This window comes from Anas platyrhynchos, chromosome 33 (genome assembly GCF_047663525.1).
Source record: "Anas platyrhynchos isolate ZD024472 breed Pekin duck chromosome 33, IASCAAS_PekinDuck_T2T, whole genome shotgun sequence".
NCBI lineage: Eukaryota > Metazoa > Chordata > Aves > Anseriformes > Anatidae > Anas > Anas platyrhynchos.
In genome coordinates, this window is record NC_092618.1 from 7,480,642 (window position 1) to 7,550,760 (window position 70,119).

Sequence of the window (70,119 nt, forward strand, 5' to 3'; positions counted from 1 at the left end):
GCCCTGCAGCCAGAGACTTACCTTGTCAAGGGCTGTGCAGGTTTCTCCTGCAGGCAGCTCTCAGCACCCTCCCACTCCCAACTGCCTCCAACCCCTCTCTCCTCTCCTCTCCTCTCCTCTCCCCATGGGGGTCAGAGCCCCCAGCCCTTCTGCGCTGTGCAGAGGAGCTGCTCCTGGGCAGAGCTGTCTCTCTGCACCAGGGCCCCCTTGCCAGGAGCTCTCCCTGTCCCAGGAGCCCAGCCCAGATCAGCAGCAGAGGCATTGGAATCAGCCCTCTGGGGACTTTGGCGATGAGCCCATGAACCTCAGGCACTGAGAGTGCGTTGAAGAAATCTCTCAAGAAATCCAAGGCAGATGCAAGTTTCCTGCAGTGTCCCCCTGAGGGGGGACTCTGCTGGCACTGACACAGCCTCCCTTGGAGCTCATTAGAGCAGAACACTGGAGGCAGTGAGGACAGGTAGACAAATGTGAAGGTGACACTGATGTATTGAAAAACAGGCTTTGACCCCAGGCTCCTGGGAAGGGAGATCCTTTCCCTTCACACAGGAGCTCAGGGCTCTTCCTGGGCAGTAGGAGATGGGGATGTCCATGGCCCAGTGCAGGAGAAGGGTACGACTCCTGCCTGGTTCATGGCTGGTGAGGAGGCAATGAGACCCTGGTGCTTTAACAAGAAGCTGCCTCCTCATAGGCCTCGCTGTCGGAGACAAGAGCCCTAGCCATTGACACACAGACCTCAGGCCTGTTGGGACTTTCAGCCTTTCCAGTGTGCTTGCTCCTCTCCACACCAGGCTGTCCAAGAGATTCACAGACCTGCACCTCTTTCCCTGCTGGCTGTGTGGTGTCTCATCAGATCGGAGCCGAGCATGGTAACTTACATTTTCTTGGTGGCCATGCTCCTCATAAGGCAGCTCTGTAGGAAGTTGGCCTGGTTCCTGGTGAGCTCCTGGTGAGCTCGTATGGCATCCCTCGTGGTGCCCAGGCCCTCCTCCTCCTGGGCACTGCTCACTCAGCAGGGTCCCAGTCTGCCCTGATGTGTGGGGTTCCTCTTCCTCTGGTGCAGGATGAGGCTTTTCTTCTTGTAAATGTCAAGAGGTTTCTGTAGGCAAAATCCTGCAGTTTCTCAAGGTTCCCCTGGACCTTGAATGCTCCATTCTTTCATCTGTTAATTTCTGCAGGAAGATGGCTCCCCCTGATTGTGCTGTCTCTCACAAGATAGCATCAATGAGGTGTTAGTAGATATTGTGGACAGTAGAGGAGTAACCAGTTGAACAGAATTGCAGCACAGACTCACAGAAGGCTGGTGGATGGAAGGCTGCCAGATTCCACCTTTTCTGTGCTTCTCATGTATGCTGTCATTTTGTCTGAAGCTGTGTCCTAAATGTTGTTAGGGTGGGCAAGGACAAAATTGGAAGGGCCAGACCCTAGCGGAGATCAATCTATCTATTGCTGTCAGAGACAATAAGAAAGGTTTTTATAATGAAAGGAGAGCAGAGGGGAAGGGAGGGGAGGGGAGGGGAGGGAAAAGAGAATCTTCATCCTTTATTGGATGTGGGAAAACAGAATTAGAAGAGATGTGGAAAAGGCTGAGGTACTTAATGCATTCTTTACCTCAGTGTTTAGCAGCAAGACCAGTTGTTCCCCTAGTACTCAGCCCTCTGAGCTGGTAGATAAGGACCTTCAGCAGAATGAAGCTCTCATGAGGAAATGTTGAGAAAACTGCTACTGCACTCAGATGTGCACAAGTCTAGGGGGCTAGATGGCATCCACCCATTGTTACTGAGGGAGCTGGCTGAAGTGCTCTCCAAGCTGCTTTCCATCACTGACCAGCAGTCCTGGCTATCAGGGGAGGTCCCAGTCACCCGGTGACTAGCAAACGTGACGTCTGTCTACAAGAAGGGCCGGAAGGAGGATCCGGGGAACTACAGGCCTGTCAGTCTGATCTTGGTGCTGGGGAAGCTCATGGAGCAGATTGTCTTGAGTACCATCCCGCAACGCTTCCAGGACAAGCAGGTGAGCAGGCCCAGTCATCATGAGTTTATCAACGCCAGGTCCTGCTTGGCAAATCTGATCCCCTTTGAAGATAAGGTTATGCTTTCAGTGGACAAGGGGAAGGCTGTGGACGTGGTCTACCTAGACCTCAGTAAGGCTTTTGAAACCATTTCCCACAGCATTCTCCCAGAGGAACTGGCGGCTCAAGGCCTGGATGGATGTATGCATCAATGGGTCGAAAACTGTCTGGGTGGCCAGGTCCAAATTGCTGTGGTGAATGGAGCTAAATGCAGCTGGAGGCCAGTCACTAGTGGTGTCCCACTGGGCCCAGTACTGGGGCCACTTCTTTTCAATATCTCCATCAGTGATCTGGACAAGGGGATCAAGTGCACCCTCAGTGAGTTTGCAGATGACACCTAGTTCAGAGAGAGTGTTGATCTCCTTGAGGGTAGGAAGGCTCTGCAGAGGGAAATGGATAGGCTGCACCCATGGGCTGAGGCCAACTGGATGAAGTTCAACAAGGCAAAGTGCCGGGTCCTGCACTTGGGCACAACAACCCCATGTAATGCCACAAGCTGGGGGAAGAGTGCGTGGAAAGCCGCCCAGCAGAAAGGCTCCTGGGGATTTTGGTAGATAGTCAGCTGAATATGAGCCAGCAGTAACTAGGGGTAATGGTTTTAAACTGCAAGAGGGTAGATCCGGATTAGATATTAGAAAGTTGTTTACTCAGAGAATGATTAGGCACGGGAACAGGCTGCCCAGAGAAGCTGTGGCTGCCTCATCTCTGGAAGCAGGGCCAGGTTGGATGGGGCTTTCAGCAACCTGGTCTAGCGGAAGATGTCTCTGCCCATGGCAGGAGAGTTGGAATTATGTGATCTTTAAGGTCCTTTCCTACCCAAACTGCTCTGTGATTCTGTAACTACGAAAGGCAGCAACATACCAGCTACTAGGAAGAAAAATGAACTCTATCGCAGCCAAAACTAGGACAATATCCACCCCTAATTCCATACCATATACGTCATGCTTAGGTCCAACACTTTTCAATTAATCACCGCCACCTTTCCTGTCTTTTGATTGTTGTCTCTCTCCGTGCTACCCCAGCCCGAGAGACAACATCACTTGGCTGCCTGGATGTCTGCTCCCCAAGCAGGGACACCAGAGACAGACACACCGTGTCTAGCTCAAGTGCCAATTTATTGCTGCGTAGCATAGCTTCTTATACACATGACTGCCCCAGATCCCCGTGACCCTTTGCCCCACCCACGGTCCCTCCCAATCCTCCCCCCCACATTGATGTGCACACAAAAATATCATGCCCTTACTCTGTTGGTGTCTGTAACAATAACAATAACAACCTACTCCTTTTGTGTCTTTTTTTTTTTTCTTTTTTTTTTTTTTTTTCTCCCAGTTCTCTCCTTCATTGCATTGGATAAATAGATCTGTAGTGCTGAGCTGCCTCCTGGGTCAAACCACTGCAAGTCTTTTTGGTGCCTAGCATGGAGCACAAAGGTTGAGATGACAAGTCGGACCAGAGCATTTTAAAAGTAAATTGTTATAAGCAATAGATCAGTTTAACAGTTGCTTTAACAGTTGCTGATCACAATGTTGATCTTTTTGATCTTGGGGCTGTTGTGCTTGTTTTCAGAATTGTGTTGTATAGCACATCACTAACTGTCTGTCTTCCATGTCATGCTGTTCATCAATTCTGGGGGCTGGTTTAAGGTTACTGTTTTGATGTATGGGATAACACTGACTTATGACAGGATAAAATTATTGCCACCTCTGTACCTCGGGAACCATCTCTTCATCTCTTAGAAACTATTAATAGTTACATTATTTTACACTTTTTGCCTTTTCTCCTGTGCAGGGTGGGGCAGGAGGTGGGGGGATGGAACTGGTGTGGACAGTGGGGGACGTTTCTCCCCACTTCTTCACTCTCCCTTTCTTCTTCTCCTCCGGGCTAATTACAATAGCTCTTGAAAGCTTTGAATATCCGTGGGATGGCCGAACCAGCATGTTTCTGTTGTCCCATCTCCTAAATGTGATTCAGGTTTTGTATAATTTTAAACAACTACTTAAGCATGCCATCCAGAGATCTTTCCAGAGGCAGGAGAGTTAGGAGTGGCAGGGACTGTGTGAGGATATGGGCAGGAACCTAGAGCAGTGGGCACCTCCAGTGCTTTGGAGCTTCACCTCTGAGAATGTGCAGAATCCTAGAAAAAACTGTGAAATGCTTGAAAACTGCGTGTGATCACCCTGGCATTTCCAAAGAGACACAAATTACTGGAATGTGCTGGGGCTTGACCTGTGCTTAACAAGCCACAGGCAACACGTCTCCGACCCCTGGGACTTTTCCTGCAGGCACACGCCAGTCCCTGTGGCAGGCCCATCAGCCACTCCAACTTCTCCTGGACAGATGCTCCATTCTGTCAGTTGTTAATTTCTGTAGGCAGATGACTCACCCTGATTGTGCTGTCTCTCACAAGATAACAGCAACAGGAGTTGCAGGACGCTTTAGAGAATACGGCAGTAAGCAGTTGAACGGAATTACAGCATAGACTCAGGTAAGGGCAGGGGATGTAAAGCTGCCACGTTCCACCTTTTCTGTGCTTTTTTTCCATCCATTTTTTCGTTTGGTGTGGAGCTCAGTCCTCCATGTCTTGAAGCTGTGCAGGGACAAAATCAGAATGGCCAAATCCTAACTGGAGCTCTATCTGACTATTACTAACAAAAAGAGTAATTATATATATATATATATATATATATACACATATATATACACATAACAAGAGCATTAAGGAGCATCTCCATTCTGAATTGGATGTGAGGGGAATGATAGTGACATAGAACCATAGAAGACATGAGGAAAAGGCTGAGGTACTTAATTCCTTCGTTGCCTCAGTTTTTAGCAGCAAGACCAGTTGTTCCCCTGGTACTCAGCCTCCAGAGCTGGTAGATAGGTACAGGGAGCAGAATGAAACACTCATAATGCAGGAGGAAATAGTTAGAGAACTGCTACTCCACTTAGATATACACACATCTATGGGGCAGAATTGGATCCACCTGTCACTACTGAGGGAGCTGGCAGAATCACTTGCCAACCTGCAACCATCATTGATCAGCAGTCGTGGCTATCAGGGGAGGCTGCGGTCAACTGGCGACTAGCAAATGTGACGTCTGTCTACAGGAAGGGCTGGAAGGAGGAGTCGGGGACCTACGGATCTGTTATTCTGTCCACGATGCTGGGAAAGCTCATGGATCAGATTATCTGGAGTACCATCACACAACACATTTCCCCCTGTACTCGGCTCTGGTGAGGCCGCACCTCGAGTACTGTGTTCAGTTTTGGGCCCCTCGCTACAAGAAGGACATCGAGGTGCTTGAGCGGGTCCAAAGAAGGGCGACGAAGCTGGTGAGGGGCCTGGAGAACAAGTCCTACGAGGAGCGGCTGAGGGAGCTGGGCTTGTTCAGCCTGGAGAAGAGGAGGCTCAGGGGCGACCTTATCGCTCTCTACAGATACCTTAAAGGAGGCTGTAGTGAGGTGGGGGTTGGCCTGTTCTCCCACGTGCCTGGTGACAGGACGAGGGGGAATGGGCTAAAGTTGCGCCAGGGGAGTTTTAGGTTGGATCTTAGGAAGAACTTCTTTACCGAAAGGGTTGTTAGACACTGGAACAGGCTGCCCAGGGAAGTGGTGGAGTCACCATCCCTGGAAGTCTTTAAAAGACGTTTAGATGTAGAGCTTAGGGATATGGTTTAGTGGGGACTGTTGGCGTTAGGTCAGAGGTTGGACTCGATGATCTTGAGGTCTCTTCCAACCTAGAAATTCTGTGATTCTGTGATTCTGTAACACTGAAAGAACAGTCGGGTGATCAGGCCATTTCAGTAGGTGGTTATCAAAGAGAGGTCCTGCTTGACAAATCTGATCTCCTTCTAAGACAAGGCAATGTGCTCAGTGGATGAAGGAATGGCTGTGGATGTGGTCTACCTAACCCTCCGTAAGGCTTTCGACACCTTTTCTCACAGAATTCTCCCGGAGAAACTGGCTGCTCAAGGCTTGGGCGCATGTATGCTTACCGTTGTGTCCCGCATGTTCGTGGGAAACCCGGTGCTAAATCATTTGTAGACGACCTGATTCTGGGTCAGGGTTCCGTACGTAGCAGAGCAGCTCCCTCGCTGCGATCTATTGAGAGTCAGCCCTTGACACGAGTTTTTGTCACTTTTCGCCCTTGCCACCACCGGGCGGAGGAGGGAAAGGCAAGGGGATGCAGTTGTCACGCGCAGACCTGCGCCTGCCTGCCGTTCACTCGTTCCCCCCTCGGGGGAGAACACTCTCGCTTTTCTCCCTCTTTTCCCTCTTACCCTCTTCCCATCACACGGCCCCACTTCCCCGCTCCACGCGGCATGGATTGGGTCTCTCTCCCGTCTCCTTCCCCGTTTTTTTTCCTCCCCCCCCCCCCCCCCCCCTTGCCGGGTCTGGGTTGACCTGGCGGCTCCGGCTCTCTGTTGGAGAGGGTCCAGAGGAGGGCGACGAAGATGGTGAAGGGCCTAGAGGGGAAGACATATGAGGAGCGGCTGAGGGCGCTGGGCCTGTTCAGCCTGGAGAAGAGGAGGCTGAGGGGGGACCTCATCGCAGTCTACAACTTCCTTGCGAGGGGGAGTGGAGAGGCAGGTGACCTATTCTCCGTAATCACCAGTGATAGGACCCGTGGGAAAGGTGTTAAGCTGAGGCAGGGGAAGTTTGGGCTGCACATCAGGAAGAGGTTCTTCACCAAGAGGGTGGTCGCACACTGGAGCAGGCTTCCCAGTGAAGTAGTCACTGCACCAAGCCTGTCTGAATTGAAGAAGCGATTGGACTGTGCACTTAGTCACATGGTCTAAACTTTTGGGTAGACCTGTGCGGTGCCAGCAGTTGGACTTGAACGTTATGGGTCCCTTCCAACTCGGGAGATTCTACGATTCTACGATTATTTCTTCATTATCTCTAATTCAGGAACGTGTGCAATAGTGCAAAGCCACCTACAAATTCCTTTCCCACACAAGACCCACAAGGATCATTGAGTCAAACGCCAGGCTCCACACAGAACCACCCATTATCGGAGGATGTTAGAGCGTTGTGCAAACGCTTGACTTGACTTGACTTCCAGCAGGCTTGGAGCCATGCCCAATGCCCTGGGCAGCTTGTCCCAGTGCCCGACCACCCTTTCAGTGAAAAACCTTTTCCTAACACCCAGCCTCTGCCTCCCCTGTCCCAGCTCCGTGCCGTTCTCTCGGGTCCTGTCACTGTCCCCAGAGAGCAGAGCTCAGCACCTGCCTGTGGTGCAGTTGCCTGAAGTAACTAGGAAAATAAAACTAACATTCACATCTTAAAGAAAATGCACAGCATTGAAAAGGCTTTCAGGGTAGGGCGTAGCTGCATTACCTGAGCATTCCCTAGGCTTCCAACCTTAGATGCTATTGCGCTGGGGGAACCTGGTGTGCTAGCTCTAAGGAACAGCACGGAGCATAGAGTGGAGTGGAGACACCACGGCTAGGCTCTGTGACCAGGTGCGGACTCGATTGTTCCTGTGCACGCTGAGACCGATAAGCTGCACTTTTTGCTACCCTGAGCCAACGACCTGTCATGTTTTGACAAATGCTGTATTCTAATGTACTTTTGCTCATTATTGTGGTGGTTTTACCGTGCTGGGCAGCTAAACCCCACAACCGCTCTCTCACTCCCCCTCCTTTAGATGAGGAGGGGGAGAAATAAAGCAAAGAACAACTCACGGGTTGAGATAAGGATAATTTAATTAAAGGGAAATAACTATAATAATTAAATCAAGACTACTATGAACTGAAAATTTAACTAAGGGGAAATAAAAGGGAAAGGGGAAAAGGGAGGGGAAAAGGGAAAATAAAAAGAAGGGAGGAAAACAAACCAACAAAATAAATGAAAGCTATATGGAAGTGCAGAGGAAAGAAATTACTCTCTACTTCCCACAAATGAGCGATGATTGACCGCGTCCTTGAAGCAAGGCCTCAACGCACGCAGCCAGTGTTCCAGAGGAGGACCGACGTCTTCTCAACGAGAGCCCACCCCTCCCCTCTTCTTCCTGTTTCCACCTTTTATTGCTGAGTGTGACATCACATGGTATGGAATATCCCTTTGATCGGTTTAGGTCAGCTGCCCTAGTGATGTTTCTCTCCTCACTTTTTGCCCACCCCCTAGGAGGGTTAGAGAAAGGCCCGATGCTGTGCCACTGCTGCTCAGCAGTAGACACAACACTGGTGTGATTACACTGCTGTTCCAGCTACAAGTCCAGAGTACGGCACTGTATGGGCTGCTGCCGGGAAAGTTAACATTCCAGCCAGACCCAGTACAATTATAATATCATTAAAATGCCAAAACACACCTCCATCCCAAAAGCTCCCTGCTTCCAAGGTGCGACCACCCCTCTCTGAGCATGTGCTCTGAATTTCTCAGAGCCTACTACTTTAAACAGAGGCAAGAAACCTTTTCACCAATCCTAACTAAAATATGCTTGACTAGAGTCACTCAAGCTCCACCTCATAAATTGGCCTAAGAGAGAGGGTGTGTCAGGGAAGATACCATTGTTAGGGAAGGTACCATCATTAGGGAAGATACCACCATCAGGGGAGATGCCATCCCAAGGGAATACACCATCCTGAGGACCTCCTGACTCCTGGGATCAGTCGACGGGCTGAGCCTCTCTTCTCGCCCATTGGGACGCCTTTGGGTGAGATTTGAACACTAGGTTATATCGTGTGTCTCTGCGGAAACTTAGGAATCTCTATAGAGTCTTTGTGCCTTGTAACGCGTTCATTTCCAGGCTGCGCACCTGTGCCACCTCTGTATTTCATACATGCGTTATTGGTGAATCCGTGATTGTGATAGTTCAGGACCCTGAATCTGACCGGACCCGTAACGGTTAATCGGCTACACCCCTAAATGCCACACTGCCCCTCTGCTCCCCTCGTGAGGGAGCTGCAGGCCGCCAGGAGGCCTCCCCTCACTCTCCTCCAGGCTGAATTCTGACACGTATTCAACTTGCTGTCGACCAAAACCCCCAGATCCCTTTCTGCAAGGCTGCTCTCCAGCCTCTTCTGCTGGCCCTAAGTGGAACCCTGGGGAACCCCACTAGGGACTGGTCAACAGCCTGATGCAACCCCATTTCTGTAACCCCTTGAGCCCAACCCATCAGCCAACTTTTCACCCTAAACCGCATGTATTTATCTAGCTGTACAATGGACATTTTGTCCAGAAGGATACTGAGAGAAACAGTACTGAAAACTTGATGGAAATCCAAAACCTGGCATCCCTTGCTCAACTAGACGGGTGATGCTGTCATAAAAGGAAATTAAGTTTGTTAAACAGGACTTTCCCCTCATGAACCTGGGTGGGCTGTGATCAACGACTGCGTTGTCTTTCCGGTGTTCTTCAGTAATGCCCAGAAGAGTTTCTCCGTATTTTTACTAGGCTCTGAAGAGAGACTGGCGGGTCTGTAATTATTGGGCTCTTCTTTCTTGCCCTTCTTGAAACCTGTCACAATGATTGCCAGCCTACAGTCAACTTGGACCTCTCTGGGCTCCCAAGACCATTGAAAAATAATTGAGAGAGGTCTCACAAGGACATTAGTCGGCCCTCTGAGAACCCTGGAATGAATCCCCTCAGGCCCCGTAGACTCATATGCATCCAGTGTGGGTTTGGCTAGGAGGTTTTTGTTACCGCACTCATGGCCCCCCAACTCTGGGCCCCTTGGGTCCCAGAGCCCATCATTGCTCTTGAAGACAGAGGCAAAAGAGACATTAAATGGCTCTGCTTCGCCTATGTCTGTGTTTGTGAGGTGACCATCCTCAGCAAGTAACGGACCAATGTTTCCTCTAGCCCTCCTTTAGCAGTTCACATCTTCAATACACATATTAATGTATATATCTGCGTTGTTGCCCACACTACTAGCCAGCGTCACCCCTGAGCTTTGCCTGCACCAATTTTCTCCCAACAGAGGCAAACAGCACCTCTGTAGCCCTGCCATGTCACACGACCTCGCTTCCAGTGGCCACACGCTTTCTTTTTGCACTTAAGCTCTAGAAGAAGATCCCTGCTCAGCCAAGCTGGCCTCCTGCCCCGCCTGCTTGACTTCCAACATTTTGGAATCGCCTGCTCCTGTGCTCTTAGGAGGTCGTGCTTAAAAAGATGGACCCCGATACCTTCCAAAACAGCTTCTCAGGGGATCTTCCGAACTAGTTCCCTGAGCAGCCTGAACTCTGCCCTCCCCGTGTCCAAAGTTCACAGAATTGGAGGGGTTGGAAGGGACCTCAAGAGATCATTGGGTCCAACCCCCCTGCCAAAAGCAGGCGTACTGGCAGTTTTCCTCCAATCGCCAAAGATTTTTAAATGTGAAGTGTCAATAGAGAGCTATTTGTGTTTGTATGTTCTTTCTTTGAAGTCTCTGCTGTCTGGGGGTTTCAGAACAACTGCTAACAACTAGTAACTGTTATGACTTCTGAATGGGACACTATGCAAGCCCCTGATATCTGGCCAGGCGGCCAGGAGATTAAGGAGAAGAAAGAAGCTGAAGGATGGCTAGAAGACAAAACTTGCAGGGAACGCTGTGTAAGCTTTTGACATGCTGCCAAGGAGTACAAAGGGGAAGGACAAGAAAAAAAAACTGAGAGGAAGACTACGAGCCTTCAGCATGAAAGACCCCCAGAGACCCCCAGGGGGACCACCAGAGACTGATGCGCATGCTCCAGTAGGAGGGTTTGGATCCCGGAAGCTAATTATAATAACCCATTTTTTTTAGGAGTAGTAATGAATATGTATCAGCCTAGGAGCATAAAAATCAGCTGCTTGATGTAACTGGTGTGCGTCCTGGTGGAGCAGAGACTCCCGGCGCACCCAGCGCTGTTTGCTTACCTCTATTCCTTTAATAAATTGTAAACTTTGATTATAATCCTATTTTGAAGACTGAGCCATTTATAACACAAGCAACAGGTCTAGGATGGCACCTTTCCTTGTTGTCTCCCTCAGTAGCTGTACCAAGGAGTTGTCATCAAGGTGTGTGAGGAATCTCCTGGACCTGCTTGTATCAGCTGTGTGGTCTTCCCAGTTAACGTCTGGCAAGTTGAAGTCCCCCATCAGGACAAGGGCAGTTGAGCTAAGAGAGGTCTCTCTTAGTTGCTTAGCGAATAATTCATTGGTATCGCAAACACCCACTGCAACATCCAAGTGATTGGTTTCTCCCTTAATCCTTATCCAGAAGCTCTCGGCCACGTCCTTGTGCCAGCCCCTTGCCTCGCCTGCCCTGCCTATCCTTCCTGAAGAGCCCATACCCGTTCATCACAGCACACCAAGTCTCGCTTGTTCTGGGATGGAGCTGAAGCTTCCAGCTCCTCCTGCTTGTCCCTCATGCTGGGTGCATCGGTGCAGAAACATTCCAAATGTGCTCCAGTGTACCCAGCGTGGCATGGAGCAGGCCGAAGGATCTCGCTAGCGCACACTCCCTCCCATTTTGGTGTGCCACTTAGAAGATTCTGTCAGGACAGAACAATAATGGATGATGCTCAGAGGGCCTTACGGGGCAAGTGAGCTTTCCAGAAACACCTTTTACCCTGATCTCCTGGGAGGCAGCAGACTTCTCCATGGGTTGGGTCAGGCCGGCATATGCGGCCCTCTGTTCTGCTCAGAAGGGAGTCACTTATGACAGTAACCCTTCTCTTCTTCTTGATGGAGGTGGTCGTGATACTGGGGAAGGCTGACTTGCCCTAGAAAACCCCTCCAACCTGGATGGACCTTCATGCACATCATCGTTTGTGTGTCCATTACTTCCAGAGTCTGTTGTTTCAGGGCACCTGAAAGGAAGGTGAGGTAGGCAAGGAGGGGTTCGCCTGCTGCCCCGAGCAGATCTAAACTTCCATCCCTTCGTCACTGAGATGCACTCCTTCTGCCTGATGGCCAGAGGGTAGGGGATCCTCCATTTCCTCTGCTGTGTCTGCCTGACGCATCTGTCCCAGGGCTGGCAGAGTACAGTTCAACCTTCTCCGACTCCCTGGTGCTCCTCAGCCTGCCCACCTCCTCCCGAAGCTCTGCCAGGAGGCTGAGCAGTTCTTCTACCTGGGCGCACCTACCACAGGATGGGATGTCAGGAAGAATTTCTTCATGCAAAGGGTGGAACCGGCTGCCCAGGGCACTGCTGGAGTCCCAGGCCTGGAGCTATTAAAGAAATGCGTGGACTTGGCACTAAGGGCCGTGGTTTTGTGGTGGGCCTGGTGGTGTTAGCTGACGCTTGGACTTGAGCTGAAGGCCCTTTTCCAAGCGCAAGGGTTCTGTGACTCTTTCACTGGTTGAGTAGGCGCCATGCAGTCACCGGGCCCAGGGAAAAGACGTCCTTGGTGGCCTCCAAGTTAGCTCAGCGTCATGGCACCGAGTCACTGTGAAGGAGCTGCTGGAATAACGAGACAACAACCTAGTTCTATTAAAATATATATTGCTCTTTTGAGGACTGCTGCGGGGCTAGCAGCACCACAGCAGTGGAAATCTCCGTCCTGACATTGCCTTATGCCTTGACGTCAGGATCAGGGTGGTTTGAACTGCCAGGGAACGGACCATGGGTTCCGGGTCTTTCTCTGAAGGCTGGAGGACTGCAAAAGAAAGAAGAGCAGAGATGAAAACCCACTCCTTGCAGAGATCCCCAGGCATCCCCTGCAGAGCATGCCAGCCCCACTCGACTCTTCCCCAGGCCAGGAGGAGCAGGAGGGACAAAGGAATCCGTTGAAAGCTGCTGCTCAGCAATGTCCCAAATGCAGCCACCAGTCCTTCCCCACCTGCGCACCACAGGTCAAGTGGGGCACCTTCACAAGCTGGTTCCCTCACCACCTGCCTCCATCCCTTGGGAGGATTCACACACTCCAGGAATCTCCTGGACTCTTTCCTCTCGCTATTGTGCTTCCCCATGAGAGCAAGGGCTAGCAATCGTGACCCTGCTCCTAGCTGCTTGTAGGCTGTCTCATCTCCCTCTTCGTCCTGGTTGCGTGCTCTACAACAGGCTCCCACCTTCTGTCAGCCTTACTGCCCTTTCCCCTGACTCTTCCTCAGGGACACTCAACCCTTTCAGCGGCACTGCCCAGCTCCAGGCTGGGAGGCCATTCCCTGACACCACAGGCTACCCCGTCTCCTCTCCCTCGTTCCTATGGCTGCATTGCTCCTCCGCCCCGAAGCATTTCCCTGGAGCAGGGCAAGACACGGGGGCCTTTGCCGCTGTCCCCCCAGCCCTAGCACACCCCCCACTGCCCTCACTCACCTCTGAGGATTTCCTCCAGCTTCTCCTCGCTCTGGTCCTCGCAGTAGCGCGCAGCAAGACCTAGACACAGAGACCCCATCAGAGCCCCGCTCCCCAGCACGCTCCCAGCAGCGCAGCCCCTGGCCTGGCCAGCCAGGCTGTGCCCCCTCCTACACCCTGGAGCAAGGGCCCAGTCGGGGGGCTCTGGGGGCAACAGGGCAGTGCCTGGGGCTGCCAAAGGCTGCCCCAAGAGGGACCCAGGGGCTGGGCTCACCAATGAATCTGACGGCCTCAAGTCGCAAAAGGGTCTGAGTGTCCTGCAGGTAGGGCTGGCTCTGCTGCAGGTATTCTTCTACTCTGCCTCTGTCCTGCTGCAGCTGGAGAGAGAGAGAACGCAGGGTCACGGGGCTTGCACACCCTCTCCAGGGTCTCCTCCATCATCCTGGGGGCAGGGAGGGCAGAGGGGCCTGCAGAAGAGCCCCCTGGGGCTCTGTGCTGGCAGGAAGGGAGCGAGGATGCGGCTGCAGGCAGCGGGCTCTGGCCGGGCGCGTTTGCCCAGCTGGGGCAAACCAATGTGGGTCCTTACCAAGAACTCTCCAATCCTCCACGTCTGTTCTGTCTGGGCCAAGCGCTTGAGCTCCTTGCGTCGCAGAAACTCTGCAGCCACGGCGAGAGCTTCCCCAGAGGCCTGCGGAGCAGCAGAGGTTGGGAGGTAGCAGCACAGCCTTGGGAAGGAGACCCTCTGTCCCCTCCTCTTGGCAGGGCTGCGAGCCTTTCCCAGCGCGTTATGGGAGGCTGTGGTGGGGGGCAGCGTGCACTGGGTTCAGTGGCCAAGGCAAGGCCACGGGACAGCCACCATCGGAGGCAGCTCATGCTGCCGGCCAGAGATCCCCCAGAGCAACCCTGTGGCATCAGCACACCCTTGCCCACATAACTGCTCAGCTCTGAGATCTGTACCTTTGCTACGCTCTCACTCTGGTCTCTCATGTGAAAGTAGAGTGGGAGAAGGCTCCTGTGAACCGTCCTCTTCATTTCCTTCTTCCTTTGCCACAGCACAGCCTCCACCACGGCTTGGAAGAGGCAGATGGAGTGCTCCCGCACCTGGCTGGACGCCTGGCAGGGAGGAGGACAGGAGGAATTTCAGCATTAGCGTGGCCGATGTGAAGGGAGCTCCCAGCACTGTGAGATGCTTCAGCGCTGGATCCTTCCCAGAGGAGCTGCTCAGGGGCAGCTGCAAGGCCTGGTGCCCGTGAAGGGCAACGCAATCGGTTGCCATCGCAGGCTGCCCGCCAGCCACCCCACTTTCGCCACCAGCCGCACCAGCCATGCCCAAGCAGAGCTCCCCAGTGTTATAAGTTGCCCCCTTAATTAATTTTCAGAGAGCATTGCATTAATAATAGAAAGGAAGTTATTGAGTAAGCAACAGCAAGCAAAACAGCGTTGGGCGGCAACGGAGTCTCGGCTCCACCAACGGCACGCACCTCACCCCCCCCAGGGTCCCTTTTTATATCTTGGTAATTCCGGGATTACGCAGCACATCCTGGTATATTCTGCGACTGTGTGCACTGTTGCTAGGGGGTCGTCTCTGTCCCTCTGGTGGTCGTGAAGATGAAGGCCGTAGTCTTCCTCGGCGTTGTGGTTCAACTTCTTTTTTTAGTTGGTCATGTTGGCCCAGCGTGAGACAGGAAGGCAGGATGTTGATACACTAGTTTAACAACTTATCAGGAGATGGTTACATGAGCTTTGCAGCAGGGTCTTTGAACAAAAGAGGCAACTGAGATGCAGAAGGAGAGAAGGGGAGGTGGTTCTCTTTTTTGTTACATTAAGCAAAAGAATTTTCATAGTGTCTAGCCAAGTATTATCCAGCTCCTTACTTCAGCAGGGAGCCTTCGCAACTCCCGCTCCTCAAACGGAACTCCTTGTTTTTATAATACAAAAGACAATGAACAAACATTTCTTGTGTATTACATGGTGAGGCCGCCCCTCAGGTGCTGTGCTCAGCTTTGGGCCCCTCAGTACCAGAAGGACATCGAGGCCCTGGAGTGTGCCCAGAGCAGGGCTACAAAGCTGGGGAAGGGCCTGGGGCACAAGTCCTGTGAGGAGCGGCTGAGGGAGCTGGGGGTGGTTGGTCTGCGGAAGTGGAGGCTCAGGGGAGACCTCATTGTACTCTACAACTTCCTGAAGGGAGGTTGTGATGAGGAGGGGGTCAGCCTCTTTTCTCAGATAACTAATGATAGGACTTGAGGAAATGGCCACAAGTTGTGCCTGGGGAGATGGGGGACATGGGGATGGGGATGGGGACTTGGGGGCGGGGATGGGGACATGGGGACAGGGATGGGGACATTGGGATGGGGACATGGGGATGGGGACATTGGGGTGGGGATGGGGACATTGGGGTGGGGACATTGGGGTGGGGACATTGGGATGGGATGGGGACATTGGGGTGGGGATGGGGACATGGGGATGGGGACATTGGGGTGGGGACATTGGGATGGGGATGGGGACATTGGGGTGGGGATGGGGACATGGGGATGGGGACATTGGGGTGGGGATGGGGACATGGGGATGGGGACATTGGGGTGGGGACATTGGGATGGGATGGGGACATTGGGGTGGGGATGGGGACATGGGGATGGGGACATTGGGGTGGGGACATTGGGATGGGGATGGGGACATTGGGGTGGGGATGGGGACATGGGGATGGGGACATTGGGATGGGGATGGGGACATGGGGATGGGGACATTGGGGTGGGGACATGGGGATGGCACCGTGAGCACGGGGAGGTGGCCGAGGATGTGGGGCTGGGGACGTGGTGGGGACACGGAGGGGGACCTGGGGATCCAGGTGGGGACATGGGGACGTGGGGGGGGACATGGGGACACGGGGGGGGTCCCGGCGCCCCCCGACCCCCCCGCCCCGTGCAGTGCAGCTCGCCCCTGCCCGGTCTGCGCACCCAGGACGTCTGCTGCCGGGGGGCTGGCGTGGCCTGGGGGGTGCACGAGTGCCAGCCCTGCGACGCCAACCCCCGTAAGGCAGCGGGGGTTTTTTTGGGGTTATGGGGTTGGGGGGGGTTCTGCGGTGTGGGGGGGGGGCTCACTTTGTCCCCCCCTACCCCCCCCCATTTGCAGCGAACCCCCCCGCCGTGGGGCAGCACCCCTGCCCCAAAGGTTTCCGCCGCGCCAACGGCTCCTGCGTGGGTGAGTTTGGGGAGATTTATTTTTGGGGGGGTTAAAAGGGGATGGGGGGGGTTTTGGGGTGCTGACCCCCACCCTGTGTGTGTGCGTCCCCCCCCCAGATGTGGATGAGTGCCAGGAGGGGGGGTTCTGCAAGAACGGGCTCTGCACCAACACCCGGGGCAGCTTCGCCTGCCTCTGCCACGAGGGCTTCATCCTGGACTCGTCCCGGAGCAGCTGCATCTGTGGGATCGGGATGGGATTGGGGGTGGGGTTGGGGGTGGGGTTGGGGTTGGGATTATGGGTGGGGTTGGGGTTGGGATTGGGATTGGGATTGGGAATGGGATTGGGATTGGGATTGGGGTTGGGGTTGGGGTTGGGGTTGGGGCTGGGATTGGGGTTGGGGTTGGGATTGGGATTGGGGTTGGGATCGGGATGGGATTGGGGGTGGGATTGGGATTGGGATTGGGGGTGAGGTTGGGGTTGGGGTTGAGATTGGGGTTGGGGTTGGGGGTGGGATTGGGGATGAGGTTGGGGTTGGGATTATGGGTGGGGTTGGGATTGGGATTGGGATTGGGATTGGGATTGGGATTGGTGTTTGGATTGGGATTGGGATTGGGATTGGGATTGGGATTGGGATTGGGATTGGGATTGGGGTTGGGGCAGGGGCAGGGGCTGGGGCTGGGATTGGGATTGGAATTGGAATTGGGGTTGGGGTTGAGGTCGGGGCAAGGCCTGGAATTGTGGTAGGGATTGGGATTGGGGTTGGAATTGGGATTAGGGTTGGGATTGGGATTGTGGTTGGGATGTGGATGGGGATGGGGTGAGGAGGGAGTAGGGGTTGGGATTGGAGTTGGAGTTGGGATTGGGAGGGGATGGGGATGGGATGGGGATGGGGGTGGTCTGAAATGGAATAGGGATTGGGATTGGGATTGGGATTGGGATTGGGAGGGGATAGGGAAGGGAAGAGGAAGGGGAAAGGATTGGGGTGGGATGGGGATGGAGTAGGATGAGGTGGGATTGGGATGGGAACAGGATGAAATGGGATTGGGGTTAGGACCAGGACTAGGACTGGGATTGGGTTTGGGATTGGGATTGGGATTGGGGTTTTGGGGTTGGGATTGGAATTGGGGTTGGGATTGGGATTGGGGTTAGGACCAGGACTAGGACTGGGATTGGGATTGGGATTGGGATTAGGGTGACCGGTACCACCCCCCCGCCCCCCCCCCCCCAGCCCACCAGGTGATCTCGGAGGCGCGGGGGCCATGTTACCGGGTGCTGCGGGAGGGGCGCTGCGCGCTGCCCACCCTGCGCAACATCACCCGCCAGATCTGCTGCTGCAGCCGCGTGGGCAAGGCCTGGGGGCCGGCGTGCCAGCGCTGCCCCCCCTTCGGCTCCGGTGAGCCCCCCCGGGACCCCCCCAACCCCTTGGGATCCCCCCAAAAAAACCCTTTAGGGCGGACCCCCCCAAAAAAAAACAAAAACCCTTTGGGGAGCCTCCGTTTCATGGGATTTGCACCCAAAGCCACGGGCTCACCCTTTGGAGGGGGGTTTTTTTTGGGGGAGGGAGGTAATTTTTTTGGGGGGGGGGTCCATTTTGACACCCCCTCCCCCCCCTTCAATTGCAGAGGGGTTCAAGGAGATCTGCCCCGCCGGCCCCGGCTACCACTACTCGGCCTCCGACCTGCACTACAACACCCGCTACCTGGGCCAGGACCTGCCCCGTGTCCCCCTGGGGCGTCCCCGTGTCCCCTCCCCAGCTGGGACCGCCGCCCGTGAGCCCCTTGTCCCCCCCGCTTTGTCCCCCCCCATCCCCCCCGGCTGCCAGGACCCCCCCTCACCCCATTGCTCTGCCCCACAGCTCGCTGGCGCCCCGGTCGGCCGCCCCCCAGCAGGTCACCGCCTGTCCCCGAGGTGCCACCGCGGGTCCCCAAGGTGCCACAACGCGTCCCCGAGGTGCCACCACGCGTCCCACACGTGCCACCGCGTGTCCCCGAGGTGCCACCACGGGTCCCCGATGTGTCACCACCTGTCCCCGAGGTGCCACAACGCATCCCCGAGGTACCACCACGTGTCCCCGAGGTGTCACCACATGTCCCTGATGTGCCACCACGTGCCCCTGAGGCACCACCGCATGTCCCTGAGGTGCCACATGTCCCCAAGGTTCCACAGCGGGTCCCTGAGGCGCCACAACGTGTCCCCGAGGTGCCACCAGACGTCCCCGAGGTGCCACAACGCGTCCCCGAGGTGCCACCGCGCATCCCCGAGGTGCCACCACCAGCCCCCGAGGTTGTCATCGTGCCTCGACCCACCCTGGGGCTGCTGGGACCCCTCCCCACGCCACCCGGCCCGGAGGGTCCGGCACCAGGTAGGGCTGGGGCACTTGTGCACGGCTGCACACGTGTGTGCACCGTTGCACGCATGCATGGTTGCAGATGTGCGCAGGGTTGCACTGTGTGCAGCTGTGTGCGTGCATTTTATTTTATTTTTTGCACGTGTGGTTACGCTCTGCGCCGTTGCACATACACATCTCAGCACAGGCGTGCAAGGTCACACGTGTGTGCATGTGGCTGTGCACTTGTGCATGGTTGCATGCTTGCATGGCTGCATGTGTGCAGTTGCATGTGCACGTGTGCTCAGTTACATGTGCAAGCAGTTACGTGTGCAATTTGCATTTATTCAGTCTCGTTTGTGCACAGTTATAGGCGTGCACAGTTACACACGTGCGTGTTACACGTGTGCACACCATTGCAGGCTTGCCCAGCTGCATGCAGCTGCAGTAGCACGTGTGCATCTCATGCATGCACAGCTAAATATATTGTGCACGTGTGCACGGTTTGCATGCATGACTATTTGCACACGTGTGCACGGCTACATGCATGCCTGCTTACACACGTGTGCACAATGCCTACTTACACACGCCTACACGTGTGCATGTGTCCTGTATGCCTATTTGCACACATGTCCACAGTTGCATGCATGCTTGATTGCACACACGTGCACAGTGTGCATGCGTGCATGTTTGCACAGGTGTGCACAGCTGCACGCCTGCCCGTTTGCACACACATGTGTTACTCACGTGTGCCCGCTTGCAGCCGCCGGCAGCGTGTGCGAGCGGAACCCGCGGATCTGCGGCCCCGGGCGCTGCGTCCCGCGCCAGGGCGGCTACACCTGCCTGTGCCACCCCGGCTTCTGGCTCAGCACCCAGGGCACCCACTGCATCGGTGAGCGGCGCCCGGCCCCTCCCTGGGCACCCATGTCCCCGTGCACCCACCTCCCCCTGCACTCATTTCCCCGTGCGCCCATTTCCCTGTGCACCCACCTCCCTGTGCACCTGTTTCCCCATGCGCCCACCTCCCCATGCACCCACCTATTTCCCCATGCACCCACCTCCTCATGTACCCACCCATTTCTCCGTGCACCCATTTCCCCATCTATCCACTTCCTTGTGCACCCACCTCCCCGTGCACCCACCTCTCCAAGCCCCAATTTCCCCCTGCCCCCATTTCCCCATGCACCCGTTTCCCCACGCACCCACCCATCTCTCCATGCCCCCACCTCCCCGTGCCCCCATTTCCCCCTGCCCCCATTTCCCCGCGCACCCACCTCCCCACTCCCCTCTCCCCCTTCCCTCCCACCCACCTCTCCATCCGTCCCCGCTCCTGTCCGTCCGTCTGTCCCCATTGCCGTCCGTCCCCCCGCCTGCCCAGACGTGGACGAGTGCCGGCGCAGCCCCCGGCCCTGCGCCCCCGGCCGCTGCGAGAACACGGTGGGGAGCTTCCGCTGCGTCTGCGGCCCCGGCTACCGGCCCGGCCCCGGCGGCACCGACTGCCAAGGTCAGCAGGGACGGGGGGGGGACAGAGGGGGACAATGGGGACAACGGGGATGGGGCTGAGGTGGCCGTGTCCCCGTAGATGTGGATGAATGCGCCCAGAGCCCCTCGCCCTGCGCCCAGAGCCGCTGCGAGAACTTGCCCGGTGGCTACCGCTGCGTCTGCCCGGCCGGCTACCAGGCCAGCACGCCCACGGGACAGTGCCAGGGTGAGCGGGGACACCGGGGTGTGGGGACACCGGGCTGTGGGGACACTGGGTGTGGGGACACCGGGGTGTGGGGACACCAAGGGTATGGGGACACCAAGGGTATGGGGACACCATCTGCGTGTTCAACACCCATGGGGTCATCGTTCATGGGGTCACCATCCATGGGGTCACCGTGCCATAACGCCACCATCCAAGAACTCAACATCTATGGGGTCAGCAGCCATGGGGTCACCATGCCATAGTGTTGCCAGCCACGGGGTTAAACATCCATGGTGAACCCATCCATAACCTCCCAATACGTGGTGTCCCCATGCGTGGTGTCCCCATGCGTGGTGTCCCCATCCATGGTGTCCCCATCCATGGTGAACCCATCCATAACCTCCCAATACGTGGTGTCCCCATGCGTGGTGTCCCCATGCGTGGTGTCCCCATGCGTGGTGTCCCCATCCATGGTGAACCCATCCATAACCTCCCAATACGTGGTGTCCCCATCTGTGGTGTCCCCATGCGTGGTGTCCCCGTCCGTGGTGCCACCACCCACGCCCTCCCCGCGGTGCCACCACCGCCGCCCCCTCTCCGTGCCGCGCAGACATCGACGAGTGCGAGAACCACCTGGCCTGCCCCGGCCAGGAGTGCGCCAACACGCCGGGCTCCTTCCAGTGCCGGCCGTGCCGCGACGGCTTCGAGCTGCGCCACGGGCGCTGCGCAGGTACCCGCGTCCCCCCACGTCCCCCCTGTCCCCCCGAGGGGGGGGCCAACCCTTAATTGTGCCACCCCCTAGACGTGGACGAGTGCGCCACGGGCTCGCCCTGCGGTCCCCACGGCCGCTGCAGTAACACCGAGGGCTCCTTCCACTGCCAGTGCCGGCGCGGATACCGGGTGGGTGCCGACGGCGCGCCATGCGCGGGTGAGTGGTGGGGGCGGCGTGGGGATGGTGCCGTGTCCCCCCCACACCCGACGGCCCCCCCACGGCCCCCATCTGCCCACAGATGTCAACGAGTGCCTGGAGGGCGACTTCTGCTTCCCCCACGGCGAGTGCCTCAACACCGAGGGCTCCTACAGCTGCCTCTGCGCCCAGGGCTATGCCAGCACCCCCGAGGGCACCGCATGCGTTGGTCAGAGCCCGGCATGGTCCCGGTCCCTGTCCCTGTCCCTGTCCCTGTCCCCGTCCCCATACCCATCCCGATCCCATTGCAGTCCCCATTCTCATTGTGGTTTCTATTCCAGTTGCGGTTTTTTAGTCCCAGTTAATCTACTCAATCCCATCCCCGTGCCTATCCATGTCCCCATCCAATCCCAATCCTATCCCCATCCCAATCCCATCCCCATCCTATCCCATCCCAATGTCTCTCCTTGTCCCCATCCCATCCCACCCCAATCCCAACCCCCATCCCATCTCTGTCTCCATCCCATCCCCATTCCCACCCCAGTCCCCATCCCCATCCCAATCCCATCCCCATCCCACCCCAATCCCATCCCCATCCTACCCTTTTTCCACCCCAATCCCAATCCCACCCCAATCCCATCCCATCCCTTTTCCACCCCATCCCCATTTCCATCCCAATCCCAATCCCACCCCAGTCCCATCCCATCCCACCCCACCCCTCCACCACCCACCCACGCATCCGGGTACCACGGGGTGCCACCAGCCCCTTGTGTCCCCCTCTTTCCCCGTATCCCCCCTGCCCCCGTGTCCCCCCCCTGTACCCACGTCCACCCCATGCCCATGTCCCCCCCGTCCTCACCCAGTGTCCCCCCCCAGACGTGGACGAGTGCCAGCGCGGGGACGTGTGCCGGGGCGGCCGCTGCGCCAACACCGACGGCGCCTTCGAGTGCCACTGCCCCGCCGGCTTCCGCACCGACGCCGAGCGGGCCCAGTGCCACGGTGAGGGGCTGGGGGGTTGGGGGGGGGGGATTTTGGGTGCCCCCCACCCTGGGGCTGGCGGCGAGGGTGGCCCTGTCCCCGCAGATGTGGACGAGTGCAAGGAGCACGGGGCCGAGTTGTGTGGGGCTGAGCGCTGCGAGAACTTGCCCGGATCCTACCGCTGCGTGCCCGCCTGCCAGCACGGCTACCGGCCCCGGGACAGCGGGGGGTGTGAGGGTGAGCGGGGATTGGGATTGGGATTGGGATTGGGATTGGGATTGGGGTTGGGGTTGGGGTTGGGGTTGGGATTGGGATTGGGATTGGAGTTGGGATTGGGATTGGGGTTGGGGTTGGGGTTGGGGTTGGGATTGGGATTGGGATTGGGATTGGGATTGGGATTGGGGTTGGGGTTGGGGTTGGGGTTGGGGTTGGGGTTGGGATTGGTGTGGGGATGGAGATAGAGACCGATAGTGGATGGGTTTAGGGACTGGGACTAGGATGGGGATGGGAGGGGATGGGATTGGGGTGGGATTGGGGTGGGGATGGGATGGGGATGGGAGGGGATGGGATTGGGGTGGGATTGGGATGGGGATGGGATGGGGATGGGATGGGGATGGGATTGGGATTGGGGTGGGGATGGAAATGGAGACTAATAATGGATGAAAATAGGGACTGGGACTGGGACTGGGACTGGGATGGGGATGGGGATGGGAGGGGATGGGAGGGGATTGGGGTGGGGATGGGAGGGGATGGGATTGGGGTGAGATTGGGATGGGGATGGGAGGGGGATGGGAGGGGATTGGGGTGGGGATGGGATGGGTTGGGATGGGATGGGATGGGATGGGGATGGGATTGGGGTGGGGATGGAAATGGAGACTAATAATGGATGAAAATAGGGACTGGGACTGGGACTGGGACTGGGACTGAGACTGGGACTGGGACTGGGACTGGGACTGCGACTGCGACTGGGACTGAGACTGGGACTGAGACTGGGACTGGGACTGGGACTGGGACTGGGATGGGGATGGAATGGGTTTGGAATGGGGATGGGGGTGGGATTGGAACAGGATTGGGATGGGGATGGAGATGGAGACCAATAATGGATGAAAATAGGGGGTGGGATTGGGATGGGATTGGGATGGGATTAGGGTGAGATTGGGATGGGGTTGGGGATGGGATGGGAATGGAGACAGGTCCAGGGACCAGAACGGGACGAGGATGGGGACTGGGACAGGGATGGGAACCCGCACACAGGGCTGTGATGCGCACGGGGCTCATCCTGCCCGGGGCCGTGGTCCCCATCATCCCCCACCCCACCTTGTCCCCCCCCCATGCTTGGGGTCCCCCCGGTGTCCCCGCAGATGTGGACGAGTGCCAGGAGCATGGGGCCGAGTTGTGTGGGGCCGAGCGCTGCGAGAACCTGCCCGGATCCTACCGCTGCGTGCCCCCCTGCCAGCCCGGCTACCGGCCCCGGGACGGCGGGGGGTGTGAGGGTACGGGGCCATGGGGACGGGGACAGGGCCATGGGGATGGGGATGGGGCCATGGGGACGGGGATGAGGCCATGGGGATGGGGACGGGGCCATGGGGATGGGGATGGGGCCATGGGGACGGGGATGAGGCCATGGGGATGGGGACGGGGCCATGGGGATGGGGATGGGGCCATGGGGATGGGGATGGGGCCATGGGGATGGGGATGGGGCCATGGGAACGGGGATGGGGCCATGGGGATGGGGACAGGGCCATGGGGACGGGGACGGGGCCATGGGGACGGGGATGGGGCCATGGGGACGGGGATGGGGCCATGGGGACAGGGACTGGGGCACGGGGATGGGGATGGGGGTACGGAGAGGCTGAGGGGACCCTGCCCTAGGGGACAGCGGGGACACCACTATGGGGTTTAGGGGCAGGGGGATTTCTCCATGGGGTTAGGAGGGGGACGGACAGCAGGGGCCATGGCATGGGGGACATCAGGGACAAGCCAATGGGGCACAATAGGGACAAAGCTATGGGGGACATGGAAAAAACAACGGGGATGCTGGGGACAAGCCAATGGGGTCGAGGTGCAGGGGGACTTCTCTATGGGGTCAGGATGGGGATGGGCAGCAGGGGACATCAGGGACAACACCACGGGAGATAATGGGGACAAAACGATGGGGGACATTGGGGACAAGCCAATGGGGCCACTGGGGACAAGCCAATGGGGTCGAGGTGCAGGGGGGCTTCTCCATGGGGTCAGGATGGAGACGGAGAGCAGGGACCATCGGGGGACAGTGGGGACCCCCCCATGGGGCTGAGCTTTTGGGGGACGGCTCCACGCTCCCCCCCCCAATGTCCCCACCGCCCCCTCCCCCCAAAAAAACGTCACCTCCCCGCTTGCAGACGAGGACGAGTGCGCCGAGGGGGGGTCCCGCTGCGGCCCCCACGCCGCCTGCCACAACCTCCCCGGCTCCTTCCAGTGCGCCTGCCACCAGGGCTACGAGGCCGCCCGGCACGGCCACCACTGCCAGGGTACGGGGACAGCGGGGACAGCAGGGGGGGGACACCCAGAGTGACACTGAGCCCCCCCCCTTCGTGTTTCCCCCCCAGACGTGGACGAGTGCGCGACGCTGCCGGGGGTGTGTGGGGCGGCGCGCTGCGAGAACGTGGACGGCTCCTTCCTCTGCCTCTGCCCCGACGGGGGGCACGAGTTCGATCCGGTGACGGGGACGTGCGGGGGACCCCCCCCAGCGACCCCACTCCTCCGGCCCCCCCCGGAGCCGTGGAAGCCCCCCCGGGCTTGGCGGCGTGCTTCAGCCCCGCCTGCGGGGTGCTGGCGCCCAACGTCAGCCGGCAGCAGTGCTGCTGCAGCGTGGGGGGCGCCTGGGGGGTCCGCTGCCCCCCCCCGAGGCCGTGCCCCACGCCTGGAACCGGTGGGGACATGGGGACGCTATGGGGGGGGAGGGGATTGGGGATGGCGTGGGGTGGGAAGGGATTGGGGTGGGAGTGGGATTGGGGATGGGGATTGGGATGGGGATTGGGATTGGGGATGGGGATGGGGATGGGGATGGGATTGGGGATGGGATTGGGGATGGGATTGGGGATGGGGATGGGGATGGGATTGGGGATGGGATTGGGGATGGGGATGGGGATGGGGATGGGATTGGGGATGGGGGATTGGGATTGGGGATGGGGGATTGGGATTGGGATTGGGGATGGGTTTGGGGATGGGGATGGGATTGGGGATGGGGATGGGATTGGGGATGGGATTGGGGATGGGGATGGGGATGGGGATGGGATTGGGGATGGGGGATTGGGATTGGGGATGGGGGATTGGGATTGGGAGTGGGGATGGTTTGGGGATGGGGATGGGATTGGGGATGGGGATGGGATTGGGGATGGGATTGGGGATGGGATTGGGGATGGGGATGGGGATGGGGGATTGGGATTGGGATTGGGATTGGGGATGGGGATGGGGACGGGGATGGGGATGGGGATGGGGATGGGGATTGGGGATGGGGGATTGGGATTGGGATTGGGGATGGGATTGTGGATGGGGATGGGATTGGGGATGGGATTGGGGATGGGAATGGGGATGGGATTGGGGATGGTGGGATGGGGATGGGGATGGGATGGGGATGGGGATGGAGATTGGGATGGGGATGGGGATGGGGATGGGTGAGGATGGGGATGGGGGATGGGGATGGGGATGGGGATGGGGATGGGGATTGGGACTGGGATGGGAAGGGATGGGGATAGGACTGGGATGGGATGGGATGGGATTGGGATTGGAGTGGAGTGGGATGGGATGCGATTTGGGATGGGATGGGATGGCGATGGGATTGGAGTTGCAATTGGGACTGGGATGGGATGGGATTGGGATGGAGATAGGATTAGGATTGGGATGGGATTGGGATAGGATTGGGGGGGTGGAGATGGAATTGGGATGGGGTTGGTGATGGGATTGAGATAGATTGGGATTGGGACTGGGATGGAATGGGGATGGGATGGGGATGGGATGAGGATGGGACTGGGATTGGGGTGGGAAGGGATTGGGATGGGTTTGGGGTGGTGATGGGATTTGGGATGGGGATGGGGATGGGATTGTAAAGGGATTGGGATTGGGGTGGGTATTGCCAGGGATTAGGACTGGGATGGGATGGGATTGGGATCGGGGTGTGGATGGGGACAGGGATGGGCTGGGGATGGGGTCAGGATGGTGCCAAGGTGCAGGGGGGGTGACACCTCTGTCCCTCCCCCCCAAGCCGAGCACCGAGCCCTCTGGGATGGGATGGGATTGGGATCGGGGTGTGGATGGGGACAGGGATGGGCTGGGGATGGGGTCAGGATGGTGCCAAGGTGCAGGGGGGGTGACACCTCTGTCCCTCCCCCCCAAGCCGAGCACCGAGCCCTCTGCCCCCACGGGACCGGCCAGACCACGGGGCCCCAGGGCTCAGCAGCAGGTCAGTGCGGCCGCGGGGGGGGCACAGCGATGGGGCCCCCCCCATTTGGGGGCTCCCTCCGTTTAGGGACTCCCCCCCCTACTCAGGGGCTCCCCCCTGTATTTAGCGGTTCCCCAATGTTGGGGATGCCCCCCCATTTTGGGGATGCCACCCCTGTTTTGGGGCTCCCCCATTTATGGGATGCCCCCCGTTTTGGGGACTCACCCCCCCTAATTTGGGAATGGCCCCCATTTGGGGGACTCACCCCTCCCATTTTGGGGATGTCCCCATTTTTCAGGGTGCCCCCTCAATTTGGGGATGCCCCCCTTATTTTGTGGGGTTACGCCCCTCCCCTTTTGGGTGCATCCCGCCTATTTTGGGGCAATACCCCCCCTATTTTGGGGTTCCCCTCCTATATAGGGGCTCCCCCGTTTCGGGGGTGCCCCCCCCAATTCCGAGGACCCTCCCCCTGACGTCGCCCCCCCCCTTACCCCCTTACCCCCCAGATGTGGACGAGTGCCGGGTGTTCGCGCCGCAGCTGTGCCGGGGGGGGGTCTGCATCAACGCCGCCCCCGGCTTCAGCTGCTACTGCCCCAGCGGCTACTACTACGAGCAGGAGCACCTGCAGTGCGTGGGTGAGCACCCAGCACCCCCAGCACCCCCAGCACCCCCCCAGCACCCCCCCAGCACCCCCAGCACCCTGACCTCAGCACCCCCAGCACCCTACTTGTGCCCTGGGTGCACCCTGCCTGCACCCTGAGCACCCTACTTGCATCCTGAGCACCCTGAGCACCCTGCCTGCACCCTGAGAGCACCCTACTTGCACCCTGACTGCACCCTAAGAGCACCCTGTGCACCCCGAGCACCCTACTCGCACCTTGAGCACCCTGCCAGCACCCCCAGCACCCTGCCAGCACCCCCAGCACCCCCAGCACCCCCAGCACCCTGACCTCAGCACCCTAATTGTGCCCTGAGTGCGCCCTACTTGCACCCTGCCTGCACCCTACTTGCACCCTGAGAGCACCCTGAGCACCCAGCCAGCACGCTGAGCTCCCTACCTGCACCCTGAGCACACAACCTGTACCCAGAAAGCACCCTAAGAGCACCCTGGCTGCACCCTGAGCACCCTCTTTGCACCCTGAGCACCCAACTTGTGCCCTGCCAGCACCCTACCTGCACCCTGAGCACCCTGCCTGCACCCAGCCAGCACCCTGAGCACCCAACTTGCATCCTGAGCACCCTGAGCGTGCCCTGTCTGCACCCTGAGCACCCAACTTATGCCCTGAGTGCGCTCTACCTGCACCCTGAGCACCCTACTTGCACCCTGCCAGCACCCTGAGCACCCTGCCTGCACCCAGCTCACACCCTGAGCACCCTGCCCACACCCTTCCAGCACCCAGCCAGCACCCTGAGCACCCTGAGCGTGCCCTACCTGCACCCTGAGCACCCAACTTGTGCCCTGAGTGCACCCTCCCTGCACCCTCAGCACCCTGCCTGCACCCAGCTCACACCCTGAGAGCACCCTGCCCACACCCTTCCAGCACCCTGCCTGCACCCTGAGCACCCTGCCAGCACCCAGCCAGCACCCTGAGCACCCAACTTGTGCCCTGAGTGCGCTCTACCTGCACCCTGAGCACCCTACTTGCACCCTGACTGCACCCTGAGCACCCTGCCTGCACCCAGCTCACACCCTGAGCACCCTGCCCACACCCTTCCAGCACCCAGCCAGCACCCTGAGCACCCTGAGCGTGCCCTACCTGCACCCTGAGCACCCTAATTGTGCTCTGAGTGCACCCTCCCTGCACAATACCTGCACCCTGAGCACCCAACTTGTGCCCTGAGTGCACCCTCCCTGCACCCTCAGCACCCTGCCTGCACCCTGTCTGCACCCCGAGCACCCTACTCGCACCCCAAGCACCCTGCCCTCAGCCCCCCGAGCACCCTTCCAGCCCCCCGAGCCCCCTTCCAGCCCCCCCCCCGTGCCCCCCACCCCCTTGCCGACCACCACCGCCCCCCCCCCAGATAACGACGAGTGCCAGGACGAGGACGCGGAGCCGTGCATCGGGGGCCGCTGCGTCAACACGGTGGGCTCCTACTTCTGCTCCTGCGCCCCCCCCCTGGTGCTGGACGGCTCCCAGCGCCGCTGCGTCACCAACGACACCCGCGCCATGGGTGAGGCCACCCCCTGTCACCCCCCCCGTGTCACCGTCACCCCCCCCGTGTCGCCCTGTCCCCACGTGTCCCCATATCCCTGCCCTATGTCCCCGTGGCCCCCCATCCCCGTGTCCCGGCACTGTCCCCTGATGCCCCCCCCGTGGCCCCATGTCCCACATCCTGATGTCCCACGTCACCGTGTCCCCACGTCCTGTGTCCCCATACCCCCATGGCGCTGTATCCCCCATGTCCCCAAATCCCCGTGTCCCCGTGTCCCCATGTCCCACATCCTGATGTCCCACGTCACCGTGTCCCCACGTCCTGTGTCCCCATATCCCCATGGCGCTGTATCCCCCATGTCCCCAAATCCCCGTGTCCCTGTGTCCCCATGTCCCACGTCGCCTCCCCTTGTCCCACATCCCCCTGTCCCACGTCACCATATCCCCGTGTCCCCATGTCCCCATGTCCCACATCCCTTCATCCCAGTGTCCCCCATTGTCTCCCCACATCCCACATCACCTCCCCATGTCCCCACCTCACTGTGTCCCCATGTCCCCGTGTCCCCATGTCCCAATGTCCCCGTGTCCCCATGTCCTCGTGTCCCCGTGTCCCCATATCCCCACGTCCCCGTGTCCCCATGTCCCCATGTCACTGTGTCCACATGTCCCTGTGTCCCATATCCCCACGTCCCCCGTTGCCTCCCCACGTCTCACGCTGCCTCTCCGTGTCCCCACACCCCCCGTCACCATATCCCCATGTCCCATGTCCCCATGTCCCTGTATCCCTGTGTCCCTGTGTCCCCATACCCCACGTCCCCATGTCCCACGTCCCTTTATCCCAGTGTCCCCTGTTGTCTCCCCACATCCCACGTCACCTCCCCATGTCCCACGTCCCCGCATCTCACATCCCCATGTCCCCATGTCCCACGTCCCCATGTCCCCGTGTCTCCATGTCCCCATGTCCCTGTGTCCCCATGTCCCCCGTTGCCTCCCCACGTCCCACGCCACCTCCCCATGTCTCCACGTCCCCCTGTCCCCATGTCCCCATGTCCCCTGTCCCCACATTACCATGTCCCCATGTCCCTGTGTCCCATATCCCCATGCCCCACGCCCCACATCCCCATGTCCCCATATCCCCCGCCGCCTCCCCGCCTCCCCACGCCCCCCGTCACCGTGTCCCCGTGTCCCCCCGTCCCCAGAGGAGGACCCGGCCGTGTGCTGGCAGGAGGTCGGCCCCGACCTGGTGTGCGGGCGCCCGCGGCTGGACCGGCAGGCGACCTACACCGAGTGCTGCTGCCTCTACGGCGAGGCCTGGGGCATGGACTGCGCCCTGTGCCCCGCGCGACACTCAGGTGCCACCGCCGTGTCCCCGATGGCCCCGTGTCCCCACATCCCCATGTCCCCGTGTCCCCTACGTCCCCATGTCCCCGTGTCCCCATGTCCCCACGTCCCTATGACCCCACAGCCACGTGGCCCCATAGCCTCATGTTGCCATGCACCCCTGTCCCCTACGGCCCCTTGTCCCCATGTCCCCATGTCCCTAAGGCCCTATAGCCTCACATCCCTGTGTCCCCATGTCCCCCCATGTCCCTGTCCCCCCCCCCATGCCCACGTCCCCATGCCCCCTCCCATGCCCACGACCCCCCCATCCCCTATACCCATGTCCCCATGTCCCCATGTCCCCAAGACCCCACACAGGGGGACCCCCACCCTGCCCCCCTCCTACCCCAGCAATAGGGACCCCCCCCAGACCCCCATAATGGGGACCCCATGGGCACCCCCCAGAGTGGGTCCCCCTTAGACACCCCCCCCATGATTGGGACCCCTTGGACCCCCCCCATAACAGGGACCCCTTTGCCCCCCCCAATAATGGGAACCCCTCCCACCACCCCACAACGCCCCCCCCCTAATGGAGACCCCTTGGGCACCCCCCATATAACAGTGCCCCCCCCACCTCTTTACACCCCCCCCCTTAGCATCCCCAATTTTTAGGACCCCACCCCACAACCTGCCCCCCCCCCCATTTTTTTTTCTCTCCCCCCCCCCCCCCCCCAGATGACTTCGAGTTCCTCTGCAACGTCCTGCGCCCCCCCGGCCCGGGGCTGGGCCCCCCCTACGAATACGGCCCCGAATACCCCCCCCACTACGGGCTGCCCTACGGCCCCCTCCCCTTTGGGGGTCCGGGCCCCCGCCTGCCCCCCCCGGGGCTGCGCGCCGACTACGACCCCTATGGGCTGGGGGGGGGCTACGACCCCCGCGGGGACGCCCTTTACGCCGCCCCCCCCTGCTACGAGGACTTGGAGGATTTCGAGGGGTCCCGCCGGGGCCCCCCCCGCTCCTCCCGGCCCCGCAGCCCCCCCAGCGCCCCCCAGGACCCCCCCCGTGGCTCTTCCAGCCCCACGGTGTGGCCGAGCGGCCGGGGCGAGCCAGCGAGGACGGTGAGTTTGGGCGGGGGGGGGGATTGAGGGGTTTTGGGGGGGGATTTTGTTTTTTTTATGGGGAGGGGGCTGACGGGGACCCCCCCCCGCAGACCCCCGGGACGAGGCGCTGCCGCCGGAGCTGTGCGGGGTGCTGAGCGGCTGCGAGCATGGGCACTGCGTGCGGGTGCCCCAGGGCTTCACCTGCGCCTGCGACCCCGGCTACCGGCTGGACGCGGCACGCGTGGCCTGCGTGGGTGAGACACGGCCTAATCCCGGCCTAATCCGGCCTAATCCGGCCTAATCCGGCCTAGTCCCGGCCTAGTCCCGGCATAATCCCGGCCTGATTCCGGCATAATCCCGGCCTAATCCGGCCTAGTCCCGGCATAATCCCGGCATAATCCGGCCTAATCCGGCCTAGTCCCGGCCTAATCCGGCCTAATCCGGCCTAGTCCCGGCATAATCCCGGCCTGATCCCGGCATAATCCCGGCATAATCCCGGCCTAATCCGGCCTAATCCGGCCTAGTCCCGGCATAATCCCGTCATAATACGGCCTAATCCGGCCTAATCCCAGCCTAATCCGGCCTAATCCGGCCTAATCCCGGCCTAATCCTGCCTAGTCCCGGCATAATCCCGGCCTAATCCGGCCTAATCCCGGCCTGATCCCGGCCTGATCCCAGCCTAATCCTGGCCTAATCCTGGCCTAATCCCGGCCTGATTCCGGCCTAATCCCGGCATAATCCCAGACTGTTCCCATCCCAATCCCATCCCATCCCAAACCCCAGTCCCAGCCCAAATCCCACCCCATCCCATCCCCAATCCCACTTTAATCCAACCCCCAATCCCACCCTAATCCAACCCCAAATCCTACCCCAATCCTACCCCAATCCTACCCCAAATCCCGATCCCATGCCCATTCCATACCCCCAATCCCAATCCCACCCCAATCCCATCCCCACCCCCCCCAATCCCATCTGCAACCCCTTCCCACCCCAGTCCGACCCCAAATCCAATCCCAATCCCACCCCAAATCCCAACTAAATCCCAATCCCGCCCCAAATCCCAACCAATCTCAGTCCCACCCCAAATCCCTTCCCATCCCAACACAAACCCATCCTAATCCCACCCCAATCCCATCCCCATCCCCCTCAATCCCACCCCAAAACCCACACAATCCCAATTCCACCCCACCCCAATCCCACCCCAATCCCATCCCAATCCCATCCCAATCCCCCTCAATCCCACCCCAATCCCCCCCAATCCCAATCCCACCCCAATCCCCCCCAACCCCCCCCAATCCCACCCCAAATCCCACCCCATTCCCCCCCCAATCTCCCCCAATCCCCCCCAAACCCCCCAATCCCACCCCAATCCCACCCCAAATCCCCCCCAACCCCCCTTAATCCCCCTCCCCGACCCCCCCGACCCCCCCCCTTTTCCCCGCAGACCTCGACGAGTGCTCGGAGGCCGCCCTGTGCCGGGGGGGGCGCTGCCTCAACATCCCCGGCTCCTTCCGCTGCCTCTGCCCCCCCGGCTCTGTCCCGGCGCAGGGACCCCCCCGCTGCGTCCCCGCGCGCCCCCCGGCCTGAGCCCCCCCCTCCCCATCCCGGGGGGGGGGGCCCTGTATTTATTGTCTGTATATATCGGAGCTGGGGGGGGAGGGGATGGAGAGACACTGGGGGGCACCGTCCGGCATCCCCCCCCCGCCCGCTGTGGGGTGAGGTGGGGGGGGGGCTCCTGGGGGTGCCCATGGGGGTGCCCGGCCCCCCGCTCCCTCCCCCCCCGTCCATGTGAGCCCCCCCTCACTTCCCCCCCAATTTTTACAGAATAAAGGTTTTCTATAAAATGAGCTGGGGGGGGGGAGATCTTTCATCCTAATAGGGTCGGGTGGGGGGGGGCTGTGGTGTCACAGGGACTGGGACCCCAAATGGGACCCCCCCCTCATGAGTCTGGACCCCCCTACTTGGGACTGGGACCCCTCTATGGGTTTGGGACCCCCCCCAGTGGGACTGGGACCCCCCCCATGTATCTGCTCCCCCCCTCAATGTGTCTGCCCCCCCCAATGGGACTGGGACCCCCCCCATGTATCTGCTCCCCCCCTCAATGTGTCTGCCCCCCCCAATGGGACTGGGAGCCCCCCATGTGTCTGGGACCCCCCCCCCCATGTGTCTGGGACCCCCAACCCCCCCCAGTGACCACAGCGAGCCCGTCGCGCTTCGAGCCCCCCGTTTATTGCCCCCCCTCGTCCAGCAGCCCCCCGTCCTCCTCGGGGGGGTCCGGGGGGGGGCGCAGCGCGGCGCTGACCCCGTGCAGCTCCAGCAGCTGCTGGAAGGCCGCCAGCAGCAGCAGCGTCGCCGTCACCCCCAGCAGCAGGTAGGCTGGGGGGGGGGGGACACAGCGGTCAGAGACCCCCACCCCCCCGTGGAGACCCCCACCCCATGGAGAGATCCCCATGGAGACCCCATCCATGGAGACCCCCCCCCAATGAAGACCCAATCCGCCATGGTGACCCCATCCATGAAGACCCCGCCACCATGAAGACCCCACCCCAATGGAGACCCAACCACCATGGAGACCCCAACCATGAAGACCCCAACCACCATAAAGACACCACCAGAAAGACCCCACCCCAATGGAGACGCCAACCACGGAGACCCCAACCATGGAGAACCCAACCACCATAGAGACCCCAACCATGAAGTCCCCCAACCACGAAGACCCCAACCACGAAGACCCCAACCATGAAGACCCCGCCACCATGAAGACCCCGCCCCAGTGGAGACCCAACCACCATGGAGACCCCAACCATGGAGACCCAACCACCATAAAGACACCACCCCAATGGAGACCCCGACCACGAAGACCCCAACCATGGAGACCCCAACCATGAAGACCCCACCCCAATGGAGACCCCGCCCCAGTGGAGACCCAACCACCATGGAAACCCCAACCATGGAGACCCCAACCATGGAGACCCAACCACCATAAAGACACCACCCCAATGGAGACCCCAACCACGAAGATCCCAACCACGAAGATCCCAACCATGAAGACCCCAACCATCTAAACCCCAACCATGGAGACCCCAACCATGAAGACCCCAACCATAAAGACACCTCAGGGACAGCCCTAGGGCCACCACGGCCACCGTGTGGCCTTGGGGACGTGGTGGCCTTGGGGATAAGATGGCGCTGGGGACATGGTGGATATGGGGCCGTGGGGGCTATGGGGCCATGGGGGCTATGGGGACGTGGTGGCCTTGGTGACGTCATGGCTTTGGTTGCCATCGTGGCTTTGGTGACGTGGTGGCCTTGGTGACGTCATCACCTTGGTGGCACGGTGGCCTTGCTGACATCACCCCCTTGCTGACGTCACGGCCCCGCGCGCCCGTCCCCATGGCAACCGCCACTTCCGGCCCCGCCCCGCCGCTCCGCCAACAGCTTCCTCCCGCGCTCCTCACGTGACCGGAAGCGGAAGCGCCATGGAGCCCCCGGGAGCGGCGGCGGGGCTCGGTGCGGACCCCCCGGCGCCCCCCCCCTCCCCCGACCCCCCCTCTCCTCTCCCCGCAGCCCCCAAGCGCCGCGGCCCGGGCCCGGCCCCTCCGCGGATGGCGGAGCCGCGGCCGCTCTTCGACGACACCAGCGGCGGGGCCGCCCCCCCCCCCCACGGCCCGGCCCGGGCCTACGGGGCCCCCCCGGCGGCCCCCCCGGCGGCCCCCCCGGCGTCCTCCGCATCCCGCCTGCCCCCCCCCGCCGCCGCCTTCCTGGCCGAGCCCGTGTCCAGCCTGGCCGCCGCCTACGGCAGCAGCTTGGCCAGCCAGGGCCGGGACATCGTGGACCGGAACGTGAGGAGCGGGATAAGGGGGGGTGGGGGGAGAATTGGGGGGGCTGGGGGGGGGCGGCGGGGGGCTGTGGGGGGCTATAGGGGGCTGCGGGGGGCTACAGGGGGCTATATGGGGCTAGGGGGGCTATAGGGGGCTCTAGGGGGCTCTAGGGTGCTATGGGGGGCTATTGGGGGCTACGGGGGGCTATGGGTGGCTACGGGGGGCTGTACTCGGCTCTGGTGAGGCCGCACCTCGAGTACTGTGTTCAGTTTTGGGTCCCTCGCTACAAGAAGGACATGGAGGTGCTTGAGCAGGTCCAGAGAAGGGCGACGAAGCTGGTGAGGGGCCTGGAGAACAAGTCCTACGAGGAGCGGCTGAGGGAGCTGGGCTTGTTCAGCCTGGAGAAGAGGAGGCTCAGGGGCGACCTTATCGCTCTTTACAGATACCTTAAAGGAGGCTGTAGTGAGGTGGGGGTTGGCCTGTTCTCCCACGTGCCTGATGACAGGATGAGGAGGAATGGGCTAAAGTTGCGCCAGGGGAGTTTTAGGTTGGATCTTAGGAAGAACTTCTTTACCGAAAGGGTTGTTAGGCACTGGAACAGGCTGCCCAGGGAAGTGGTGGAGTCACCATCCCTGGAAGTCTTTAAAAGACGTTTAGATGTAGAGCTTAGGGATATGGTTTAGTGGGGACTGTTGGCGTTAGGTCAGAGGTTGGACTCGATGATCTTGAGGTCTCTTCCAACCTAGAAATTCTGTGATTCTGTGACTTATTGGCTCAGCTCTGGTCAGCAGAGGGGCCCTTAGCAAACATGGGGCAGCTTCCAGATCCTTCTCACAAAAGCCACTCCTATGGCCCCGTGCTACCAAAACCTTGCCAGGTAAAACCACTACAGGGAGGCGCATCTCATCTGGTGGTAGCAGGCCAGTGTCACATAGACCCTCCCATGATCAGCAAGCCCAAAGTTCTACCAGTTGCACCAGTCCCGAAGCTACGTGTTAATGTGATGAGTCTGCTTGTCAGCATCGATCCCCCCTATCGGAAGGACAGAGGCAAACACAACCTGTGCCCCTGATCCTTTAAGTAGTCGCCCCAAAGCCCTAAAGCCCCTTTTTTTACTAGGCATTAGTAACAAAAACTTGAACAAGGTGGAGATAAATTAACTTGGCTACAGCATTAAAGATGAGCTTTGCGCAGTGGTCAATTGCTGGCTGGCTTGAGGCGCGTGGCTGAGGGTCTCTAATGAATTGTATGACTGATTCGGGCGCGTGGACAGCGCATGTGGTTACGGGGAAAGTATATGTAGCAGAGAAAAATGGCAATAAAGGCCTTCTGCTCAAGAGGCATCGGGAGACTGTGTCTTTCATCCCTTCAGGTCTGTCCCCTTCCAACTCAGGATATTGTATGATTCCAAGTGTGGAACCCAGCATTTGGCCTTGAATGCCACGCAGCTGGATGCGGCCCGTTGATCCAGCCTGTCCAGATCCCCTTGCCCAGCTTGGTGTCGCCCACGAACTTACAGCGCCCGGTGGGGCCCATCCGGCCCAGGCACGTGTCACATGGGACCCTTGGTGACCTCCTTTGGTGACACCCCAGGGGTCCGCCTTATATGACTGCAGCTGTGGCTCGGACCCTCAGCGTCGGTGCACGGCAGTGACGGACAGGGCAGGAGCACTGGGCCTTCGAGGAGTCCCCGAGCATAGCCCACGCCTGCCCGAAGGAGCCTCCGTTTTCTATTTGAGAACTCTCCCACTCCAGAGGCTCCTTCTGAATCTGATGAGGAGGGAGGCATGCCCCCCAGGCAGCCCAGGCTGGCCTGGCAGGAGACCTGGTCTTCTGAGGGCAGCAACCGGCCAGCAGAGGACAGCTTGCTGGCAGAGGACAGCACCCCGGTAGAGGACATTTTGCCGGCAGAGGACAGAAGCCCAGCAGAGGACAGCTTGCTGTCAAAGGGCAGCAGCCCGGTAGAGGACAGCAGCCTGGCAGAGGACAGGAGACCAGCAGAGGACAGCTTAGTGGTAGAGAACAGAGGTTTGACAGAGGACAGCAAGAAGGAGTTGCAGTTGCTGGATCCCAGTGAGTCGTGAGTCCTCTCTGTACCCCTCCCTGCCACTGTAGGGGTGGACAAAAACACCACCTGAACTCCCACTCCATCCACTACCCGTCCCAGTCCCCTAAAGTCCCGCTCGATAGTCTTCAGGCTTCTATCTTCAGTAGTATCACTGCCGGCCTGGACTATCAAAAGACGATAGTAATCAGAGGGGAAAACCAGGTTGGGAAGCTTTCTGGCAACGTCCATGACCCTAGCCCCAGGGAGGCAGCAGACTTCCCTACGGGTAGGGTCAGGCTAACAAATAGGGCCCTCTGTTCCCCTCACAAGGAAGTTGCCTTCTCAGGGGAACACAGGGAACTTCTCAGGGTCCTTGGTGGCCTCCAAGTTAGCTCAGCGTCATGGCACCGAGTCACTGTGAAGGAGCTGCTGGAATAACGAGACAACAACCTAGTTCTATTAAAATATATATTGCTCTTTTGAGGACTGCTGCGGGGCTAGCAGCAGCAGCACCACAGCAGTGGAAATCTCCGTCCTGACATTGCCTTATGCCTTGACGTCAGGATCAGGGTGGTTTCAACTGCCAGGGAACGGACCATGGGTTCCGGGTCGTTCTCTGAAGGCCGGAGGACTGCAAAAGAAAGAAGAGCAGAGATGAAAACCCACTCCTTGCAGAGATCCCCAGGCATCCCCTGCAGAGCATGCCAGCCCCACTCGACTCTTCCCCAGGCCAGGAGGAGCAGGAGGGACAAAGGAATCCGTTGAAAGCTGCTGCTCAGCAATGTCCCAAATGCAGCCACCAGTCCTTCCCCACCTGCGCACCACAGGTCAAGTGGGGCACCTTCACAAGCTGGTTCCCTCACCACCTGCCTCCATCCCTTGGGAGGATTCACACACTCCAGGAATCTCCTGGATTCTTTCCTCTCGCTATTGTGCTTCCCCATGAGAGCAAGGGCTAGCGATCGTGACCCTGCTCCTAGCTGCTTGTAGGCTGTCTCATCTCCCTCTTCGTCCTGGTTGCGTGCTCTACAACAGGCTCCCACCTTCTGTCAGCCTTACTGCCCTTTCCCCTGACTCTTCCTCAGGGACACTCAACCCTTTCAGCGGCACTGCCCAGCTCCAGGCTGGGAGGCCATTCCCTGACACCACAGGCTACCCCGTCTCCTCTCCCTCGTTCCTATGGCTGCATTGCTCCTCCGCCCCGAAGCATTTCCCTGGAGCAGGGCAAGGCACGGGGGCCTCTGCCGCTGTCCCCCCAGCCCCAGCACACCCCCCACTGCCCTCACTCACCGCTGAGGATTTCCTCCAGCTTCTCCTCGCTCTGGTCCTTGCAGTAGCGCGCAGCAAGACCTAGACACAGAGACCCCATCAGAGCCCCGCTCCCCAGCACGCTCCCAGCAGCGCAGCCCCTGGCCTGGCCAGCCAGGCTGTGCCCCCTCCTACACCCTGGAGCAAGGGCCCAGTCGGGGGGCTCTGGGGGCAACAGGGCTGTGCCTCACTGCCAGGGCAGTGCCTGGGGCTGCCAAAGGCTGCCCCAAGAGGGACCCAGGGGCTGGGCTCACCAATGAATCTGACGGCCTCAAGTCGCAAAAGGGTCTGAGTGGCCTTCAGGTAGGGCTGGCTCTGCTTCAGGTATTCTTCTACTCTGCCTCTGTCCTGCTGCAGCTGGAGAGAGAGAGAACACAGGGTCACGGGGCTTGCACACCCTCTCCAGGGTCTCCTCCAGCATTCTGGGGGCAGGGAGGTCAGAGGGGCCTCCAGAAGAGCCCCCTGGGGCTCTGTGCTGGCAGGAAGGGAGCGAGGATGCGGCTGCAGGCAGCGGGCTCTGGCCGGGCGCGTTTGCCCAGCTGGGGCAAACCAAGTTGGGTCCTTACCAAGCACTCCCCGATCCTCCATGTCTGTTTTGTCTGGACGAAGCGCTTGAGCTCCTTGCGTCGCAGAAACTCTGCAGCCACGGCGAGAGCTTCCCCAGAGGCCTGCGGAGCAGCAGAGGTTGGGAGGTAGCAGCACAGCCTTGGGAAGGAGACCCTCTGTCCCCTCCTCTTGGCAGGGCTGCGAGCCTTTCCCAGCGCGTTATGGGAGGCTGTGGTGGGGGGCAGCATGCACTGGGTTCAGTGGCCAAGGCAAGGCCACGGGACAGCCACCATCGGAGGCAGCTCATGCTGCCGGCCAGAGATCCCCCAGAGCAACCCTGTGGCATCAGCACACCCTTGCCCACATAACTGCTCAGCTCTGAGATCTGTACCTTTGCTACGCTCTCACTCTGGTCTCTCATGTGAAAGTAGAGTGGGAGAAGGCTCCTGTGAACTGTCTTCTTCATTTCCTTCTTCCTTTGCCACAGCACAGCCTCCACCACGGCTTGGAAGAGGCAGATGGAGTGCTCCCGCACCTGGCTGGACGCCTGGCAGGGAGGAGGACAGGAGGAATTTCAGCATTAGCGTGGCCGATGTGAAGGGAGCTCCCAGCACTGTGAGATGCTTCAGCGCTGGATCCTTCCCAGAGGAGCTGCTCAGGGGCAGCTGCAAGGCCTGGTGCCCGTGAAGGGCAACGCAATCGGTTGCCATCGCAGGCTGCCCGCCAGCCACCCCACTTTCGCCACCAGCCGCACCAGCCATGCCCAAGCAGAGCTCCCCAGCGCCTGGGCTGACGAGGAGACTGGGAAGGCCCTGCCTGAGTGCTGCCCACAGGGCCGGGCTGAAGGGCAGCCCTCGTTACAGGGGGCCCAGCTGAGGGCTCGGGCTCCCGCAGCACACTTACGTGGTCAAAGAGTGGCAGGAGCTTCTCAGCCAGCTGCAGAGCCGGGCCACTGGCCTCCCTCCTCTCCACATGAGCCATCACGTTTCTCAGCACAGGCAGGGCCTTCAGCACCACGTCTGTGTTGGTGTCCTGCAGAGCCTCCAGGATGTCTGGCAGCACGACCTGAATTTTCCTTGCCTGTAGGAAAGACACCATTTCCCTTCCGTGAGGCAGTGAGAGACCACCCTGGGCAAAGGGCTCTGGTTCCTGAGCACCAGCCTCCTGCCTTGCTTCCTGGCAGCGGGGAGGGACGGGAGGGCAGAAGAGCAAAGCCCCAGGCTGCCAACATGGCTTTGCTTGACGATGGCCCGCTCACCTTCTCAGGGCTCTCTGACACGGTGCAGAGCCCTTTCAGAACCATCAAGCGCATCTCTGGTCTTGGGTGCCTCAGGTAGCTCTGGAGGTGCACTGGGTTACCAAAGTCCTCCAAAAAAATGTGATTGTGGCCCAGCATCTGCAAGAAAGAGCAGTGAGAGCCTGGCAGGGCCTGCAGGGCCCCCTGCAGCCTCTTCTTCTCCCACCTTTGGGCAGGGATGGGGCAGCGCCAGCTGGCACCAAAGAGGCACCAGGCGCGGGGAGCTACGGGGGCTTGCCGGCCCCAGGGACCATGTGTCCGTACGTCCTGCGGGAGCTGGCAGTTTGGGGGTAGATGGGCACAGGGCTGTGCCTGTGTGCCTGAAGGGGCACACGTAGCCCTGCTGGGAGCAAGGTTTCATCTGGGAACTCACAGCCAAGCGACGGATGCAGGTGTCTTCGGTGACTTCCTTGCACCACAGGCACAGCGGCAAGTCTTCCATCATGATGTTTAAAACCCTCTTCAAGGTCTGCGGCATGGCCAGGATCACCTCCCACATGGCCAGGTCAGTGCTGAAAGCCCAGAATCCTCTGTCAGTGAGGCTGCCTCAGCCGCAGGGCCACAAACTGGGCCAGCCCCAGAGGACCCAGGCTGTCCTGCAGCCCCTGTGACTTGGGGAGCACTGAGGGCCCAGCCTGGGCAGGCAGGAGGGGGCTGAGCTGGTGTTCCCTGGGGGCAGGGGGACTCTGGGCTGCCTTGGACAGCTGGGCTGCTGCAGCCCTGGCTGGCCCAGTAGGGCTGGAACACATTGGTGGGAAGGAGGGCTGTGCTCCTTGGGGATGTCCTGCTCTTTGCCATTGGTGTGGCAAGCAGAGAGTCTCCAGGTGCATCTCCCGACGCGGAACAAGCCCTCAAGGATGTTAAGGCCAGGACCTGTCACGTGGCGGAGAGAACTGCAGCAAGTTCTTGGCTTCGTCCCTGGGCATCATGTTGGTCATCTGGAGAAGCAGGGAGTCCAGGCACTGCCGCGCCGATGCCGTGTGGATGCTGCCCAGGTTTCTCCTGATGCACTCCATGATCTTTGGCACCTTGGGGGACAAAGTGGGAATGGTGTTGCCAGCAGACAGCAGCCATTGCCACAGCTGCCACTCAAACTTTGGCCCCTTCCATTGCTCTCTGCTGGCTTCAGGTGGCTTCTGGAGCCCAAGAGACCCCGATGTGCGAGGGAGGCAGGGAAGGAGAGAGGAACCACGCCTGGAAGAGCTCAAGGGCAGGGCCATGGCCACAGGCCACTTACATCTTTCAGCCAGTAGAAAGGGACCTCCAAGGCTGCGTCCAGCACGCTGCAGGCCCCCTGCTTGTCATGGATGCTGGAGTCTTGTAAAGCTTCAAGGGCTGTGAGGATGATGTGCAGCCTCTCAGCAGGGAAGAGGTATCCTCCAAACCGCTGTGGGAAGAAGGAGGAGTGAAGACATGCCTCACTGAGTGTCCCAAGGGTGCTGCTTAGCTGAGCAGCAAGGGCAGCTCTGGAGAGAGGGCCCTCGGGGGAAGGGGTGAGGATGGGGCATATGGGGCCAGAGTGCTGGCCCTGCAGGTAACCAGGGCTTGCTGGTGGCCAGGAGGGCTGGAGCTGCTGCCGGGACACAGGGGAGCAGCCTTCGCATAGCCCCAGCCTGGGGACAAGAGGAACCCTCTCAGCAGGGCGAGTGAGGCCGTGCCAGCCCCACCGGTTCTGGACCCCTTTGCTCACACGAGATGCCTGCTGATGCTGCGGACAAGATCCCCAGCAAGGCCAGAGCTCATTACCTTGGCAATTTCACACGGAGTTGATGGTATAGAAAATGGAAGTTTTGCATACTCCAATTTCTTGTGTCTCACTGCATAATTTACCATGTCCGCTCTCAATATGCATTCTAAACAGGGGGAAACAGCGAAGAGTCAGTAGGGAAGAGCATCTTTGCCAACAAGCTTGCCAAATGGTGAAAAGCACTTTCACTAGGAATGGCTGAGGAGGGAGGCTCAGACCCCCGGCGAGGAGAGTGGTGGGCAGGGATGTAAAGCACAAGGTGAGGAGTGCTGGGAGCAAGAGGGACCTCAGGGATGATGCAGAAGGAGGAGAAGCAATGGCGTTGGGTGCCGTGGGGGTAGCAGCGTGTCACAGACCCCCTTCTGCTCGGGGTCAGGATGTGCAGGAAGCCCCCTGACACCTGCCTTTAAGACGGCAGGGAGCAAACAGTCAGGGAGCATTCTGGAGGGCGTCACCATCCCTGGTGATGCACGGCTGGCTCTGCTGTTCACTCCTCGGGGAAGATGCCGTTTGGGAAGTGCTCATCGATTGATGGCTTAGACTGGGGGACACCACAAAACAGCGTGGTAGGTGATCTGGGGAGGGTTGGGAAGGACAGCAGCAGAGAACTGCTCCTGGACGGCAGGTGAGCGTCTAGCTTCTGCGGAAAACGATAGCCAGAATGCTGCGGGAAGCTGCTGTGAGGAGCAGAGGAGGCCAGGGAACCTGGCAGAATTCCGTGAGCAGCCTCCACCAAGCACAAAAACAATCCTTCACAATACTCACAGAATCACAGAATTTCTAGGTTGGAAGAGACCTCAAGATCATTGAGTCCAACCTCTAACCTAAAACTAACAGTCCCCACTAAACTCGGGGAAAACAAGTAGACAAATCAGTAGATGTTTGTGTGCAGACGGACGCTGCCCACCACACCTTCTTACCTCTTCCTTTTCTGATGATTTTGTATATGTGAGAAAGAGTTTCTAAAGCTGTGAATCTGATGGAAATTTTGTCACCCGTGAAAATGAAGAGGATGCCCAGCAGCTGTCCCAGGATGGGGATGTAGAGCTCTCTGGAATCATCATCGCTATAGTTTTCATAGTCATCTGTGATCTGGGTGAGGAAGGGAGGAGAGACAAAGGGCTTAGTGGAGGCAGAGCCGGTCCCTGAGAGAGCACGGCCTGGGAAGGGAAGAGCAGGGGCAAAGGAGGAATGAAGACCCTCGATTCACGGTTCTGAGGCACTCACGTGCATCGAGGCTTGCCTCACAGGCACCCCTGAGTAGCAGGATGCTCTGGGATGCAGGAAAGGGTGAAGGGTTCGTTGTGCCTTACCTCGGCCTCAAAATACAAGAGGATGAAAGCACTCAGCCTCTCAATCATCCTCACAGCTCTCTCACACACAGCTGGGTCTTTGGAGAGGGCAAAGTCCAGCAGCGCCTGCGAGGAGAGAAGTTGCTGGGTTGACAGTGGTCTGCAAATGAGACCTGAGAGGATTCTTTGGAAATTCTTTGCAAATGCCAAACCTCCAAGATATTCTCCAACTCTATGCTGACACTGGTGTTGGGACAGTTGCGTACGAAGCCCTCCAGCATGGTGTCCATGGCTTTCACAGTCTGCAGGGAGGACAGAAGAGCATCGAATTATTTCTGTGGCCCTCCTCACCCCCAGGAGCTGGCTCTGAGCCCCTCTGAAGTTCAGGGGTGTCTTTGGGGCTAAAAAGCCACTGTGTGCAGACCTCCTGCAGCACAAGATCAGGTCGGGAAAGGGGCGAGGCTGGGAAAGCAAATCTGGGCCCCGGCCCTGCACTGGTCTCTGGTTGTGTCAGCACGGGGAAGCAAGGCAGCAGCTCAGCAGGACTGGGGGTGCCGGTACCTCACCCAGCACATACCTCAGTGAAGAGCGCTCTTTCTGTCTCTGGCACATCTGACTTAGGAGGCAGAAAGAAGATGCTCTTACAGCACACACGCAGGAGTCTCTCCTTTTTGCCATGCAATACTATTGGCACGGTCTTGCTGAAGAAAAGAGAGAGAGGAGCCTGTTGGACGCAGTGCCTCGAGGCTTATGAAGGAGGACACGGACCTCCCTTGGCCAGGCATCCCTGGGAGGGACGGGCAGCCTCCCTGCCAGCTTCAGGGCCACCAGGACATTGCCACCAGGGGCTGGGCACGCACCTGAGGAGGGCGACAGTCTCCATGGCCTTCTGCCGGAATGCTGTGCGCAAGCTGTCCACGGGCTCCTTTTCCAGCAGCGCCTGCAGAGCACAAGCAGGATGAGACCTTGGAGCCGCCGGCACCCAGCAGCAGCAGAGCCAGCGCTGCCCCAGCCCTCGCCTCCCAGGGGGCTGGTGCCGGGGGGCCTTGCCCCTTCCCCAACCCGCTGCGCATCCTCTCACCATGATGTTCTCCACCAGGTTAGTTTGGCAGCAGAAGTCATGCAAGTTCATTGGCACGCCCCTCTCTGTGACACATCTGCACAGATCGCAGATTTTGCTGAGGAACAGCATCTTCTGCTCCTCGTCGTCCTGGCAGCCACAAAGACAACAACAGAGCATTAGGGGGACACCCACGGCCAGCAGGACCAAAGCCTTGAGGGGTCTGGGGCTGTGTGGGACCCCTGGAGGGCAGCGCCAGGAGCACAGCTGTGATGCAAGCGGCTGCCATTACCTTTTCTGTGCCTCTGACATACGCCCTGATGAATTCCATGGCCTTGTCTCTGCACAGTTTCCACATATTACCTGGAAAGGAGGAAAGCAAAGAGTGCTGCAGAGAGGGGCTGAATGCAGGGGTGAGGAGAGGAAGGGCCCCAGCCCCAGAAGGCCGTGGGGAGGCCGCGGGGATGCCCAGAGGCTGCAGCAGCTCCGCTGGGAAGAAAGGCTGAGGGAGCTGGGCTTGTGGAGCCTGGAGAAGGCTGCGGGGGGACCTCGCTGCGGCCTCCCCGTGCCCAAAGGGGCCTCCAGGAAAGCTGGGGGGGGATCTTCATCATGGACTGCAGCGACAGGACAAGGGGTGACGGCCTTAACCTCAAAGAGGGCAGGTTTCTTTCGGACAGGCAGGGATTTCTCTCCTTCACGCCCAGGGCAGTGAGGCCTTGGCGCAGGCTGCGGTGCCCCCTCCCTGGCACTGCCCACGGCCAGGCTGGGTGGGCTTTGGGCAGCCTGGGCTGGGGGGAAGCATCGTGATCGCCGAGGTCCCCCCCAGCCCAAAGCGTCCTGGCATTCTGTGGTGCTGCGGAGGAAGCTCGGCCCCGTCAGCCCAAGCGCCGCTTTACCCAGGGAAGGAGTCCTGGAGTCAGGCAGGGGTCTCTGTGTCCCCAACCCTCCCCACCCCATCCCGAAGACCCTGACTCACTGGGATCCAGCCACTGTACGTCGTCCTGGCTCTCCTCTACCTGGCTGCTGCCCGCTGCCTGAGCAATGGCCTCTGCCAGCAAAATGGCCTCTGCCAGGCTGCTGTCCTCTTCCGGGAAAAAGGCCTCGACTGGGGTGCTGTCCTCTGCCAGCAAGCTGTCCTCTGCTGGCCGGTTGCTGCCCTCAGAAGACCAGGTCTCCTGCCAGGCCAGCCTGGGCTGCCTGGGGGGCATGTCTCCCTCCTCATCAGATTCAGAAAAATCCTCTGGAGTGGGACAGCTCGCAAGGATAAACCGGCGTCTCCTCTGGGCGGGCGGTTGCGGCATTGTGGGACGTGGGCTATGCTCGGGGACTCCTCGAAGGCCCTGTGCTCCTGCCCTGTCCGTCACTGCCGTGCACCGACACTGAGGGTCCGAGCCACGGCTGCGCTCTTATAAGGCGGAGCCCTGGGGTGTCACCAAGTGACGTCACAATGGGTGCCACTGTGACACGCGCCTGGGCTGGGTGGGCACCCATTGTGACGTCACTTGGTGACACCCCAGGGTGCTGCCTGACGCGAGCGCAGCCGTGGCTCGGACCCTCAGGCCCTGCTTCCCAGGACGTGGCTGAACACCGCTCGTTGATGGGAAGTAGAGAATAATTTTTTTTTCCCTCTCTCCGTGCTCCCGCGTGGACTGATTGTTTCTTTTGTTTCTTTTTTTTTTCCTCCCCATTCCCTTTCCATTTAATTAAACCTTTCTCATCTCAAACCTCGAGTTCTCTGTGTTGTATTTTCTCCCCCTTCCTCTTTGAGGAGAGGGGCAGTGAGAGAGCGGTTGTGGTGGAGCTCGGCTGCCCACCTGAGTGAAACCACCACACTTTGTCCCAGCAGCTGCGGTGCCTTGTGAGGGGCTGGGGCTGGGGTGGCCGTGCCCAGAGCCCTGCAGCAGCCTGTGGAGGGCATTGCCCTGGGGCCAGCCCAGCCTGGGCTGCTGGGCTGGGCTGGGCTGGAGAGAGGGCAGGGTGGTGGGGAGAGGTGGGCAGGGGCCGGGCTGGGCTGGGCAGTGCCCGGCAGAGCACTTTGTTGACTTTGATGACTTTCACCTATTTCTTTGAGGACTGTAGACACCCGTCTCTGTTCACCACCTTGCTCTCATCCCAGCATTTCCATCATTTCACCAGTGTCTCATCAACCCTCCCCAGCTGCTCCTTCTCACACAAAGCCATGCTCTGATCACAGACGCTCTTTGGGTGACCTCTGGCAACGCAGCACAACACTCTGAGGGACAGTTCTTCCTCCTCGTGGCCAGCACCAACATTCCAAAGTGCACTTTGTGGCAGTTTTTTCTCTCCTACTCTTTTCTACTACAAAAGAAAGCTCCATCAGGGTGGAACCCCCTCCTAAAGTAGGCATCCCAATCCATCAGGCTCCTTGCGGCCTGTCAGCCAACCAGACAGAAGTCACCGCACCAGCATCTTCCAAGCCATGGGCCTGCTGCTGTCCAGTCATGGACTCAAGCAGAAGGGACAGGACAACCCATATGTGGGCCTTCTTTCTGCATGGGTCCTCCTGGGTATGTAGGCAGAGGGGATCCCACAGTCAGCATGCCAGCCAGGTGCCTTTTGCTGGCCTACCAGGGCCACTGGCAGATGTCAGCCGAAAAGTACCGATCCCAGCTCTAAGTCAAGGGTGACCTGCCACCTACAGACAGAAGTGACCTCTCAGTCCCTTTCTGTGACATGTTCCTGCTGCTGCCCTATCTTCTGCAGGGACAGAAGTGACCTTACCGTCACTGCCACAGTCACATTGCTCCTGCTGGTGCAGGACTTCCTGAGGCAGAGCTGAGCTCATCAGAGCATTCTCCCCTGTCTCCTCCTTGTGGCCCACAATCTGATGAGATCCATGGCCCCTCACATTCAGCTTTGAGTGCCATGACTGCAGAGCAACCTCATGGTTCCTGCCCTGTCCCAAGGGATGACGGGCCTAAAGTTAAGGCTTAGTAGAGGGGCTGAAGGTGAGGAGGCTAATGCACAGGAACAGGGGTTTTGGGTGTTAGGTGTTCATGTATATGATTAGGGACTAGGGCCCACCTTACTGGGTTAAAGATTAAGCAAAGTTTGAATGGGAATGTTTTGGTATTCTTATGTGGGTATCAGGTCTGTGTTTAGGGTATGGACAAGCTTTGTGGTTTAGGGTTTTGTTTAGGTCTCTCAGGCAGTTTCCTAGGGTTAAAAAGAGCATTTTAATGCTAGTGTTAAGGTCAGGGATCAGAGTGATTAAGAGAGTAAAAACAAGGGGAAGGGGCTATGTGATGAATTTTGGCTTCAAGGGATGCGTTGAGGTCAGGCATTAGAGTAGTGGATTCCTGACAGTGTGTACAGTAGCATTTAGGTTTAAGGATTAATGTTGCTGGTTAAAATAGGGCAAGGTCTTTACATGACTCTTTTAAGTCAGTGCTACAGCAGAATCAACATTGCCTGAACCTTCTAGCCTCCCAGAAATCATTGATTCCTGCTGGCCTCTACTCTCTCCCAAATCTCACATTTCTCCTGGCCAGGCTTCTTCTGACCTCCCCATATCAGTCATCTTCTTAGGGGTAGTTTTCTGATGGCTTTCATGATCTCACAGTGTCTGTCTTACCTCTGTTGGCTACTCCTTTCTTAAGACAGACGCAGCACCGAAGCCAGGATGGAAAAGAACATAAAGGCTGCAGGAACACCCTGCACAATGTGCCCTGCAGCTCCGTACCACGCTAAAAATTTGTTTCCTGCCTCCAGCTTTTGGATATAGAATGGCTCCTATGCAGCCAGGGTAACTTTTTCCAGGCCCTCGTGCATGGTTCAGTTTACCCCAGGCATCTTGGAGGCAGTGGCCCCCTCTGTGTTGAAAACTGAAAGCAGTCCTGAAGGATGACTTCAGGCAAAAGCTGACACCTCTGACATGACAAGCCCTATCCAAGACCTCTTCCTTTATGGGGCCTACCAGATACTCGGAAAGAGCGGATCTCACAAACTACAGGCACAGCAAGTGCCTTCTGCTTGCCTTTCAGGTACTTTTGCAGATATGAGCCTAATGGCATAGATCCCAGCCGGGAGTCAAGGGATGAGCTGCCAGCTATTTCTCTAAGAAGCCACCTCAAAGGCCATTTAACAGCCATTCACTTCCTGCTGGACTTAGAATTTCTGAGGCACCACCGCCTCATAATATCATACCTACAAAACACCCCCTTTTTGGCCTAGGACCTGCCCAGGTAGAAGTGATCTGATTGTGATCCTTCAAGCCCATGGCACTGCTGCTGGGCTCCCAGACCCTCTGATGCATGTGAACCAGTTCCGTGCCAGTTCTGGGAGGTGCTAGGGCAGGTGGGACCTTGCAGGCAATGTTCCAGCCCCATGACTGTTGTTGGTCTCTCAGCTCCTTGCACACAGCAAAGATCACTCTGACATGCAGATGTTGTGTGCCTGAAGCTGGCCTAGAAGACACTCTGGGAAGCGCCCTCCCAGCCCCTGCCCCAGCCCGAGCTGGCGGTGCTGCTCTGCAGAGCAAGGGGGCTGTGGTGCCCAGGGCACGGGGACACTCTGCAGGGCCATGCTGGGCAGGCTGGGAGGCAGACCCAGCTCATGGGGTCACTGTCATTGCCCAAGGCTGCAAGGAATCAGTCACCAGCCTCCTTTGCTGGGGCTACTGCGTGTCGTGGGGCTGCAGAGCTCTCCTCTGCCTGTTGGCAGCAGCTTGAGCACTTGAGCTCTGCTAAATTCACCTTGCACAGGCTCATGCTCTGCGGGCTCCACCTGTTTTATGGGCTCATGCTGCTCCGGCCAATACCCTGGACTCTGCTGGCAGATGCTAATTCCCTCTGCAAGAAACATTAACCTGCCAGCAGTCCCAGCACAGCCCCACAACAGCACTGGCACCAAGCTCCAGGAGCAGCCGGGCCTGGCCCCACCAGCAGGAGAGGGCGGCAGAGGCAAGAGAGCAGCTTGGCATGCCCCAAGCGCTGGTGCTCCCTGGCTGTGCTGCTGGAATGGGACTCTTTTCCTCTGCAAATGGGCACTGCCCCAGCAGAGCCAGACCAGGTCTCAGAGGAAGGACATCAGACAAAGAAGGCAGTGTAGGCTGTTTTATTTCGTTAAAAGTTCACAGAGACCATAATTCCACATGGACAGAGACTCAGTACATACACTAAACACACGTACAGAATTGGGAGTGGGACAAAAATGACATTTTATTGGGCAACCTAACCTGAAAAAAAACAAACAAACAAAACAAAACAAAACACAAAACTAAGTAATACCAGTACTAAAAATACACACTCACACACACAAAAACAACAAAAAAGGGAATATAGGTTGTTCTGTGTAAGTGATATTCTGAGTAATCTGCAGAAACAGACTGTGAAATTATTGCTTCCGAAGCAAATCAAGTCATCAGTTTCCACAAGGCATTCTTGAGGTCCTTGTTCCTCATGCTGTAGATGAAGGGGTTCACTGCTGGAGCCACCACCGAGAATAGAGCGGCCACCAACAGGTCCAGGGAGGGAGAGGAGATGGAGGGGGGCTTCAGGTAGGCAAACATGCCAGTGCTGACAGTCAGAGAGACCACAACCAGATGAGGGAGGCACGTGGAAAAGGCTTTGTGCTGGTCCTTCTCAGAGGGAATCCTCAGCACAGCCCTGAAAATCCGTATATAGGACAACATAATGAAAACAAAACAAGCAAAGATTAAAGAAAGAGTAAATAAGAGTACAGCAACTTCCCTGAGGTAGGCATCTGAGCAGGAGAGCTTGAGGATCTGGGGGATCTCACAGAAGAACTGGGCCACTGCGTTTCCAAGGCAGAGGGACAGGGAAAATGTATTGGCTGTGTGCAGGACAGCACTGAGAAAGCCACTGCCCCAGGCAGCTGCTGCCATCTGGGCACAAGCTCTGCTGCCCAGGAGGCTCCCGTAGTGCAGGGGCTTGCAGATGGCAACGTAGCGGTCGTAGGCCATGACGGTGAGGAGGGAATACTCTGCTCCAACCAAGAAGACAAAAAAGAAGACCTGTGCAGCACACCCGTGGTAAGAGATGGCCCTGGTGTCCCAGAGGGCATTGGCCATGCCTTTGGGCAGAGTGGTGGAGATGCAGCCCAGGTCGAGAAGGGCGAGGTTGAGGAGGAAGAAGTACATGGGGGTGTGGAGGCGGTGGTCGCAGGCTACGGCGGTGAGGATGAGGCCGTTGCCCAGGAGGGCAGCCAGGGAGATGCCCAGGAAGAGCACGAAGTGCAGGAGCCGCAGCTCGCGCGTGTCTGCGAATGCCAGCAGGAGGAACTCGCTCACAGAGCTGCTGTTGGGCATTTGCTGACTTTGGACACAGGTATCTTTGAAGAGGAGAAAAAAAAATAGAACAGACTTCAATGAGGAAAACCTATTTCATCTCCTGGAAAGCCCGCAGCTTTCTGCAGCTCTCTTGCTTGAGCTCTGGGTGGTGCTGGCTGCGTGTGACACTGGGAGCAGGGGCTGCTGTGGGCTCCAGAGGAGTCCTTCCTGCTGTGCAGCAGGAGGGAAGCAGGACCATGGGGGAAACTCAAGTGCAGTCCACTTGTCAGATCAATGAGCCATGCAGTCTTTTTGCAAACAACTCATCCGACCACACTGTAGAGCAAGAGAGATTTTATTTGCTGTATTTTCTTATAATTCCCCCTGTAACGCTTAGGACACCGATCATACTCGTGTTACGCTGAGAAAAAAACGGAGACAGCTGAGAGCAGAGAAGCCCCAGTCCGAGTGAGGCTGGACAGAATCCTTACCTTGGCCCTGGGGGCCTGAGCAGGATCTCAGCTCTTCCCCCCTAGCCAGGGCTGCCGAGGCCTCACTCCAGCTGCCCACAGACAGACATCCAGCAGCACGGACATGGCCTTAGCAAGGAGGTGTCTTCTCCTTGGGACGCCTGCATGCCACAAGGATGCCACGAGAGAGCTGCATCCTGCTGGAGAGCAGCCTGAAGCCCAGGAAAACACCCCACAGACAGGTGAATATCCACACGCTGGGGTATTCCAGTATCCCAGGCACACAACCTGCTGTACCTAGAGGATTCTTGGCCACTCTGTTCCTGCTGATCTTGGCCAAACTCTTCTTTCCCCCGCCTGTGCTCACAGACCCCATCCCATGCGGCTGTGCTCAGCGCTGCCCTGCAGCACCCTGCCACCACCAGGGCCCTGCCAAGGGGCACCTCCATGCAGCAGGAGCTATGGGGCAGCTGACAGAGAGCCCTGCATCACCAGCAGGGTGTTCGAGGCTTCTAGGGTGTCAGGGGCACCTGGCTTAGGCCACTCCAAGGGGCTTCTGCCAGACTTCCTCACCTCGCAGTGCAATCCAGCAGGACTCTCACAGCCTACTGCATTGCCCACCGCCCTCCCAGAAACAAGACCCAGCACGAGACCCTTCCAGGAGCTGCAGCTGCATGGCCCTGCAGCCAGAGACTTACCTTGTCAAGGGCTGTGCAGGTTTCTCCTGCAGGCAGCTCTCAGCACCCTCCCACTCCCAACTGCCTCCAACCTGTGAGGAATGTTTTAACAATTCCAATTCGTGTCCATAAATTCGTGTCCATAAAGAATAATTCTGTTTGAATCCTGTCTGCCTCTGTTTGAATCCTGTCTGCCTCTGGGCCCTGCACTGGCAGTTTAATTCTTGAACCACAGATGCAGTGTGTCCCAGTCTCCCCCTCATTCCAGTCAATTTATCAAGTCTTCAGAAAACACTCCTTAAATTTATGAACCTGTTTGCTTTTGTTATTCCTGACTTCTAGTTCTAACAGTTACAGTTTTTTTCTGTCTTCTTCGAGATTGATTTAACACTGCTATAGATGTTATGTAGATGACTGTAAATAGCTGGGAAAGAATGTTTTAATTGCTCGTGAGTCGTCAACCTGTTTGGGAGTTTCAGAACAACTGATAATAACTGGTGACTGCTGGTGACTGTTATGAGATCCTTGGTATCTGGCCAGGGGGGCCAAGAGATTAAGAGGAAGAAAAAAGAAGCTGAAGGACGGTTGGGAGACAAGACCTGCGGAGAGTGTACAGAGAGTGTTCCATAAACTTGGAATAGTGCCGAGTAAGTACAAAGGGTGAGAGGAAGACTACGAGCCTTCAGCATGAAAGACCCCTAGAGACCCCCAGAGGAGACTGATGCGCATGCTCCAGTAGGAGGAACTGGACCCCGGAAGCTAATTATAATAATCTACTTTTTTAGAAGTAGTAATGAATATGTATTAGTCTAGGTGCATAAAACTCAGCTCCTTGATGTAACTGGTGTGCGTCCTGGTGGAGTGGAGACTCCCGGTGCACCCAGCGCTGTTTGCTTACCTCTATTCCTTTATATTCTTTTAATAAATCCTATTTTTTATTTAATCCTAATTTGAATCCTGAGCCATTTATAACAAACCCCTCTCTCCTCTCCTCTCCCCATGGGGGTCAGAGCCCCCAGCCCTTCTGCGCTGTGCAGAGGAGCTGCTCCTGGGCAGAGGTGTCTCTCTGCACCAGGGCCCTCTTGCCAGGAGCTCTCCCTGTCCCAGGAGCCCAGCCCAGATCAGCAGCAGAGGCATTGGAATCAGCCCTCTGGGGGCTTTGGCGATGAGCCCATGAACCTCAGGCACTGAGAGTGCGTTGAAGAAATCTCTCAAGAAATCCAAGGCAGATGCAAGTTTCCTGCAGTGTCCCCCTGAGGGGGGACTCTGCTGGCACTGACACAGCCTCCCTTGGAGCTCATTAGAGCAGAACACTGGAGGCAGTGAGGACAGGTAGACAAATGTGAAGGTGACACTGATGTATTGAAAAACAGGCTTTGACCCCAGGCTCCTGGGAAGGGAGATCCTTTCCCTTCACACAGGAGCTCAGGGCTCTTCCTGGGCAGTAGGAGATGGGGATGTCCATGGCCCAGTGCAGGAGAAGGGTACGACTCCTGCCTGGTTCATGGCTGGTGAGGAGGCAATGAGACCCTGGTGCTTTAACAAGAAGCTGCCTCCTCATAGGCCTCGCTGTCGGAGACAAGAGCCCTAGCCATTGACACACAGACCTCAGGCCTGTTGGGACTTTCAGCCTTTCCAGTGTGCTTGCTCCTCTCCACACCAGGCTGTCCAAGAGATTCACAGACCTGCACCTCTTTCCCTGCTGGCTGTGTGGTGTCTCATCAGATCGGAGCCGAGCATGGTAACTTACATTTTCTTGGTGGCCATGCTCCTCGTAAGGCAGCTCTGTAGGAAGTTGGCCTGGTTCCTGGTGAGCTCCTGGTGAGCTCGTATGGCATCCCTCGTGGTGCCCAGGCCCTCCTCCTCCTGGGCACTGCTCACTCAGCAGGGTCCCAGTCTGCCCTGATGTGTGGGGTTCCTCTTCCTCTGGTGCAGGATGAGGCTTTTCTTCTTGTAAATGTCAAGAGGTTTCTGTAGACAAAATCCTGCAGTTTCTCAAGGTTCCCCTGGACCTTGAATGCTCCATTCTTTCATCTGTTAATTTCTGCAGGAAGATGGCTCCCCCTGATTGTGCTGTCTCTCACAAGATAGCATCAATGAGGTGTTAGTAGATATTGTGGACAGTAGAGGAGTAACCAGTTGAACAGAATTGCAGCACAGACTCACAGAAGGCTGGTGGATGGAAGGCTGCCAGATTCCACCTTTTCTGTGCTTCTCATGCATGCTGTCATTTTGTCTGAAGCTGTGTCCTAAATGTTGTTAGGGTGGGCAAGGACAAAATTGGAAGGGCCAGACCCTAGCGGAGATCAATCTATCTATTGCTGTCAGAGACAATAAGAAAGGTTTTTATAATGAAAGGAGAGCAGAGGGGAAGGGAGGGGAGGGGAGGGGAGGGAAAAGAGAATCTTCATCCTTTATTGGATGTGGGAAAACAGAATTAGAAGAGATGTGGAAAAGGCTGAGGTACTTAATGCATTCTTTACCTCAGTGTTTAGCAGCAAGACCAGTTGTTCCCCTAGTACTCAGCCCTCTGAGCTAGTAGATAAGGACCTTCAGCAGAATGAAGCTCTCATGAGGAAATGTTGAGAAAACTGCTACTGCACTCAGATGTGCACAAGTCTAGGGGGCTAGATGGCATCCACCCGTTGTTACTGAGGGAGCTGGCTGAAGTGCTCTCCAAGCTGCTTTCCATCACTGACCAGCAGTCCTGGCTATCAGGGGAGGTTCCAGTCACCCGGTGACTAGCAAACGTGACGTCTGTCTACAAGAAGGGCCGGAAGGAGGATCCGGGGAACTACAGGCCTGTCAGTCTGATCTTGGTGCTGGGGAAGCTCATGGAACAGATTGTCTTGAGTACCATCACGCAACGCTTCCAGGACAAGCAGGTGAGCAGGCCCAGTCATCATGAGTTTATCAACGCCAGGTCCTGCTTGGCAAATCTGATCTCCTTTGAAGATAAGGTTATGCTTTCAGTGGACAAGGGGAAGGCTGTAGACGTGGTCTACCTAGACCTCAGTAAGGCTTTTGAAACCATTTCCCACAGCATTCTCCCAGAGGAACTGGCGGCTCAAGGCCTGGATGGATGTATGCATCAATGGGTCGAAAACTGTCTGGGTGGCCAGGTCCAAATTGCTGTGGTGAATGGAGCTAAATGCAGCTGGAGGCCAGTCACTAGTGGTGTCCCACTGGGCCCAGTACTGGGGCCACTTCTTTTCAATATCTCCATCAGTGATCTGGACAAGGGGATCAAGTGCACCCTCAGTGAGTTTGCAGATGACACCTAGTTCAGAGAGAGTGTTGATCTCCTTGAGGGTAGGAAGGCTCTGCAGAGGGAAATGGATAGGCTGCACCCATGGGCTGAGGCCAACTGGATGAAGTTCAACAAGGCAAAGTGCCGGGTCCTGCACTTGGGCACAACAACCCCATGTAATGCCACAAGCTGGGGGAAGAGTGCGTGGAAAGCCGCCCAGCAGAAAGGCTCCTGGGGATATTGGTAGATAGTCAGCTGAATATGAGCCAGCAGTAACTAGGGGTAATGGTTTTAAACTGCAAGAGGGTAGATCCGGATTAGATATTAGAAAGTTGTTTACTCAGAGAATGATTAGGCACGGGAACAGGCTGCCCAGAGAAGCTGTGGCTGCCTCATCTCTGGAAGCAGGGCCAGGTTGGATGGGGCTTTCAGCAACCTGGTCTAGCGGAAGATGTCTCTGCCCATGGCAGGAGAGTTGGAATTATGTGATCTTTAAGGTCCTTTCCTACCCAAACTGCTCTGTGATTCTGTAAATACGAAAGGCAGCAACATACCAGCTACTAGGAAGAAAAATGAACTCTATCGCAGCCAAAACTAGGACAATATCCACCCCTAATTCCATACCATATACGTCATGCTTAGGTCCAACACTTTTCAATTAATCACCGCCACCTTTCCTGTCTTTTGATTGTTGTCTCTCTCCGTGCTACCCCAGCCCGAGAGACAACATCACTTGGCTGCCTGGACGTCTGCTCCCCAAGCAGGGACACCAGAGACAGACACACCGTGTCTAGCTCAAGTGCCAATTTATTGCTGCGTAGCATAGCTTCTTATACACATGACTGCCCCAGATCCCCGTGACCCTTTGCCCCACCCACGGTCCCTCCCAATCCTCCCCCCCACATTGATGTGCACACAAAAATATCATGCCCTTACTCTGTTGGTGTCTGTAACAATAACAATAACAACCTACTCCTTTTGTGTCTTTTTTTTTTTTGTCTTTTTTTTTTTTTTTTTTTCTCCCAGTTCTCTCCTTCATTGCATTGGATAAATAGATCTGTAGTGCTGAGCTGCCTCCTGGGTCAAACCACTGCAAGTCTTTTTGGTGCCTAGCATGGAGCACAAAGGTTGAGATGACAAATCGGACCAGAGCATTTTAAAAGTAAATTGTTATAAGCAATAGATCAGTTTAACAGTTGCTTTAACAGTTGCTGATCACAATGTTGATCTTTTTGATCTTGGGGCTGTTGTGCTTGTTTTCAGAATTGTGTTGTATAGCACATCACTAACTGTCTGTCTTCCATGTCATGCTGTTCATCAATTCTGGGGGCTGGTTTAAGGTTACTGTTTTGATGTATGGGATAACACTGACTTATGACAGGATAAAATTATTGCCACCTCTGTACCTCGGGAACCATCTCTTCATCTCTTAGAAACTATTAATAGTTACATTATTTTACACTTTTTGCCTTTTCTCCTGTGCAGGGTGGGGCAGGAGGTGGGGGGATGGAACTGGTGTGGACAGTGGGGGACGTTTCTCCCCACTTCTTCACTCTCCCTTTCTTCTTCTCCTCCGGGCTAATTACAATAGCTCTTGAAAGCTTTGAATATCCGTGGGATGGCCGAACCAGCATGTTTCTGTTGTCCCATCTCCTAAATGTGATTCAGGTTTTGTATAATTTTAAACAACTACTTAAGCATGCCATCCAGAGATCTTTCCAGAGGCAGGAGAGTTAGGAGTGGCAGGGACTGTGTGAGGATATGGGCAGGAACCTAGAGCAGTGGGCACCTCCAGTGCTTTGGAGCTTCACCTCTGAGAATGTGCAGAATCCTAGAAAAAACTGTGAAATGCTTGAAAACTGCGTGTGATCACCCTGGCATTTCCAAAGAGACACAAATTACTGGAATGTGCTGGGGCTTGACCTGTGCTTAACAAGCCACAGGCAACACGTCTCCGACCCCTGGGACTTTTCCTGCAGGCACACGCCAGTCCCTGTGGCAGGCCCATCAGCCACTCCAACTTCTCCTGGACAGATGCTCCATTCTGTCAGTTGTTAATTTCTGTAGGCAGATGACTCACCCTGATTGTGCTGTCTCTCACAAGATAACAGCAACAGGAGTTGCAGGACGCTTTAGAGAATACGGCAGTAAGCAGTTGAACGGAATTACAGCATAGACTCAGGTAAGGGCAGGGGATGTAAGGCTGCCACGTTCCACCTTTTCTGTGCTTTTTTTCCATCCATTTTTTCGTTTGGTGTGGAGCTCAGTCCTCCATGTCTTGAAGCTGTGCAGGGACAAAATCAGAATGGCCAAATCCTAACTGGAGCTCTATCTGACTATTACTAACAAAAAGAGTAATTATATATATATATATATCTATATATATATATATATATACACATATATATACACATAACAAGAGCATTAAGGAGTATCTCCATTCTGAATTGGATGTGAGGGGAATGATAGTGACATAGAACCATAGAAGACATGAGGAAAAGGCTGAGGTACTTAATTCCTTCGTTGCCTCAGTTTTTAGCAGCAAGACCAGTTGTTCCCCTGGTACTCAGCCTCCAGAGCTGGTAGATAGGTACAGGGAGCAGAATGAAACACTCATAATCCAGGAGGAAATAGTTAGAGAACTGCTACTCCACTTAGATATACACACATCTATGGGGCAGAATTGGATCCACCTGTCACTACTGAGGGAGCTGGCAGAATCACTTGCCAACCTGCAACCATCATTGATCAGCAGTCGTGGCTATCAGGGGAGGCTGCGGTCAACTGGCGACTAGCAAATGTGACGTCTGTCTACAGGAAGGGCTGGAAGGAGGAGTCGGGGACCTACGGATCTGTTATTCTGTCCACGATGCTGGGAAAGCTCATGGATCAGATTATCCGGAGTACCATCACACAACACATTTCCCCCTGTACTCGGCTCTGGTGAGGCCGCACCTCGAGTACTGCATTCAGTTTTGGGCCCCTCGCTACAAGAAGGACATCGAGGTGCTTGAGCGGGTCCAAAGAAGGGCGACGAAGCTGGTGAGGGGCCTGGAGAACAAGTCCTACGAGGAGCAGCTGAGGGAGCTGGGCTTGTTCAGCCTGGAGAAGAGGAGGCTCGGGGGCGACCTTATTGCTCTCTACAGGTACCTCAAAGGAGGCTGTAGTGAGGTGGGGGTTGGCCTGTTCTCCCACGTGCCTGGTGACAGGACGAGGGGGAATGGGCTAAAGTTGCGCCAGGGGAGTTTTAGGTTGGATCTTAGGAAGAACTTCTTTACCGAAAGGGTTGTTAGGCACTGGAACAGACTGCCCAGGGAAGTGGTGGAGTCACCATCCCTGGAAGTCTTTAAAAGACGTTTAGATGTAGAGCTTAGGGATATGGTTTAGTGGGGACTGTTGGCGTTAGGTCAGAGGTTGGACTCGATGATCTTGAGGTCTCTTCCAACCTAGAAATTCTGTGATTCTGTGATTCTGTGACTTATTGGCTCAGCTCTGGTCAGCAGAGGGGCCCTTAGCAAACATGGGGCAGCTTCCAGATCCTTCTCACAAAAGCCACTCCTATGGCCCCGTGCTACCAAAACCTTGCCAGGTAAAACCACTACAGGGAGGCGCATCTCATCTGGTGGTAGCAGGCCAGTGTCACATAGACCCTCCCATGATCAGCAAGCCCAAAGTTCTACCAGTTGCGCCAGTCCCGAAGCTACGTGTTAATGTGATGAGTCTGCTTGTCAGCTGTTGAGGGATTTCTTGAAACAGCAAAAATCCCATGGCTTGCTGTAGCTGAGCAAACCAAGCTACCAGGGCAACTATGAGAAGTTCCCATGACAGTGTTCCCACATCGCCCAATTGAGGAACTCAGAAAAATATTGTTACCAGTAGCTGGCTTCAAGGACAAGGTCTATGTGACTGCTAATCACAAGGGGGTTGTTTTCTTGCAAGTGGGGTTGTTTTCTTGCAGTTGTTTGTCTGAGTGCTTTTGACCAATAACCTTGTGTGAAACACTGTCCACCCCTGTTAAGTTCTCTATAAAAGTTAGGCTATTCGGGCAATAAAATGGAGCATGATCTGACTCTACTGGTGTCTGTCGTGCTTTCGGCCGTGCTTCCTGCAACATATGGCGCCCGAACAGGCTGAGACCTGAACAGGGCCTGAACAGCACATCGCAGCGGGAGACCTGAACAGGACCTGAACAGACATCGCACCGGAGCACGGACATCGCAGCGGCGCCGGGGCAAACATCGCAGCGCAGCGGGACACCAGTGGCGCCGGCACCTCCGAACGCAGGTAGACCAGGAGACCAGCGGCGCCGGGACATCAGCGCGGTGCCGGGACCAGTGCCGCCGGGGACCAGCGCCGGGGTCACAGCGCCGAGACTGGGACATCGGAGCGCCGTTGGGACTTCGGAGCGCCCATCCGACCGGCGCTTGAGCAGACCGGACACCGGCCCGGAAACACGGTACACAGGCCTCACGGTGAGACGCGGTACTCCCGCTGAGAGACACGGAAAACTGTGGGAAACGGGGTTTTGCGGCGGGACGTGGAATTGCGGAGGGCCGCGGGAAATAGAGTCGCGGCAGGACGTGGAATTGTGGAGGGCCGCGGGAAACAGAGTCGCGGCGGGACGTGGAATTGTGGAGGGCCGCGGGAAACAGAGTCGCGGCGGGACGTGGAATTGCGGAGGGCCGCGGGAAACGGAGTTGCGGCGGGACGTGGAATTGCGGAGGGCCGCGGGAAACGGAGTCGCGGCGGGACGTGGAATTGCGGAGGGCCGTGGGAAACGGAGTTGCGGCGGGACGTGGAATTGCGGAGGGCCGCGGGAAACGGAGTCGCGGCGGGACGTGGAATTGCGGAGGGCCGCGGGAAACGGAGTTGCGGCGGGACGTGGAATTGCGGAGGGCCGCGGGAAACGGAGTTGCGGCGGGACGTGGAATTGCGGAGGGCCGCGGGAAACGGAGTTGCGGCGGGACGTGGAATTGCGGAGGGCCGCGGGAAACGGAGTCGCGGCGGGACGTGGAATTGCGGAGGGCCGCGGGAAACGGAGTTGCGGCGGGACGTGGAATTGCGGAGGGCCGCGGGAAACGGAGTCGCGGCGGGACGTGGAATTGCGGAGGGCCGCGGGAAACGGAGTTGCGGCGGGACGTGGAATTGCGGAGGGCCGCGGGAAATTGACGTGATCACGGTGTGATGCGGGACATCCGAGATCGAGCTGCTACGGGAGACCAGAGGCATCAGTGGACAACGGCAGCCGACCCTCACCGTGTGGCGAGTCGGCACAGAGCAGAGGGGCGGACATCAGGACCCTGCAGCCTGTCTGACGTAACCATGGAGGCAGCGGCGGCTGTGCTGCTTCTCTTTGGCATTCTTTTTATAAGAGGTTTATCTTGCAATGCAAAAAAGACTATTCGTCCCCAGATCGGTGTTATAACTATGTTTCTGGATAACATTCCGTGGGGTTGCCTCATTCTACGGACTATTAATGATGATTTAGCTCTATTGCAGGGCAGGAGTGCAGAGACGCGGATTACACTGCCAAATGACCACCGGCAGGCTCGTTCACAAACAGCTTCTAGGATTGCAGCTGGCACTGCCTGCAGCCGTATAGCAGACATTACACTCTCTTTCCTAACTAGCAATCATGTTTCTCATCCATTTGTGGTGAATGGTCAGTGGCAAAAAGAAAAGGGGGAGAGTAAGGGACGACAAAGACAGAAATGGTACCAGGAGGATGCCACTGACACTACTAGCACGGGTAATAGGAGTAGTATAAGTGACATAGGTGCAGGGCGGCGGCAGGCACTGCCGCGCTGTGGGGCATTCTGCCTGCTGCTCGCCCTCACCTGCCTGTGCACTGCTGCCGACAGTGCTAGAGCAAAATGTGAAGACTGCTCAGATGGCAGTGATGAGAGTGCTTGTGTGAAGAAGACGTGTGCTGAATCTGACTTTTTGTGCAACAGTGGTCAGTGTGTGCCAAACAGATGGCAGTGTGATGGGGATCCGGACTGTGAAAATGGGTCTGATGAGAGTGCTGATCTGTGTTATATGAGAACATGCCAGGTAAATGAAATCAGCTGTGGTCCTCAGTCAACCCAGTGTATCCTGGTGTCCTGGAAATGTGATGGTGAAAAAGACTGTAACAGAGATCCTGATTGCAAGGATGGAAGTGATGAAATTAACTGCCCTTCTCGGACCTGCAGGCCAGACCAGTTCAGATGTGAAGATGGGAACTGTGTCCATGGGAGTAGGCAGTGCAATGGTGTGAGAGACTGTCTGGATGGCACTGATGAAGCAAACTGTAACGATGTTATTCAGTGCTCAGGACCTGGCAAATTCAAGTGCAGAAGTGGAGAATGCATAGATATCAATAAAGTGTGTAACCAGCAGAGAGACTGCAAGGACTGGGGTGATGAGCCCCTGAAGGAATGCAACATAAATGAATGTGACTGTCCAGCTGGGTTTGACTTTGTAGAAAAGAGAAACTGTGGAATTGATGAATGTCAAAACCCTGGTATCTGTAGTCAAATCTGTATCAACCTGAAAGGTGGCTACAAATGTGAACGTAGCCATGGCTATCAGATGAATCCTGCTACAGGAACTGGGAAAGGGCCATACCGGTACAAAAACACAAATAACACCTGTGATTACAATGACGCTGCTAAGCAGGGTTTAGGGGTTTGTAGCATGGAGACAAGGGGTAACAACTACAGTGTTTGGAACAATTGTGCAGCTTTGGCCTTACCTCCTGATGTGCTTCTGATTTGTGGGGATGGGGCCTGGCAAGGTATCCCTGCAAATGCTATCAGATGTCCATGTTACTTAGATAAACTCATTGTATTTGCTCCTAGCTTGTTACAGTTGCGTGAGATCACCAGACATAAATGGGCATTGCTTGCATCGGATTGCAATGATAATGTTGAATTGTGTGGGGTTGCAGCTAGAGCGGCATTAGCAATTTCAGTGCCTGGAGTGGCATCTGCGGCCACACGTAACAACTTAGAAAAATTGGTATGCTGGGCCAAGAGGCAAGCCTATGCCACGACAGAGATACTTGAGGAGATGTTACCAGTCTGCGACATCTGCTTTTGCAGGATCAAGCTGCTATTGACATCTTGCTTTTGGCTCAAAGGAATGGGTGTGAGGACTTTAAGGGAATGTACTGTTTAAATCTTTCTGATCATAATGAGTCAATTCACAAATCCATTACTTTCCTGAAAGAGCATATGAGAAAGATTCAGTATGGTATCAATCCTTTCAATCAATGGTTCACTGACTTGTTTGAAACAAGGTGTAGATGGTTGCTGGGTTTAGTCACAAGGGGATTAAGGATTTGGTTTATGGTGGTGGTAATCATCGTTGTGTGTTGTAAGTATAGCTAAAGAGTCACTTGTAAAACTGCTGTGTCGGGCTTGGTTTGCTCAAAAGAAGAAGGGGGAATTGTTGAGGAATTTCTTGAAACAGCAAAAATCCCATGGCTTGCTGTAGCTGAGCAAACCAAGCTACCAGGGCAACTATGAGAAGTTCCCATGACAGTGTTCCCACATCGCCCAATTGAGGAACTCAGAAAAATATTGTTACCAGTAGCTGGCTTCAAGGACAAGGTCTATGTGACTGCTAATCACAAGGGGGTTGTTTTCTTGCAAGTGGGGTTGTTTTCTTGCAGTTGTTTGTCTGAGTGCTTTTGACCAATAACCTTGTGTGAAACACTGTCCACCCCTGTTAAGTTCTCTATAAAAGTTAGGCTATTCGGGCAATAAAATGGAGCATGATCTGACTCTACTGGTGTCTGTCGTGCTTTCGGCCGTGCTTCCTGCAACAGTCAGCATCGATCCCCCCTATCGGAAGGACAGAGGCAAACACAACCTGTGCCCCTGATCCTTTAAGTAGTCGCCCCGAAGCCCTAAAGCCCCTTTTTTTACTAGGCATTAGTAACAAAAACTTGAACAAGGTGGAGATAAATTAACTTGGCTACAGCATTAAAGATGAGCTTTGCGCAGTGGTCAATTGCTGGCTGGCTTGAGGCGCGTGGCTGAGGGTCTCTAATGAATTGTATGACTGATTCGGGCGCGTGGACAGCGCATGTGGTTACGGGGAAAGTATATGTAGCAGAGAAAAATGGCAATAAAGGCCTTCTGCTCAAGAGGCATCGGGAGACCGTGTCTTTCATCCCTTCAGGTCTGCCCCCTTCCAACTCAGGATATTGTATGATTCCAAGTGTGGAACCCAGCATTTGGCCTTGAATGCCACGCAGCTGGATGCGGCCCGTTGATCCAGCCTGTCCAGATCCCCTTGCCCAGCTTGGTGTCGCCCACGAACTTACAGCGCCCGGTGGGGCCCATCCGGCCCAGGCACGTGTCACATGGGACCCTTGGTGACCTCCCTTGGTGACACCCCAGGGGTCCGCCTTATATGACTGCAGCTGTGGCTCGGACCCTCAGCGTCGGTGCACGGCAGTGACGGACAGGGCAGGAGCACTGGGCCTTCGAGGAGTCCCCGAGCATAGCCCACGCCTGCCCGAAGGAGCCTCCGTTTTCTATTTGAGAACTCTCCCACTCCAGAGGCTCCTTCTGAATCTGATGAGGAGGGAGGCATGCCCCCCAGGCAGCCCAGGCTGGCCTGGCAGGAGACCTGGTCTTCTGAGGGCAGCAACCGGCCAGCAGAGGACAGCTTGCTGGCAGAGGACAGCACCCCGGTAGAGGACATTTTGCCAGCAGAGGACAGAAGCCCAGCACAGGACAGCTTGCTGTCAAAGGGCAGCAGCCCGGTAGAGGACAGGAGACCGGCAGAGGCCATTGCTCAGGCAGCGGGCAGCAGCCAGGTAGAGGAGAGCCAGGACGACGTACAGTGGCTGGATCCCAGTGAGTCAGGGTCTTCGGGATGGGGTGGGGAGGGTTGGGGACACAGAGACCCCTGCCTGACTCCAGGACTCCTTCCCTGGGTAAAGCGGCGCTTGGGCTGACGGGGCCGAGCTTCCTCCGCAGCACCACAGAATCCCAGGACGCTTTGGGATGGGGGGGACCTCGGCGATCACGATGCTTCCCCCCAGCCCAGGCTGCCCAAAGCCCACCCAGCCTGGCCGTGGGCAGTGCCAGGGAGGGGGCACCGCAGCCTGCGCCAAGGCCTCATTGCCCTGGGCGTGAAGGAGAGAAATCCCTGCCTGGCCAAAAGAAACCTGCCCTCTTTGAGGTTAAAGGTGTCACCCCTTGTCCTGTCGCTGCAGTCCATGATGAAGATCCCCCCCCAGCTTTCCTGGAGGCCCCTTTGGGCACGGGGAGGCCACAGCGAGGTCCCCCCGCAGCCTTCTCCAGGCTCCACAAGCCCAGCTCCCTCAGCCTCTCTTCCCAGCGGAGCTGCTGCAGCCTCTGGGCATCCCCGCGGCCTCCCCACGGCCTTCTGGGGCTGGGGCCCTTCCTCTCCTCACCCCTGCATTCAGCCCCTCTCTGCAGCACTCTTTGCTTTCCTCCTTTCCAGGTAATATGTGGAAACTGTGCAGAGACAAGGCCGTGGAATTCATCAGGGCGTATGTCAGAGGCACAGAAAAGGTAATGGCAGCCGCTTGCATCACAGCTGTGCTCCTGGCGCTGCCCTCCAGGGGTCCCACACAGCCCCAGACCCCTCAAGGCTTTGGTCCTGCTGGCCGTGGGTGTCCCCCTAATGCTCTGTTGGTGTCTTTGTGGCTGCCAGGACGACGAGGAGCAGAAGATGCTGTTCCTCAGCAAAATCTGCGATCTGTGCACATGTGTCACAGAGAGGGGCGTGCCAATGAACTTGCATGACTTCTGCTGCCAAACTAACCTGGTGGAGAACATCATGGTGAGAGGATGCGCAGCGGGTTGGGGAAGGGGCAAGGCCCCCCGGCACCAGCCCCCTGGGAGGCGAGGGCTGGGGCAGCGCTGGCTCTGCTGCTGCTGGGTGCCGGCGGCTCCAAGGTCTCATCCTGCTTGTGCTCTGCAGGCGCTGCTGGAAAAGGAGCCCATGGACAGCTTGCGCACAGCATTCCGGCAGAAGGCCATGGAGACTGTCGCCCTCCTCAGGTGCGTGCCCAGCCCCTGGTGGCAATGTCCTGGTGGCCCTGAAGCTGGCAGGGAGGCTGCCCGTCCCTCCCAGGGATGCCTGGCCAAGGTCCGTGTCCTCCTTCATAAGCCTCGAGGCACTGCGTCCAACAGGCTCCTCTCTCTCTCTCCTTCAGCAACACCGTACCAACAGCACTGCGTGGCAAAAAGAAGAGACTCCTGCTTGTGTGCTGCAAGAGCATCTTCTTTCTGCCTCCCGAGTCAGATGTGCCAGAGACAGAAAGAGTGCTCTTCACTGAGGTATGTGCTGGGTGAGGTACCGGCACCCCCAGTCCTGCTGAGCTGCTGCCTTGCTTCCCCGTGCTGACACAACCAGAGACCAGTGCAGGGCCGGGGCCCAGATTTGCTTTCCCAGCCTCGCCCCTTTCCCGACCTGATCTTGTGCTGCAGGAGGTCTGCACACAGTGGCTTTTTAGCCCCAAAGACACCCCTGAACTTCAGAGGGGCTCAGAGCCAGCTCCTGGGGGTGAGGAGGGCCACAGAAATAATTCGATGCTCTTCTGTCCTCCCTGCAGACTATGAAAGCCATGGACACCATGCTGGAGGGCTTCGTACGCAACTGTCCCAACACCAGTGTCAGCATAGAGTTGGAGAATATCTTGGAGGTTTGGCATTTGCAAAGAATTTCCAAAGCATCCTCTCAGGTCACATTTGCAGACTGCTGTCAACCCAGCAACTTCTCTCCTCGCAGGCGCTGCTGGACTTTGCCTTCTCCAAAGACCCAGCTGTGTGTGAGAGAGCTGTGAGGAGGATTGAGAGGCTGGGTGATTTCATCCTCTTGTATTTTGAGGCCGAGGTAAGGCACAAGGAACCCTCCACCCTTTCCTGCATCCCAGAGCATCCTGCTACTCAGGGGTGCCTGTGAGGCAAGCCTCGATGCACGTGAGTGCCTCAGAACCCTGAATCGAGGGTCTTCGTCCCTCCTTCGCCCCTGCTCTTCCCTCCCCAGGCCGTGCTCTCTCAGGGACCGGCTCTGCCTCCACTAAGCCCTTTGTCTCTCCTCCCTTCCTCACCCAGAACTCAGATGACTATGAAAAATACAAGCACAGCTACGATGATTCCAGAGAGCTCTACATCCCCATCCTGGGACAGCTGCTGGGCATCCTCTTCATTTTCACCAGTGACAAAGATTCCATCAGATTCACAGCTTTAGAAACTCTTTCTCACATATACAACATCATCAGAAAAGGAAGAGGTAAGAAGGTGTGGTGGGCAGCGTCCGTCTGCACACAAACATCTACTGATTTGTCTACTTGTTTTCCCCGAGTTTAGTGGGGACTGTTAGTGTTAGGTTAGAGGTTGGACTCGATGATCTTGAGGTCTCTTCCAACCTAGAAATTCTGTGATTCTGTGAGTATTGAGAAGGATTGTTTTTGTGCTTGGTGGAGGCTGCCCACGGAATTCTGCCAGGTTCCCTGGCCTCCTCTGCTCCTCACAGCAGCTTCCCGCAGCATTCTGGCTATCGTTTTCCGCAGAAGCTAGACGCTCACCTGCCGTCCAGGAGCAGTTCTCTGCTGCTGTCCTTCCCAACCCTCCCCAGATCACCTACCACGCTGTTTTGTGGTGTCCCCCAGTCTAAGCCATCAATCGATGAGCACTTCCCAAACGGCATCTTCCCCGAGGAGTGAACAGCAGAGCCAGCCGTGCATCACCAGGGATGGTGACGCCCTCCAGAATGCTCCCTGACTGTTTGCTCCCTGCCGTCTTAAAGGCAGGTGTCAGGGGGCTTCCTGCACATCCTGACCCCGAGCAGAAGGGGGTCTGTGACACGCTGCTACCCCCACGGCACCCAACGCCATTGCTTCTCCTCCTTCTGCATCATCCCTGAGGTCCCTCTTGCTCCCAGCACTCCTCACCTTGTGCTTTACATCCCTGCCCACCACTCTCCTCGCCGGGGGTCTGAGCCTCCCTCCTCAGCCATTCCTAGTGAAAGTGCTTTTCACCATTTGGCAAGCTTGTTGGCAAAGATGCTCTTCCCTACTGACTCTTCGCTGTTTCCCCCTGTTTAGAATGCATATTGAGAGCGGACATGGTAAATTATGCAGTGAGACACAAGAAATTGGAGTATGCAAAACTTCCATTTTCTATAACATCAACTCCGTGTGAAATTGCCAAGGTAATGAGCTCTGGCCTTGCTGGGGATCTTGTCCGCAGCATCAGCAGGCATCTCGTGTGAGCAAAGGGGTCCAGAACCGGTGGGGCTGGCACGGCCTCACTCGCCCTGCTGAGAGGGTTCCTCTTGTCCCCAGGCTGGGGCTATGCGAAGGCTGCTCCCCTGTGTCCCGGCAGCAGCTCCAGCCCTCCTGGCCACCAGCAAGCCCTGGTTACCTGCAGGGCCAGCACTCTGGCCCCATATGCCCCATCCTCACCCCTTCCCCCGAGGGCCCTCTCTCCAGAGCTGCCCTTGCTGCTCAGCTAAGCAGCACCCTTGGGACACTCAGTGAGGCATGTCTTCGCTCCTCCTTCTTCCCACAGCGGTTTGGAGGACATCTCTTCCCTGATGAGAGGCTGGACATCGTCCTCACAGCCCTTGAAGCTTTACAAGACTCCAGCATCCATGACAAGCAGGGGGCCTGCAGCGTGCTGGACGCAGCCTTGGAGGTCCCTGACTACTGGCTGACAGATGTAAGTGGCCTGTGGCCATGGCCCTGCCCTTGAGCTCTTCCAGGCGTGGTTCCTCTCTCCTTCCCTGCCTCCCTCCCTGCCTCCCTCGCACATCGGGGTCTCTTGGGCTCCAGAAGCCACCTGAAGCCAGCAGAGAGCAATGGAAGGGGCCAAAGTTTGAGTGGCAGCTGTGGCAATGGCTGCGGTCTGCTGGCAACACCATTCCCACTTTGTCCCCCAAGGTGCCAAAGATCATGGAGTGCATCAGGAGAAACCTGGGCAGCATCCACACGGCATCGGCGCGGCAGTGCCTGGACTCCCTGCTTCTCAGGCTGACCAACATGATGCCCAGGGAAGAAGCCAAGAACCTGCTGCAGTTCTCTCCGCCACGTGACAGGTCCTGGCCTTAACATCCTTGAGGGCTTGTTCCGCGTCGGGAGATGCACCTGGAGACTCTCTGCTTGCCACACCAATGGCAAAGGGCAGGACATCCCCAAGGAGCACAGCCCTCCTTCCCACCAATGTGTTCCAGCCCTACTGGGCCAGCCAGGGCTGCAGCAGCCCAGCTGTCCAAGGCAGCCCAGAGTCCCCCTGCCCCCAGGGAACACCAGCTCAGCCCCCTCCTGCCTGCCCAGGCTGGGCCCTCAGTGCTCCCCAAGTCACAGGGGCTGCAGGACAGCCTGGGTCCTCTGGGGCTGGCCCAGTTTGTGGCCCTGCGGCTGAGGCAGCCTCACTGACAGAGGATTCTGGGCTTGCAGCACTGACCTGGCCATGTGGGAGGTGATCCTGGCCATGCCGAGGACCTTGGAGAATGTTTTAAACATCGTGTTGCTAGGCATCTCGCTGTGCCAGTGGTGCAAGGAAGTCACCGAAGACACCTGCATCCGTCGCTTGGCTGTGAGTTCCCAGATGAAACCTTGCTCCCAGCAGGGCTACGTGTGCCCCTTCAGGCACACAGGCACAGCCCTGTGCCCATCTACCCCCAAACTGCCAGCTCCCGCAGGACGTACGGACACATGGTCCCTGGGACCGGCAAGCCCCCGTAGCTCCCCGCGCCTGGTGCCTCTTTGGTGCCAGCTGGCGCTGCCCCATCCCTGCCCAAAGGTGGGAGAAGAAGAGGCTGCAGGGGGCCCTGCAGGCCCTGCCAGGCTCTCACTGCTCTTTCTTGCAGATGCTGGGCCACAATCACATTTTTTTGGAGGACTTTGGTAACCCAGTGCACCTCCAGAGCTACCTGAGGCACCCAAGACCAGAGATGCGCTTGATGGTTCTGAAAGGGCTCTGCACCGTGTCAGAGAGCCCTAAGAAGGTGAGCGGGCCATCGTCAAGCAAAGCCATGTTGGCAGCCTGGGGCTTTGCTCTTCTGCCCTCCTGTCCCTCCCCGCTGCCAGGAAGCAAGGCAGGAGGCTGGTGCTCAGGAACCAGAGCCCTTTGCCCAGGGTGGTCTCTCACTGCCTCACGGAAGGGAAATGGTGTCTTTCCTACAGGCAAGGAAAATTCAGGTCCTGCTGCCAGACATTGTGGAGGCCCTGCAGGACACCAACACAGACATGGTGCTGAAGGCCCTGCTTGTGCTGAGAAACGTGATGGCTCATGTGGAGAGGTGGAAGGACAGTGGCCTGGCTCTGCAGCTGGCTGAGAAGCTCCTGCCACTCTTTGACCACGTAAGTGTGCTGCGGGAGCCCGAGCCCTCAGCTGGGCCCCCTGTAACGAGGGCTGCCCTTCAGCCCGGCCCTGTGGGCAGCACTCAGGCAGGGCCTTCCCAGTCTCCTCGTCAGCCCAGGCGCTGGGGAGCTCTGCTTGGGCATGGCTGGTGCGGCTGGTGGCGAAAGTGGGGTGGCTGGCGGGCAGCCTGCGATGGCAACCGATTGCGTTGCCCTTCACGGGCACCAGGCCTTGCAGCTGCCCCTGAGCAGCTCCTCTGGGAAGGATCCAGCGCTGAAGCATCTCACAGTGCTGGGAGCTCCCTTCACATCGGCCACGCTAATGCTGAAATTCCTCCAGTCCTCCTCCCTGCCAGGCGTCCAGCCAGGTGCGGGAGCACTCCATCTGCCCCTTCCAAGCCGTGGTGGAGGCTGTGCTGCGGCAAAGGACGAAGAAAATGAAGAGGACAGTGCACAGGAGCCTTCTCCCACTCTACTTTCATATGAGAGACCAGAGTGAGAGCGTAGCAAAGGTACAGATCTCAGAGCTGAGCAGTTATGTGGGCAAGGGTGTGCTGATGCCACAGGGTTGCTCTGGGGGATCACAGAATTTCTAGGTTGGAAGAGACCTCAAGTTCATCGAGTCCAGCCTCTGATCTCTTGCTGTGATCTCTGGGATCTCTCTCATTGTGAGCTGCCTC

General features: G+C 57.5%; 1 protein-coding gene and 2 long non-coding RNA genes across 3 annotated transcripts; all 3 read left to right on the forward strand.

Moving 5' to 3' along the window:
* The first annotated feature begins 17,670 nt into the window (after positions 1-17,670).
* LOC113840608 (uncharacterized) lies at positions 17,671-18,491 on the forward strand. The gene is made up of 3 exons (XR_011805520.1): positions 17,671-17,841; positions 18,071-18,217; positions 18,304-18,491. It is a non-coding gene; the product is annotated as an uncharacterized lncRNA (long non-coding RNA).
* A 3,677-nt stretch (positions 18,492-22,168) lies between these two features.
* LOC140000376 (uncharacterized) lies at positions 22,169-23,903 on the forward strand. The gene is made up of 3 exons (XR_011805521.1): positions 22,169-22,367; positions 22,452-22,583; positions 23,708-23,903. It is a non-coding gene; the product is annotated as an uncharacterized lncRNA (long non-coding RNA).
* Positions 23,904-26,639: 2,736 nt separating this feature from the next.
* Positions 26,640-31,848, forward strand: LOC139998626 (latent-transforming growth factor beta-binding protein 4-like). The gene is made up of 5 exons (XM_072030193.1): positions 26,640-26,787; positions 27,273-27,401; positions 28,789-28,938; positions 30,119-30,271; positions 30,975-31,848. The coding sequence occupies exons 1-5, from the start codon at positions 26,673-26,675 to the stop codon at positions 31,382-31,384; spliced, it is 957 nt and encodes a 318-aa protein (XP_071886294.1). The 5' UTR covers positions 26,640-26,672; the 3' UTR covers positions 31,385-31,848.
* The last annotated feature ends 38,271 nt before the right edge of the window (positions 31,849-70,119 follow it).

Coding starts and splice junctions, on each gene's coding strand:
- LOC139998626 (XM_072030193.1), top strand. CDS start 26,673: ATGGTGCCAAGGTGCAGGGGGGGTGACACCTCTGTCCCTCCCCCCCAA. Junction 27,402..28,788: donor GGAGCACCTGCAGTGCGTGG/GTGAGCACCCAG, acceptor CCCCCCCCCCAG/ATAACGACGAGTGCCAGGAC. Junction 28,939..30,118: donor CAACGACACCCGCGCCATGG/GTGAGGCCACCC, acceptor CCCCGTCCCCAG/AGGAGGACCCGGCCGTGTGC.